The sequence below is a fragment of the Hakea prostrata genome, unplaced genomic scaffold (genome assembly GCF_041222555.1).
Source record: "Hakea prostrata isolate BN-2017 unplaced genomic scaffold, UWA_Hpros_2 contig_103, whole genome shotgun sequence".
In the NCBI taxonomy this organism is placed as follows: domain Eukaryota; kingdom Viridiplantae; phylum Streptophyta; class Magnoliopsida; order Proteales; family Proteaceae; genus Hakea; species Hakea prostrata.
This window is the reverse complement of record NW_028291222.1, coordinates 11626-83714: the sequence shown is the minus strand read 5'-3', so window position 1 is coordinate 83714 and position 72089 is coordinate 11626. Positions and strand designations below refer to the sequence as shown.

The 72089-nt window shown below is 38.0% G+C and overlaps 1 protein-coding gene across 1 annotated transcript; it reads right to left on the bottom strand.

Annotated features, from left to right (window-relative positions):
- Positions 1–37598: 37598 nt before the first annotated feature.
- LOC148998871 (caffeic acid 3-O-methyltransferase-like) lies at positions 37599–40750 on the bottom strand. Its single transcript, XM_089141649.1, has 4 exons — positions 40344–40750; positions 38502–38812; positions 38304–38368; positions 37599–37895 (listed from the first exon to the last, which is right to left on the bottom strand). Exons 1-4 carry the CDS (start codon positions 40748–40750, stop codon positions 37599–37601), a joined length of 1080 nt encoding a protein of 359 aa, XP_088997775.1.
- Positions 40751–72089: the final 31339 nt, after the last annotated feature.

Here is a 72089-nt window from a genome sequence, read left to right as displayed (position 1 = left end):
TCATAATCCAAGACGCTAGGCCTACTATAACCACAAGAAGCAACTTAGTGCATTCACCTATAGTCCAATATATATATTAGTATCTTCGGATAGTTATGATCAATTAAATTTGAAACACAAATTTTTTTTTCTTTAAGATTTGGAGTACTTAGATGTATATGTTACAGGTTCTTTTTGAGGGATCTTTCCAGTGCTACTCGGTAGCGTACAAGATTTCTTAATTTCCCTTTACAAGAACAAGCCAATCCCTCTCTTTGACTTAGTGGTTGGCAAAGGAATAAGCAAAAGGTTATGTGGCCGCTTCTATTAAAAAACATGTTTGTCTTCGCTCAAGTTTAGATTTGTTGCACGTGTTTCTATGTTTGTGAGCTTTTTATTTTTATTCTTATTATTAGCCCTCCTTTCATTGTAGATGTCAAAAAACTATTAAGTCCTTCATATGGATGAGATTGGGGATTTTTGTTCGCGGCTGCTCGGGTATCCATCCGCGCAGCCGTCAGAATGTGCCACGTGGTTTGAAAAAAATGAATGGTTTAGATTCTTTTAATAAGTTTTTATATATAATAAGGCTTTTATAAATTACAATTATTCGTCCCTTATACTTTTTAAATTTACAAAATTAATTCTTGTTCATCTCCATGAGAATCAAATCGTAAACCGGAAATACAAACTCCTCTAATCCCTCCAGTGTTCACCTTGCCTTCACCGAAAAATCACCGATGGGCTCCTCTGGTGACTTTTTTCAAAGCTGCAACATGAGAGAGATTTTTTAGCAGCAGATCAATTTAGTAGAATGAATGTAGTGGGTTTGTGGTGTAAAGGGAAGGAATAACTGTTGGAACAAAATGAAAGAAGACGAGCAAGAACAGAGTGATAGGAAAAACTCCAGAATAATTCTTCACTTAATCGAATACAAAAGACCAGCTGTAATGCCTTTTTAAAGAGATCAATAACTAACAGAGTCCTATCAAAATTAAAAACAAAACAACTCTCAAACGGGACTCAACCTCCTACAAAATAGCAACTACTCTTACAATGATCAACTCCTAAAAATAGCAACAAATCAGCAACGGAGAACCCTTATATGTAGAAGACTCATTCTCCCACCATTCCACCAATTATATCTTCTTCTTCTTTCGGCTTCAACACCCAAAATCCAGATGTTTCTTCTGTGGGACACCAAACCCAAGAACTTAGGGAGGAGGAGGAGATTAGGAACTGCTTGTCTTACAAGATTGAGAAGCTTGCCAGAGGACAACCCGTTATGTCTGCCTTCCAGAGCTGGATGGGCGACGGATTTCCCATTCATAGAGTCTTCCACGCCATTAATCGACTCAGGAAACTGAGTATGAATAAACGCGCTCTTGATGTGATTCCCCTTCTTTTATAATTCTCTTGCTCCTTGTACATGAATGCACACTATATGTTTGCTTAAATGCTCAAAAGAACCACTACGCCACCTAAGGAACCTCTTCAATCTTGGTTGAGTGCTTTTAGAGATACATTACTAAGTTGAATATCTGCTACATTGTGACAGGTAATGGAATGGGTAATTAGAGAAAGAATTTGATTACTCTTATCTGTTGGTTGGAGTTCACTTCATGGGATATCGCAAATCTGTTGGAGTTTACGGTTAAGCTTCATGGGATATCGCAAGGTGAGCGTCTTTTCTCCTGTGTCCTCCTGAGTTAACGGTTGGCTTCACACGAAAATCTCTCTTATGTTGCTCATCGGTGATTTCCGGTGAACACTGGAGGGGTTAGAGGAGTTTGTAAATCCAGTTTAGGATTTTGTTCACACCCGAGATGAGTAGGATTGATTTTTTAAATTTAGAAAGTATAAGGGACGAATAATTGTAATTTATAAAACATTTTAAATATAAAAATTTAGTGAAAGAATCTAAACCGTTCATTTTTTCAATGCCACGTGGCACATTCTGACGGCTACGAGGATAGATACCCGCGCAGCCGCGAACAAAAATCCTGAGATTGGACACAAGCTTAATAATTCGCTTTGGATTGTGGATGGCTAGTCTTTCATGGACATAGGCTACGTAAAGACACCACAAAAATTGAAAATGAATTGACAAGGATTGAAGAAATTGTCATAAAAAGATAGAAAACATAGATTGATGAAGAATTAAGTATACAATTTTCCCTAATAAAAGTATGATAATCAAGCACCAATTCCCATGTAAGGACTATAACTTAATATCTGTTGATACACTTCCTTAAGTTTTAAAGACTTTCAGTGCATAGACCTTCAACTTCCCACATAAGTAAGTAGGTGATACATTGTAGAAATGAATAGAATATATAACTCATGTTTGACTTGTCTAGCAAATAAATGGAATCCAATCTCAACAACCATTGATCAGATTACCATAAGAATATCTTCACACCAATGTTATTATGTTATAATATTAAAATGCTAGAAAAAGAAAATTTCTTCAGAATGATTGACCTTTTTGTTTATGTGAATTTGTTCATATGTGTAACACCCTACATAGACCTTCAACTTCCCAAATAAGTAAGTAGGTGATACATTGTAGAAATGAATAGAATATATAACTCATGTTTGACTTGTCTAGCAAATAAATTGAATCCAATCTCAACAACCACTGATAGATCAGATTACCATAAGAATATCTTCACACCAATGTTATTACGTTATAATATTAAAATGCTAGAGAAAGAAAATTTCTTCAGAATGATTGACCTTTTTGTTTATGTGAATTTGTTCATATGTGTAACACCCTACATAAATGAGATGAACATTTTATAGTTTTATTTAATGTCTAAAAACATTTGATATATATATATATATATATATATATAGTCTTTTTAATTTTAGTTTATAATGAATTGGACTAAATTATGAATTAATGACTATGTTGTAATTACAAAAAAAAAATGTATAGGTTATTAATTATGATCATGACCATTATGGTATGAAACATGAAATAATATAGATGTATGATGCACGATCTTGCTTAATTTTCATTGTGCTATATTATAATTTATGTTAATATTTCAAACTTTCTATATTATAAATAAAGTACTCCGGGTGAGCCTCAACACATGCATGTAAGCTTTCCCCCTTTTCCCATTTTCCTTCTCCTTCTTCTCCACCACTTTTCTTCATATTCTCTTCTTCTACTTTTCAGACTGCAGGTTTTGTTGCAATATATACTATATATTCCACAAAACTATATCATGTCTTTTCTTGTTTGATGGCATTTTAAATTATATATTTATAAAATGACACTTTTTTAATTATATTTCTAGTCATTAAAGCAGGAAATTTTGCTGCATTTAATTTTATATGTATGTTATACATAGGAAATTGCATGTGTAGTCTTATATTAACACGTAGCGGTGTTGAAATCTTACACTCCAATAGTTTGGTCTTCAATAGACAATCAAACAGCAAGGATGCATATGCATGGACTCAATTTTAGGAGGAGCTCTGCTCTTTAAGTAAAATCATAGAAGCAAAACAGTTAATCAAATATGAGGGGTCTAGAAATGGATGAGTAATCACATAATTTTATATATTTTCTCTGCTATGAAACCTGCAAATTATCCCGATCCCAGCCTCAGTGTTTCTTATTGATCCTCTCTCATGTTTACAGATCCCTCTCTGGTAATATTTTTTTCCCGCTAAAATGATCATTTCTATTAAAAAGCGAAAAGAAAAATTACAAACATACAATCAAAAAACCAACCCTCAAACCTGCAACTTCAGTTGCCCCCAAATACACCCAACCTCACTGAATCCAACTCACATAATCATAGATAACAAATCAAAATTTGAAACGAGAACAATTAGAAGCCTCTAAATCAAGTTCACTCCTTATCAATGTTGTCCAGGGTATATTAACAGTTGATGAACCTTGTCTTGCCACCCGATTTGCCAAGAAATCAGCCACTTGATTGTTTTCCCTATAACAATGTGAAATTTTTCAAAGATGACTGGCAAGAAAAAAGAAAATCAACACCTCTCCAGCGCTACAAGAAAAACCATGGAACCTTCCTTTGCTGAATTAAAACAGCAGCTGCCACTGAATCACATTCTATCCATAAACGTTGATTGTCTAACTTTATTGCCCACTCTATACCCTGCATCAGGGCCTCCATTTTAGCCTCAAAATTATTTTTGATACCTAACTAGGTGCTGAAATTTAACAGAAGAGTTGATTATTCATCCCTAAACAAACCACCTGCACTATCCATACCAGGATTGCCCAACGAACAACCATCGACATTTAACTTAACCCAACCAATAGAAGGAAAAACCCAGAAAATTTATTGAGGAGTAGTGTTCTTAATAAAAATTTTCAGACCCATAGCTCATGATTGAGCAAACACCACTGGAGGGACCTTTCTGCTAAGCAAAACATAATCATGACAACTGAGATCAAAGAAGATTTGGCGCAAAACCCAATATTTAGACAATGCACCTCCTCATATCGATATTTGTTACGAGCAAACCACATATAATATAATAGCAAGAAGCAGCCATGAAACCACATATTACCCAAAGGCAAAGACTTGCCCTGCAGAACACCACCACTTATAACTATCTTGAAGAGAAAAGGAGGGCTTCCAACTGAAACCGAACGAAGAACACAAAGCCTCCCAACAGCTGCGAGCAAAAGAGCAAAGAAGAAAAATATAAGGAATATCTTCATAAGCCTTTAGACACATTCCACATCGTGAAACCAAGAGATTCATTTGGACAAAACAATTGCATCAATAGGGATCTTCCAATGGAAAACCCACCAACAAAAAATCTACTGCCTAGGAAATAACCTCAATTTCCAAATCTTCTTCTCCCAATCCACAACCGCACTCTTTTTCATGTGCATATCCCAAGCTGATTTCATTGAGAACTCTCCTTGAACAGTTCCAATCCAATAACAAATATCTTCGTGAAAACCAATAGGAAGATGGATAAGACTGACACACTCCAAAATTTCTTTTAAAGGAGGAGATTGCACCTCCATAAAACACCACCGTCGATCAAGGAAGTAGTTCGCCACTTTAAGATTCAACTTGTCCGCCAAAATGAGAGGAACCTCCAAATGATTAACAACAGTAGAGTCTCCTAACCAATGATCCTTCCAAAAATTTATTTTTGTCCCATCGCCCACTGTCCATCTCTCATAAGAAGCAGCAAAATGCCAAAACTTTTTCAGACAAAAAAGAATTGAAGAGCAAACCCTAGAATTCCGCAAATTTCCCTTATCATCAATCAACTTTCCTCTCAAAAATCTTGAAAAGAAAGACTTATTATGTTTTATTTGCCAGGCCAACCAACAGAGACAAGCAAAATTGACATCTCGCAAACAACGAAGACCCAACCCGCCTTTACACTTCGGAGCACACACAGACTCCCATTTGACAGCGATCCCTCTCTGTAATAAATATTTCCCTTCCTACAGGGATCAATTATTTATTGTCATTAACAAATGCTTAATATCTTTCCTATATTTTGTGCCCCTTATTTTTTTTGCATGTCCTACGTTTGTTGTGACATCATAATTGAATTATAGGTCAATCAACATGCCACCCTCTCAATAAATAACCTCAGTTTTATTTATTTATTATTATTACTATTTTTTTTAATCATTCTTCACATGTTATTATATAATTCGTTGACACTTAATTAACATGTCACACAAATACACAAACACAAAGAGAGTTCCCAAAAGGGGCACCTATTGTTAGTTTAAAAGAAATTAACAAAGGACCATATGTTAAAATTGAAACTCCAAATAAAAAATAAACTTTTGCCCACAAGTTTTTTAGAGGCCTCCCAAGTGGCATCCTTATAGACTCTAAACCTAGTTGGGAGAGGAATAAAGTCCTCCGCCAAGGAATTAGGAGACCCTGAATGATCCTACGAAGCTAGAACATGTTGAACAAGTTCTATTTCAAAAACTTGTCAAGCCAAATCATAGAGTTAGAAAGGGAGAGACATTTTCCTTTAGAAAGAAATTCATTTGGGCATAATAGTAAACCACCCAACATAACACACTACTCATAGTATATACATGCTCTCCTTGATTTGATGAACAAAATTACCTCTCAAGGAAATCTAACCAATCATGGAAGGTATTATCTAAAAACTCAGTGGTGTCAATCCTCAAAGGTGATGTCGTCCAACAGTTCTTTGCATGAACACAATAAAATAGAGCATGTGTTACACTTTCCACTGGTGAGTTGTGACATACATAATAAATACTTGGGGAGAAAGCTATTGTTTCTTTCAAATAGAGATTTATGAATTAGGATCCCCTCATGAGCTGCTCTCCATAAGAAGGTTTTAATTTTTGGGAGACTAATTGTTTTCCAGATTCTTCCCCAATTAATGATGGTTGATGAGGATGCTTGGGCTGTTTGGTGATCAACCTAGTAGGTTAGCTACACAGTATGCTGGTTTGACATGAAACCTCCCATGTTTAGTTTCCTTCCACACCTAGGAGTCTTCTATTGCAGAGGATAAAATTGGTATAGATAATATTGTTGTCCTTTCATCTTGAGAGAAGAGACAGTCCTTAAGTGGTAGATTCCAATATTGTCCCAATCAATAAGTTCATGCACTAAAGTAGGACTCATTTTTTTTTTTTTAATTTCTTTCTGTTTGGGGGGGGGGGGGGGAGGGGGGAGGGATAGAGGAATATGGAGAGTGAATATTTGGGATATTCCCTTATGGTTCTGGCCCATATGGAGTTTGGTTAGGTTAGGAGTCTCCATCCTTGTTTGGCCAATAAGGCCTTGTTGAAAGAATTAAGATCTTGAAACCTCCCTCCCCCTCCCCCCCCCCCTCAGTAAGCAACACAACTCTTTCCATTTTACCCAACTTATGCCAAAGCTTCAACTATTTATCCACAAAAAATTTCTAACGAGTCTTATCAATTACACTGTGTATGTGGGTAGTGCAATTGCCACTTCTTCAATTATAATTTCCTTCCCCACATGAGAGAATAGTTTTTCTTTCCACTCTTCCAACTTTCCATTTTGTCACATCCACCAAGCCGGTACCCTATTTGGCATACTCGAGTGTGTGATCCATAGCCCCAAAGATCAGTTTGAGGAAATCAACCTCCCACATTTACAATAATACAATCAAGAACAAGACTAAATCAATGTTCAACTATTATAACTGAATAATCAATATAAGATTCAAAGAGAGTTGACAATATAATTAGAGTGCGGCAATTGATACCAATATAATAAATCAATGTAGAGTGTAGCGAAAATTACTCTACAATAGTAGCAGAAAAGTAGATAAAAAACTAAACTAAGATTACAACCGATTCCAAAAATTGAAAGAAAAAAAGTAAACTAAATCTAAACTAATGTCTCTTCAAATCTATAAATAATGTATCCATAAGTAAAATATTCGATGTCCCATCGCCAGCACACAAGCACTAGAGTTGGACTAATCTTGATAAGCTCCAGCTTCGTACTGGTAGTCTTCACAGTCGTAGTCATGGTAGCCAGTACTTTGGGTACCGCATGAGTCATCCGCTTGGGCTTCATAGTATTGGCCCTCATAGTCATCTATACTTGTAGATAGATCTAACAAAGTTGTTGCAAAAATAAGTGAGTTCAAAAGAACTCAGCAAGGCAGTTCATTCCACAATAACATATATCACATGATAGCACATCATAAAGATAAATTATGATATGAGACAAACATGCATGTATGCTTCTAACTCTATGAATGCTAGTCTTTAGTGGCAGACATGCTTTAAGTCATAGCACTATACTCCTCTAGGTAGGTCTCAAATAACTCTCCCTCAACCATCTCGGTATCTTGGGTTCTCCGGTGGTACTTGGGTCCTACATCCCTCTTGGACACTCCATGGTTGGGGTTTAGGTCACCGCTCTCTCACATCACCATTGGTCTGAGTATTGGCGCATGTCAGGGTTGAACTTAGCCCAATGCAAGTCTTCTACTTAGTTATATCAAGTCAGGGTTAGATACTTCCATTCCTCTCCTCTAGCGATCCTTTCTAATATCCTTCCCACTAGAGTCATAGTATCCTATGACTACAACCAACTCAGACTACAGACTCATCAACCCTGTTGGTCATCCACAAATAGTAAACGGGAAGCTCTCATGTCCTCTCATGGGTTAGTTACCGGGCATAAGCGCCCATGAGCCCAAGTCTACTACTGCAACCCTACCAACGAATGGCCCTTACAATATGATTCATGTCCTCTCATGGGTTGGTTACTGGTCTTGAGTGCCCACAAACCCCCATTGCTGCCATGGGTTACTCAGTCTCAATTCCCTTCTGAATTGGGTCTAATATAACAGGGTAATCCTAGCCAAACACTGCTAGACAGGCCCTAGGTATGTCAACCAATAACCAGGGAAAGAGTCAAGGGGCACCATAGGAAAGTATCCCATACCACTTCCACTGATGTCCGAAGACAGAAATTTCAAAAGGACGTTCCCCATTCCTCAATTATGTTTAAGCAATTGCATCCCAAATCAGTCATTCATAATCACAATTGATAAATCAATACATAGGGAAATAACCAATCATACATGATCAGAATAACAATTGAATTACATGAGCAAGTCCAACTGTAGTTACAATAATTACAGCAAGAATATAATTATAAGAAAATTATAAGAACAGTAGTACGATCATGCAATCCGAATGTATTTAGGTTATTAGGGAACAAACGTCTTTACCTTATTTAACTTCGAAGAATTCCGTAGAAAAGAATGAGGACAGGTTCAAAGTTAGCAAATAAACCCTAAACAAGCATAGGTTAAGCATTAGGAACAAACCCTCAAAGATTGGAAGTGAAACGGATCAAAACAGACCAAACCTGCTGCTACTGACAATGTGGGCAGCTCATCTGGTCGCTCAAGTCTGATTGACCTAGGTGATTGACCCTAGTGTTCTGTACAGATAGAAACCCTAAATTTTGATCTGAAACTCAACTTTTGTGATTCAAAACACTCTGAAATTTTAAGGGAAACTATAGAATAGTAGTCTAAGACTATCTAGCATAGATTAGGCATCAACAATGATCAATAGAGTAGAATTCTAAATTAATCAAAAGCTAGGGTTTACCGAAATCAATCCGTGAATTCTAGGGAGAATCTAGAGAGAATGAAAATTCACTCTAGAAAGAGAAGAACAATAGATCTTAGATAGAAATAATCACTCGAAAGCTAGGTTTTAATCTAGCATGCTTTAAAATCAAAAACATCAAAGGGATAGTCAATCATGAAGATCACACTTGATTTCCCTTCGAAATCATCATATGAAGATTCACAAAGTCATATGGTGTATGGAGATCCACTCTAGAACAGCAGGGATTGGAGGATCAGTCATGGGAACGACATATGATCATCCTCCTATCAATAGAGAATAGAAGAAATCAAAAGAAATAGAAGATGAAGTGTGGGTAGTAGCGAATACCAACCTTAAAAAAAAAGAATTGCTGAAAAGCTTTAAGGATTTGATGATGATCTTCCAAAACTCTAATGTGAATGCTTGAGAGAGGCTTCCCATGTTCTCTGAAGGCTTTAGATCAATGTGGGGTTGATTACCATGAAGTTTTAATAAATAGAGCATCGAAAAGCTAAAATCCAGCAATTTATACATAAGCCCCTATCACTGTGTGTCACTCAACCTGATTGACCCAGGCTGACAACAAACCAAAAAATAGGGAATTCAAGCTCCAAACCTCAAAATTTTCAATGGGGCTTCTCCCAACTCAACAAGTAACTTACCTAGCATTGACGAACCTTCCAAAACATGTCCAACTAGGGCTTAAGTCCATCAACCAAGCTCTTTGTCATCAAGGTGTAGTTTCTTCCCCCAAATTAGACAAGGTTTCCAAATAGGGAACTCCATCATCAATCTCCATGGGTTCTGGGTCAAACACCATGTCTTCTACTGAGATGACCCACAATTGCCTTCTACCTTCACTTCAGGTCTTCAGACCTACAAACAAATGGGTTACTAGGTTAGGGTTTGGGCTAAATTTCACACATTTAATCTATCATATAGGTATAAAAAGACTTGGGATTTTGACTTGTGTGGGAGGGTAATCGAAGATAAACTCCATGAGTTGAGATTTCATCTATATTAAGTGCTTGAGAAATATTTCTTCTAGTATGAATCGGAACTCCTTTGCTAAAAGGAATGGAAGACTCTGAAATATTAATGTGTTGACACCTAAAGCTTGTTGTACTCCAACAGAACTTCATTTATCATAGTTGCATTTTCATTTTTTACTAGAGTAAACAACATGCAATCATCTACAAAGAAGGGTTCAAGGAAGGACTAGCCACTGTTATCCCATGTAACCTTGGAACTCCAGTAGAGGATGTAAGTCTTCTAGGAAGGACTTCAAGGAATAGAATGGAAATTTAGGGTCTAAGGGGGCATTCTTGTTGGAGACCCCTTCAAGGGTTAGCTTGCTAGTGAGTTGGCCACTGATTTTGATTTGGTATTCTACTACAGAGATGCATTGCATGCCCCCAGAGGATCCATTTATTATCAAAACCTAGTACACTAAGAGTGTCCAAAATGAAACACCATTACATTCTGTCATATGCATTGCACAAGTCAAGTTTAAGAGCCAAATGGCTAGTTTTTTATGATGATTGCTCCATGAAATGAAGACATTCATGTGCAAGATATATATTGTCTGATATGGACCTTCTTGGTACAAAAGCACTTTCGATTTGCTCACTAGTGAATGTAGAGTGGTTTTTAATCTGTTTGCAAGGCATTTGGCTATGATTTTTCATGCAACCGTGCATAAACTAATTGGCCAAAGATGGCTCGCCTCCTAGGGTTTTTCCTTTTTGGTATCAAGATAAAGGGTAATTATTGTTCTATTGAGTCTCTAAAGGACAAAACCCCTATTGAAATTTTTTTGATTCCTTAGGTCAAGTCAACCCCCTAATATGTCCCAATTCTTATGATAAAAACTTGTCGGCAGCCTGTTCAATAATGCTCTCTATATTTCTTCATCAGAGAAGGGTTTGCACAACATCTAATTATCTACCCTAGACGTACAAGGTTGTACACCAGATTCAAAAGGATGAGATGTGGTAAATAATTCAAAAAAGTATCCCAAGATTTCATCACCAAAGGTTCTTGATCAGTTTTGAGCCATTAATCAGTGTGAGATTTTGGTTTCTTGATCAGTTTTGAGCGATTAACCAGTGTGAGATTTTGGTTTGTGTATGGCATTTCTTTGTCTTCTTTGGTTAGTGACTGAATGAAAGAAAGTAGTATTTCGCTCCTTTTAGCCATTTAATCATGGACCTTTGATGCCAATACTTCTCCTCTTCTCTCATTAGATTTGTCAACTTGAGGGAATTGAATGTCTAGTTCAACTTGGGCTTACCGGTGAGATGAGGGGAGTTGTTAAACTTCCTCCAAGGATTTTTGAAGCACTACAACAAAAACCCCTTATAGCTACAGATAATTAGCTACGGTTTTTTTATCCGTAGCTACTAGTCTCTTCTAACTACAGTTTTTCCATATGTAGTAATATAAAATAGTTATTGCAGCAACATGTAGCATTTGCACTAACAAATATATTTATAGATGTACTTGCAAAAGTGTAACTAAAAAGTGTAGTAATATGAACAACTATTTACTACAGTATTCAAAACCGCATTAATATATTATCTCTAATTGCAAAAATATAACTACAGATATCTATTATAGTAATTTAAAATATGTTTAACTACGATATTCAAAACTATAGGAATAAAAAGACACTGTAACTACGGAAACAAAACTACAACTAAAAAGTGTAGTAATATATGGAACTTATTACTATGGAACTAAAAGTGTAACAATGTCAACTTTTTTGGCTACTAATATATAACTACAGTTATTTATTGTAGTATTTTAAAATATTTTTAACTACGATATTCAAAACCATAGTAATAAAAAAACATTATAACTATGGAAACAAAACTACAACTAAAAATTGTAGTAATATATGAAACTTATTACTATGAAATTAAAAGTATAACAATATCAATTTTTTTAGCTACAAAAATATAACTACAGTTATTTATTGTAGTATTTTTTAACTACGATATTCAAAACCATTGTAATAAAAAAAACATTATAACTATGGAAACAAAACTACAACTAAAAATTGTAGTAATATATGAAACTTATTACTATGGAATTAAAAGTGTAACAATATTAATTTTTTTAGCTACTAAAACAGAACTACATTTTGGAATCGTGGTAATATAGTTAATATAATAGTTGTAATATTTAAATATGTAGTAACAATTTATTTTTAGTTGCGGAAATAACTGCAGTTAAAAATCATAGTAAACATATTCCCTCTAACTTTAGAAATATTATTACAGTTATGTATTAATTGTTGTAATTTATGATATTTTAGGTTATAGTATTTAAACCACAACAATAATAAAAAATAATCATTTAAAAATAGCGTTATAATTACAAAAACAACACTAAAATTAGGAATTCTAGTAATATGAGAAACATAATTGTGGTAATTAATTAACAATGTAGCGACATTGAGTTTTTTAACTCTATACTAGAATAAAACTGTAGGCTCGAGGGTGGAACCCAAGCCCAACCGGACCCTACCAAGGTCAAGTATTTTGTAATAGACCTATAAATGGATAGCTAAATTCTGCCATCGAATTCACCTTCGTATTCGTTCAAGGGTGTCTGTATCCGAAATTTTTCTTACCAGAAGATATCCATATTTGTCCGTTAAGCAACGAGATTTGGATTCGAATAATTGCTTATCGAATTGGATAATAGCCGGATAAAAAATAGAATAAAGTATTCAACATTTTTTTCTTGAAAAATGGATGATAATCGGATTTGGAAACCGATAATTAGTAATCGGTTAATCGAAAATCGAAATTATCCTGTAAGAGTAAGGTATTTAGCATTTTTCTCTAAAAAAGGGTTGATAGTCAAATTCGGAAACTGGTAATCGATAATAGGAAATTGTAATTAAAAAAATTAAAAAGGAAGACAATCACCGATCAATAATCGGATAGTTTATCGGATCGGATTATTATCGAATATTCGATAAAGTTCCGAATTTGAATTTTGATGCCTTCTCTAAATTTCTGCCAGATTATTCGGATTTGGATAGCGGTTTTGCTAATCAAATTTAGATTCGGATTCCAGTGTATCAAATTTGGTTACAGATCTATTTTGTAACCCTAACTCGCCCTTCGGGTCGACTCTACCCGAGCTCCCGGGGGGGGGGTGTTAGGATCAGGCCAAGTCAAGTTGGCTTTATTGACACCCCTATATTTCATACATGGAAAGAGGGTCAAAGGAAAAATTTTTAAATTTTTATAAGGGAACGGGGGAACATTCAAAACATTGGGTTTTTTTTTTTGGGGGGGGGGGTGTGGATGGTCCTCTTGCCCCAATGTAGCTTCACCCATGGGAGATATAGAAATTTCTCCTTTTCCTTTCCATTTAAATTATAAACCTTGTTACACTTAGACTTGTAAATGGATAGGGGTTTTGATTTCCTCAAACTGCGGATGAGATGTGGTAAATAATTCAAAAAAGTATCCCAAGATTTCACCAAAGGTTCTTGATCAGTTTTGAGCCATTAACCAGTGTGAGATTTTGGTTTCTTGATCAGTTTTGAGCGATTAACCAGTGTGAGATTTTGGTTTGTGTATGGCATTTCTTTGTCTTCTTTGGTTAGTGACTGAATGAAAGAAAGTAGTATTTCGCTCCTTTTAGCCATTTAATCATGGACCTTTGATGCCAATACTTCTCCTCTTCTCTCATTAGATTTGTCAACTTGAGGGAATTGAATGTCTAGTTCAGCTTGGGCTTACCGGTGAGATGAGGGGAGTTGTTGAACTTCCTCCAAGGATTTTTGAATTTTATATATTTCCTGGGAAGTTACTGACACTGTTGATTTACTCCAATAGGTTCCTTGTGCATTGATATATTTATTGTTGGAGCAAGAAAGCAAGAGAACCCTGATAGTCAGTACTCCAACCCTTTTTAATTTGTTCTAGAAGGTCTTAATATTCCTTCCATTTAGTTTCATACAAGAATCTCATGGGCTTTTTCTTGGTTTTCTGGAGGGTTACTTCTAGGGGTGTGTAATCTGATCCTACCATTGCTAGTTTATGAACATTTAGACCACTAAAAGTGTTAAGCATTGATGTATTGCAGAAACCTTAGCTATGTTCTCTTTAATTAAAGCACTAACCTTTCTTTCATTTGACCATGAAAAAGCTGGCCCTGAACATTTCAGTTCACATAGTCCACAAGTTGAAATTGCATCTCTAAACAAGTCTAATTGTCCTGAGGTTTTGGTTTCCCTTCAAATTTTTTACCATTAATCAACATTTCATTGAAATCTCCTAATACTAACCAAGGAGTTAAAACAATGTTATCCAGTTGGCTGAGTTCTTCCTAAAAATCTGCCTTCTTCTTTCGGGTCCCCATACGCTAAGGTAAGTCTAAATTCCAAGTCGAGAATGTACATGAATAAGTAAACCTACAATATTTACAGAGGCAGAAAGAAGAGTTTAATGAAATATTACCATTTCATAATATGGCCATACCTCTAGACTTTCCTATAGGGTTGAGGAGGAAATTTCATGAAAGCCCAAAGATGAAGTAATTTTGTTCATAGCCGATTCTACTTGTTTAGTTTCCAGAAGTAGAACTAAACTAGGTTTAGATGACTTGCATATCTTAGCTAGGGGCTAATCTAACAACCCTGACGATTCCAGCTGTTGGAATTTATTAATATGATTAATAAATTAAATGCCCAAGGGCAATATTGGAAACTCACTATTAGGGCGGTTACAAAATAGGGTTATATATTTTGGTAACGACCGCATTAGTGAGTAAGAGTGTGATTCATTCGCACGAGATTTATCTCTGAGAAACGGCGGCTCCATCTCTCTCTTCCTCTCTCTTAGAATCGCAGGCTTGGAAATTTTTTCCTTTCCTCGCTTTTGATCTTCATTCCATTAATCCATGGCATTTGGGTTGTGGATATTATTCCCTTTCCCAGAGATTATGGAATCTCCCCAGTAAAGCTTTTGGTGGTGGAACGAGAACGTGGATCTAGACTTCCGCAGCGAATACTTCAAGTAAGGGAAAGCGAATCCAGGTAAGGAATCTTTCCCCCCATCAATTAATTGAATTGAACTATTTTTGAAGTATTACCAACATTAGCATCAGAGCCATTGGTTCCCACGCTTTTTTGTTCCTCCCCATTGTTTAATTTTATTGTATGGATCCAATGGGAGGATCAAGGGTTTAATACGAAACCCATGGGAGAATTGATAGGGTTTTTGGAAACCCTTAATTTTGATTCGGATCCGAGTGGGAGGATCCGAGTGAATTTCCCTAATGAAGATTTGCATGAATTGATAATCCATGATGATAATTATTTTTGTTTAATAATTAATGCTGGATTTTTCCATGTATTTTTTTTGGATGATTTTTTGGGTGAAAAAACGTGTTTTCCGTTTTTTTTGAAAAAAAATTCGTTCAAGAAAAATTGAAAAATCGCCGTTTTTTGGTCACTGTGGACCAGACGGAATTTCCGTCTGGGAGACGGTCATCCGTCTGGGGCCAGACGGTCGTCCGTCCTGGTCCTGAGAATGCCGGACGGAATTTCCGTCTCAGGCATAAAAAGCGAGCGACGGAATTCCGTCCGGGCACGGTGTGTAGTCCGTCCGGGAGATGGATTTTTTTGGATATTGGTCTGTCCGAGTTCGAATGTGTTTTTAACTTATTGGACACCAATGGCCCGACAACTGTGTGGTGTTTGGGCATTGAGGGCCTAATGGGGCCTAGTGGGAGCTAATGAGGTAGAAGTGTTCACTGTGTGAACCACCTCATAGCTTGAACATGATTGCATGTTTTATTTTAATAAAACTATTTTTTATTTATGGGTCTATCAATCATGTTTCTTGCACAGAATGAAGCTAGTGTATAAGTCTATGTGGGTTTGAATGAGAATTTGATTGAATGTTTTTTAGCATCTCTTTTGGTTTAAGTGCTTATCCCATAGGTTGACTATGCTAGTGTGATTTGTTGTTGCATGAGTTGTGTTTTATGCTAGATTTATTGAACTCATTCTTGTATGTAATATCTCTAGAAAAAATGGCTGCTACCAAGAGCATTGTTGTTGACCTCACTAAAGGAGATAAGCTGAATGAGAGGAATTGTGACCTCTGGCACCGAAAGGTGCAATATATCCTGGAAGAGCAGGATATGCTGGAGACCATAAACCAGACCATGAACCCACCTAAGGAAGGTACCACTGCACAGCATCGCAGGGACCTTGATACATACAATGCTTGGAAGAGGAAAGACCGGGTAGCCAAGATTACAATCCTAAGCTCCATGAGGGATGACCTGATGCTTCGTTATGAGAAGCATAGGACTGCAAAGTCTTTGTGGGAGGCTGTGAAGTTCCAGTATGGAGGGACTTCCACCACAAGAGGCCACCAGCTCGGACTCACCTTTGACGGTTATAAGATGCGCCAGGGTCACACCATGAGGCAGCATATAACCATCATGTCTAACATGATTAGTGAGTTGAGCGCATGTGGGCGCCAGAAGACTGATGAGGAGCAAGTCTCCGCAGTCATCAGGTCATTGCCAAAGACTTGGGAGCATATGAAGATCTTCTTGACTCATGCTGATGAGGTCAAGACTTTCGATCAAGCTGCCAAGCACCTTGAGCTTGATGAGGATCGGATGTTGGCCGATGCCCCTCAAACTGATGTATTTGCTGCTGAAGCTAGCACTAGTAAGGGTGCAGGCTTCAAGCGCAAGAGAGAGAAAGCTCAACCTCAGCGGTCCAAGCAAAGTAACCAGGGTGGGAACAAAAACAAGAGTGGCCCCAAGCGTTCAAGGGGGACTAGTGCTTGGCAAGAAGAAATCAACTTTGATTTGCTTCAAGTGCCGAAAGCCTGGTCATTGCTCGTGATTGCACTGAGCAAGAGGTATGTACTGTGTGTTATACCTTATCTTGTTATGTAACAAGTTCTACTATGCTTGCTGAACTAAATCCTTTGTGGATTGTTGATTCAAAGTGCGACAGAACACATAACAAGGGGAACGCTCGAGCTTCGTGGAATACCGTCGTATTCCAAGAGGAAGCAAAAGAATAACGATGGGGAACAGCTCAAGCGTGGAGGTTCATGGCATAGGCACATGCAAATTAGTTTTGCGAGGTGGCCGGACGTTTGTTACTCCATGATGTGCTGTATGCTCCAGACATTCGGCGAAATCTTGTTTCTGTTATTTATCTTTTAAGACATGGTTTTAGAGTTGTATTTGAAAACAATTCTTTGGTTTTGTATCTGGGTGATACAGTTTATGGTTATGGTTTTCCCGATAATGGTTTCATTGTATTGGATACAATTGATTATTCATTTAATTCTAGTAGTGCTTTTGTTTGCCAAAATACTTGTGTGTATTGATTCTAATTTGTGGCATGCTAGACTAGGACATATTGGCTTAGATAGGATGAACAGGGTTGGCAAGAGAAGGTCTCTTAGGCCAAGGTTCACTATCTGATTTGCCAACTTTGTGAGTCATGTCTAGCGGAAAAGCAACTAGAAAACCATTTAAAAAGGCTTTGAGAGCCTCTCTTCCTTTAGAACTTATCCATTCGGATGTGTGTGGACCCATGAATGTGCATACTAGAAAAGGACAGTCTTATTTCATCACATTCATAGATGACTATACAAGGTATGGTCACATTTATCTAATTTCTCATAAGTCGAAGCTCTGGAATGTTTTAAGAAATTCATGAGCTTGGTTGAGAATCGATTAGATAAAAGGATTAAAACTCTTAGAACGGATAGAGGTAGAGATTATCTCTCCGATATGTTCAAAGGGTTATGTGATGAAAAGGGGATATCTAGACAACTTACTATTCCGGGGACTCCACAACAAAATGGGGTTGCTTGAGAGGAGGAATAGAACCTTGCTAGACATGGTGAGATCCATGATGGCGCGAGGCAAATCTACGCATCTCTTATTGGGGAGATGCTTTGCTGACTGCAGCCTATATCCTCAACAGAGTTCCAACCAAATCGGTTCCTTCCACACCATATGAGTTGTGGACCGGAAGGAAGCCAGATTTGAGTTACTTGCGCGCATGGGGATGTGCAGCATATGTTCACTCTACTTCTCACCAATATGGAAAGCTTGGACCCAGAGGAAGAAAGTGTATCTTTGTGAGATATTCTGAACCCTCAAAGGGCCATGTCTTCATTGGACTAGATGAGAGTGAGAGGAGAACAGAACTTGAGTCTAGGGATGCAACATTCTTGGAGAATGATTTTCCATCTCTTTCAGGAGTTAACAAAGAATCATCAGAATTCTTTGAGATACAAGATAGTGGTCTTGTCACTCCAGGGATTCAGATTCTGGATAATGAACCTGGGGAGAAGATCCTAGTGGGAGTGGGAGTGCAGATGTGATAGCTACCTTAGACGGTGAGCAATCTGACATGCACTTGCGCCGTAGTGGGCGCGGGCTAGTTCCTCGTCGACGTTTCGACATAGAGGATGAAGCCTACATTGTAACTCCTGAAGAGATCGACTGTGAGATGATTTCAGTCGATAAGCATGAACCAAAGAGCGTGCAGGAAGCTCTTGTGGGGTCAAGCTCAAAGGAATGGTTAAAAGCAATAAAGGAAGAGTTGGAGTTGATGAAAGTTAATCATGTCTGGGACTTGGTTGACTTGCCGCCAGGCCGAAAGGCAATTGGGAACAAGTGGGTTCTCAAGATCAAAAGAAAGGCGGATGGATCTATTGATAGATTCAAGGCTCGTTTAGTGGCTAAGGGCTACACCCAACGAGAGGGCGTTGATTATGAGGAAACTTTTTCCCCTGTGGTTAGGTTTGCCTCAATTCGCCTCATTCTAGCCATTGTTGCTCAGTTGGACTTGGAGCTTTATCAGATGGATGTAAAAACTGCTTTTCTCAATGGAGAACTTGAGGAAGAGATCTATATGGATCAACCTCAAGTCTTTGAAGCACATGGACTTGAGCGCAAAGTGTGCAAGCTTAAGAAGTCCATATATGGCTTAAAGCAAGCATCTAGACAGTGGAATGTGCGCTTCCACCAAGCTATGATGGAAAATGGTTTTTCCATGCTTGAGGAAGACCACCGTGTTTACACCAAGAGATCCGATAATAATTATGTCATTCTGACACTGTACGTAGATGACATACTTATGGCTAGCAATAGCAAGGAGCTATTGGAAACCATTAAGAAATGGTCCTCCGTATTTGATATGAAGGACATGGGTGAAGCAAGCTATGTGCTTGGTGTCAAGATTGTCAGAAATAGGCAAAAGAGATTACTGGGTTTATCTCAAGAGACCTATATTGACAATGTCTTGACGAGATACCAGATGCACAACTGCAAACCAATTGATACTCCAGTGGAGAAGGGTTTGCATTTGAGCCTTGATATGGGTCCTAAGACTCTAGAGGAGAAAACCAAGATGGAAAAAGTTCCATATTCCAAGGCTGATGGGTAGCCTAATGTACGCTATGATGTGTACTAGGCCGGATATTTGTTATGCGGTGGGTTTGGTTAGTCGGTACCAATCAAACCCGGGCATAGAGCACTCGGAAAGCGATCAAGAGGATATTGAGATATCTCGGAGGAATGAGTAACTACATGTTGTGTTACCAAGGATCGGATTTGCGGTTAGTTGGCTATAGTGATGCCGACTGGGCTGGAGACATTGATGAGCGCAAATCAACCTCTGGATATGTTTTCTTGCTGAATGATAGGGCCATTTCGTGGTGTAGCAAGAAGCAGGCTTGTATATCCCTCTCGACCATGGAAGCAGAGTATGTGGCATGCTCAGCTGCGGTTCAAGAGGCTGTTTGGTTGAGGAGATTCCTTCGACATACTGGGATTGTGATGACATCCAAAGAGGCTGCCCTTGTCTATTGTGATAGTACGGCAGCTCTTAGCTATGTCAAGGACCCCAAGTATCATGGGAAGACCAAACATATACAGTTGAGATATCACTTTGTTAGAGACATTACATCAAGGAAGAAAGTTGTACTTAAGCACATATCTACTAGTCAGATGGTAGCTGACCCTCTTACCAAACCTATAGCCAAGGATGTTTTTATTTCTCATGTAAAATCCTTGGGCTTGCGTAGATTGTGACTTATTTTTGTACTGAGACTTTCTTATTAATGAGTAATATGAGTTCATCCCAGCATTTTTTTTTATTCACTTTCTGTGTGATTGTGTTTTGCTAACATAAAACAAGATATGTCAATAGGCAAGAGAATGGCTCACTCACACGAGCATTTGCCTCTGGCGCCTTGGAGGCGAGCAGAGATGAGACAGATTGTGAATGACTTTGTGTAGGTCAATTCATAATCATGATGTCGCCTTGATTTGGAATCAAGATGAGTTTCTCTATTGTAAAGAGAATCGACATGAATGTTCCCACTATTCATGTTGCCTATAGGAGCTAGTGCGTAGTACTTTATGTGGCGCTAGGGTGGCGACAATAAAGAAACTTGGGTTAGGCGCAAGAGGTTGCGACTAGACTAAGACCTGTATGGTGTTGAGATGGACATACGTTCTATTGTATATAGAATGCTCCACCATAGCACATATATCATACTATGTGTGCTTAGCGATCATTGGAAATGAGAGGATGGATCCCTGCTCCTCTCATTGTGTGAGTCCTGGACCTTATGGTCCATTAGTGTTCTTAGTGACTTTCGACGACATCATGAAACGAAGGGTTGATGTGGCTACTTTGGGGTGTTACCTATGGTCATGATAGATTCGACCTAAAGGGGCACTACCGGGAAAGGAGTCAATCCTAAGTGTAAGTAGTGATGGTCTGGGGCGAAAGGAAAGGTTTGATTCAACTGCACCCTAAAAAGTGTTTGCTGGCGCCAACTGTATGTGTTACGATAGTGAACATTTTAAGGACAAGAAGGTGATCTCTCAGAGGGATTGAGATACCTTTAGTCTGGTGAGTTTGAATAAACCTAGGACACTGTGTTATACTAATGCTTATTTGATTTGTTTTTATGAGTGATGTGCCATTCTGGCCCTCTGGGAAGGTTTCTAGTTTGGGGCTCACGCGTTCGTGGTATATCACCGGTCGCACAACCCATTTTGCCGAGTATGATTGTGGATATTAGTGTCCGGGGACACAGGTGGTCTATGTATCTGGGATACATAGTGAAGAGATCAATATATATGTATATCTGGGATATACATGTGTGTCTGGGACACAAAAAAGTCTATGTATCTGGGATACATAGCAGAGAGATTGAATGTGCATATCTGGGATGTACAAGTGTGTCTAGGACACATTGAAAGATTAACACTTGCCCTTGTGCAAGTGGGAGCTGTTGGAATTTATTAATATGATTAATAAATTAAATGCCCAAGGGCAATATTGGAAACTCACTATTAGGGCGGTTACAAAATAGGGTTATATATTTTGGTAACCACCGCATTAGTGAGTAAGAGTGTGATTCATTCGCATGAGATTTATCTCTGAGAAACGGCGGCTCCATCTCTCTCTTCCTCTCTCTTAGAATCGCAGGCTTGGAAATTTTTTCCTTTCCTCGCTTTTGATCTTCATTCCATTAATCCACGGCATTTGGGTTGTGGATATTATTCCCTTTCCCAGTGATTGTGGAATCTCCCCGGTAAAGCTTTCGGTGGTGGAACAAGAACGTGGATTTAGACTTCCGCTGCGAATACTTCAAGTAAGGGAAAGCGAATCCAAGTAAGGAATCTTTCCCCCCATCAATTAATTGAATTGAACTATTTTTGAAGTATTACCAACACTAGCATAATAGCTTCCTTTATCACATGCGGGCTGATTAAGAGGAGCCTTCCTCACCCTATTTTACAATCCCCAAAAGTAAAAGGAGCTAAGCTTTAACTCTAAAGTGTCTACCAGAACCACCCAAGTGTTTAATGGAGCTCCTCGTACTTGATGTTTCATCTTTCGCATGGTGCCATTTCATGCAACTACTTTGGCTTGGACTCCTGTATCGTATCAGTTATTCTTAATTTCTCGAATTGCATTATGATTTGCATAGTTTCCACAGATTTCCTCTTATTTCTGTTACTTTCTTGGTTATGTTCAGAAGAAGGGATCTCTTCAATGGTAATAGTTGACCCAGGCATAAACGGGGTAGTTTGTTCTGCTGTCAAGATAACAATTTTCTGCGCCACTGCTATGGAAGTTTCTGCGTTTCACTTCTGGGTTGCAAGCTCTGTATGATCATATTGTAATTCACAATTTGCATTTCTACCATAGAATTTGATTACCTTTCCATTCCAGAAGGCAAAAGATTACTCAGTTTCAGGTCGATCAGGTCCATGTTTTGAGAAGATGGAATAGAAACTATAGGAGGTTCTTCTAGCATAGAATAAGAGGAAATTCCAATCCCATTCATTGCAAAAGCATTTTTCTAGGTCTGGCCCAGATACGGGTCCATTTCTGGCCTTTGAGTGGGGCTTTTAAGGTTGGTTTGGGCTATAAAAGCAGAGCCAAAACTTTTTTTTTTTTTTTTGACTGGGCTTTAGTAATAAGGCCCAGAGCTTCTTTTCCTCCCGATTGAAGTTTTTCCAAGCCGGGTGAGCTATCCGGTTTAAGATAGTATTGACTTGGCCCATTAGCCAAATAGGACAGGCTTAACTGCAAGCCCATATTGCTCGAAGAATTATTCTTAAAAAGTGGGTCTTCAAACATAATTGGAAGTCAAAGTCATCGATGACATGTCATTTGGGGCATACGTGGCTTGAGCATGGAATACGTGATGTTGAAGTGGTGAGGGTGTCACACCCCACCCAACTGTATCGGGCCAACCCGACTACTTGTGGATGTGACCCATAGTCTCAATATCATTGGTTATGATTACACAATCAAAACAATCAACATACTATCATTATTGAGAGTAGGGGAATAAGTGTCATGTATTTGATAATTAAGAATAAGGAATGTCACATTAAAGGAAAGAAAAGCGTATAAAAGTTTATTACATCCATTAGTGAGGACCTAACAAGTACTCTACATCCCAATATGTTATCTCCAAATCCCAATAACAAATAGAAATCCAATGATGTTTACTGAGCTCCATATGAGCACTCCATACACATGCATAAACCATCGTGTGGCTCGTAGTCATTAACCATTGGCGCCTTATATATTCCCACTAGAGTAGAGAACTCCTGTTCATCCAAGCCGTCATAACTTGCAATCAAATCTGAAAATATTGCCCAAGATGGTGAGTTCCGAAAAAGTCAAGAGGCAAAACAGTCCACACATGAATAATAAATATGCCAAGATGGCCTAGGATGCGTCTAATATGCAAACCATGCTAGTCTCTTCCAAGGCAACACACATTAAGTTCAACAATAGTCTCCTCTAGGTAGGTCCATACACCGACCTCCCACCGCTCTTAGCCACCTTTCGAGCATCACGACCCCACCATCTTTCAAGTGTCATGACCCCTCCCGAATCCTAACCGTCTTTTGGGTGTCACCGACCCCTCACGACTCCCAATCAACTTTTGGGCATCACAACGTAAGGTCTAAGGGTAGGCCACCACTATCTCACCACAACTAAGGTAAGGGGTAATATATCCATCAATTCTATATAATGACCATTGGTTTGAGAGTGGTGCATGTTAGGGAATTACCTAGCTAAATGCAGAGTCACCGACCCTTTTGGTCCAATATCCATCCCAATCTAGGAATGTTGATTCTCACGGCTCATAACAGTCTTTTGGATAAACACCTAATAACCCTATGGTCATCTACATATAGTTTAGTGGAGGAACTCCATGTCCCCTCACAACTTTCCATTGTCGTTTGGGCACCCACAAGCCCAACCTATATCATATGCAACCCTACCATGAATGATATGCTGGTAGGACTGTGTCTCCTCGTGGCTCTCAATTGTCTTTTGGACACCCACCAACCACCTACCACTACCACGGCTCGTTTAGCTTTAATGCCCTTGCTAAAAGGGTAGCAACATGCAATTGGGTTCCTAGCCACGAATCTAGACAATCATAATATGCATACACATATCTAAATTTCCAGCCCAACATGCTTTCTAATATAAAAAAGTACAGTATTAAAGAAATAATATAATAAGCATACTCCGACGATGCACCCCATGTATGCATGTCCTAAATAAAATGTATAAGCATTACAACACATCACAAGCTTGCATATGAAACCATATGAAAAACTCAAGGATCAAACCAACCATATGCATATCGTTTCCCTCACTTGAATGATTGTCCAAAACCTTCGAAACAAATTTAAACTTCATAAAAATCTACACTAACAAGTCCCTATTACTCCTAGGAACATGTATATATAATTAGAATTAGCGTTTGGGATCAATCAAGCTAAATAGACAACCAATGTCACACCCCACCTAGCCGGTATTGGACTTACCCAATACCTGTGAGGTGATTCATAACTACAAGATCTAGGTTTATGGCCAATCCATAACTACATAATACACAATAGCATAATCAAAGGGGCAAGCTTTTAAGAGGTATCAATTATAAGTTATTATAGTTATCCAAAATTAATCTCAAAGTTAAATCAAATTTATAGTTATTATAGCGGAAGTCTCAATGTTATCATGCATTTTTTAAAAAGGTAGTCCTTCAATTTCATGAATCAAAGTATTGTAGTCTTAATCAAACTCCACGATATCTTAAAGAATGCCACACGACAATCAGAGCAGTTGAATACCGTAAGAACAGTCCAAGCATGGAGACGCATCACCAAGGGTATCCATCTCTTCGCTCGCTGGTGCATCCTACTGCTCCAGTGGCACTAGGTACTCCGAAGTGATGTTGTCATCATAACCTGTATACAAGTCTAAAAAAAATATATTTTCCACACAAGATGAGTTCCAACGAAATTATTGTGAAGTCAACAATATCATATACCAAGCACTTAACATATGTATGTAGTACGAAATGTAAATGAAATATATAGATATTGTGAGATCCACCCAGCCGGTACCCTATCTAGCATATCCGACTGTGTGATCCACAGCCCAAAAAATCAGTATCGAGGAAATCAACCTCCCAATAATATTAAGTCAAAGTTACCTGTATAAATTAAGAGATCAAGATAAGATTCAAAAAATACAATTAGAGTGTGGAAAACGATACCAATAGAATAAATCAAATGTAGAGTGTAGCAGAAAATTACTCTACAGTAGCAGCGAAAAAGTAGATCAAAAGTAAAAGAAAGATTACAATCGGTTCCCAAAATAAAAGGGAAAAGAAAAGAAGGAAACAAAATCTTAACTAAGGTCTCATCGAATCTATAAATAATGTATCCATAATTAAAAGAGACGATGTCCCATTGTTGGCACACAAGTACTAGAGTCGGACTAATCCTGATAAGCTCCAGTCTCGTACTGGTAGTCTTCACCATCGTAGTCACCGTAGCCAGTACCTTAGGTACCGTAAGAGTCATCAGCTTGGTCTTCATAGTATTGACCATCATAATCATCAGTACCTGTAGATAAGTCTAACAAAAATGTTGCAAAAAGGAGTGAGTTCAAAAGAACTCAACAAGGTAGTTCATTCCATAATAACATAATAACACATGATAGTAAATCATACATAATTCAATATGATATGAAACAAATAATGCAGATCTGATTCTAACTCTATGTATGATGGTCTCTATTGGTAGACATGCTTTAAGTCATAGCACCTTACTCATCGGGATAGGGTCTAAATCACTCTCCCTCAACCATATCAGTATCTTGGGTTCTAAAGTTTGCTTCTCAAATTCAGGGTATCTAGATTCCGCATCTAATAATGTATGACTTACAAAATAGATGGGATTGTGAATCGTACCTTCTTCTCGAATTAATACAACACTCACTGCAGCCTTTGAAGAGGATAAGCACATTTGTAAGGCTTCTCCTAGAATTGGTTGAGATAAGACTGGTGGACTAGTCAACCTTCTTTTTAATTCTTCAAATGAATTTTGACAATCCTCTGGCCATCTGAATTCATTGAGTGCATTTAGATTCTTCAATGCTTTGAAAAAGGGGGCACAATTATCTCGAGATCTAGATATAAATCTGCTCAAAGCCGCAACCTTCCCTGTCAAACTTTGGATTTCCTTCATATTGCAAGGTGGTGATATATCCAAGATGGCCTTAATTTTTTCTAGATTTACCACAATACCCCTTTGTGTGACCATATAACCCAAGAATTTCCTAGATGAAACTTCAAACGCACACTTCTCAGGGTTAAGTCTCATTCCATTCTTTTTGAGTACATCAAAGCATTCCTTTAGATCAGTGAGGTGATCAGATTTGAATTGACTCTTCACCAAAAGATCATCAACATAAACTTTCATATTCCTCCCAATCTGATCAGCGAACAATTTATTCATTGCTCTTTGATATGTTGCCCCGGCATTCTTCAATCCAAAAGGCATAACTTTATAACAGTAGCTTTCATGATTTGTCATAAATGTCGTGTGAGGTTGGTTCTCCTTCTTCATAAGGATCTAATTATAGCCCGAATAGGCATCCATAAAGCTTAGCATTTGCTGACTTGAAGTGATGTCAATTAACTGATCAATCTGTGGCAAAGGATAGCAATCCTTGGGGCAGGCCTTTTTCAAATTAGTATAATCCACTCACATTCTCCATTTACCATTATGCTTTTTCACCATTACGACGTTTGCTAACCACTTGGGACACTCAATCTGCTCAATAAACTTTGATTTCCTAAGCTTTTCAACTTCAATTTTGATTGCATCATGTTTTTCTGATGAGGAATTCCTCCTTCTCTACTTCACAAGTTTAACAGTACTATCTATCCAAAGACAATGCTCCGCAACCTCCCTGCTCAGCCCTGGCATATCCTGGGCTAACCAGGCAAAAACATCCACTTTCATACGGAGAAATTCTTTCAACAAGACTTTATCCTAATTGGTCTGATCAACCCCAATCATTGTCCCCTTTTCTGGATTTTAGAGATCGAAAGAGAATTTTTCTAATTTCTCCACCGGTTCTCCCCTCTGAATTTTCTCCTCATCTCTAGTATCCATAATTTCAATAGTAAGGGCAAGAACTTTACCTTGTGATTTGGAATCTTTCAAAAAGGTTGTATAACTTTGCCTCGAAGTTTTCTGGTCAGACCTGCATTCTCCAATGCCTCCTTCAAGTGGGAATTTCATTTTCTAATACCTTGTTGAGACCACAACACCAATAGAATTTAAAGTTGGTCTTCCCATAATTATATTGTATGCCGATAGATTTTTTATCAACAGTAATTTGGTAACTGTAGTCACTGTTTGCAGATGTGTTCCTAGTGTTATTGTCAACTCCACAGTTCCTTCCACAGAAGTAGACTCTCTAGAAAACCCAAATAACCTTGTTCCACAAGGTTTTATCTTTACAGTATCCAGCTTCAACCGTTGAAAGGCTTTGTAAGACATGATGTTTACAGAAGATCCCGTATCAATTAAAACCTTGTGAATGTCTCTGTTTGCCACTTCGATAATAACAACAATCGCATCATCATGTGTCTCTTGAATTCCACTCATTTCCTCCTCCATGAAGATTATTTCCTTCATCTTCTTAATTCATTTGGGAATGACATGAGATTCAACAGAATTAACATACCTGGCATGCGCCTTAGACTTTGAAACTGAATTTAAGTCTAAGCTCCCCAATATGATCATAACAGGAGATTGTTTTTGTTGAACTCTCTGATTTTCCTAACCTTTGGCACTTTCATCTGGAGAATTAGGCTGAAAATATCTTTTCGCCTGGTCCTCCCTTCCTGGTTCTCGATTATTCCACCTCCTTCATTGATCAGCAACATCCCTTTGTTGTCCTTCATTTCGTCTTTGAACATACCGATCCAGACGCCCCTGATTGATCAACCGTTCAATCTCATTTTTTAGAATTCTCCAATCATCCGTATCATGACCATGATCAATCATCCGTATCATGACCATGATCTCTATGAAATCTACAGTATCTATTTGGATTATGCCTTCGCTATCATCGGTGCTGGCCATTTCACAAACCCCTGATGTTGGATTCGCATTAGAATTTCTGATCTTCTTGTATTCAAAGGAGTATAATTCTCTGGAAATGGTCTTGGAACATCTCTTCTATTTTGACGATCAGGACCATTCCTTGGATAATTTCTGCCATTTCTCCGATCCCTTTGATCAGATCTTAGAACTCCATCTTCTTTCTTTTTGCTCCCATCACCATCAGCCTCTTTCCTTGCTTGCAGGATATCCTTCATGTTAGCAGAATGATTACATCATGATGTTAGTTCTATAATGTTCGCTGGCTTGTTCATAATTAAGAATTCCAATAGATGATCATAAGTCAAACCTCTGAACATAGCATCATAAGCTACTGCTTCATTTAGGTCTTTTATCTGAATTGATTCTTTATTGAATCTCTTCATATAACTTCGGACCGATTCCCTTGACTTCTGACGAATTGCTGCCAGGTTATCCATTGTTTTGTTGTTTTTCATACTGCTTTGGAATCTCGACAGAAAATTTTTGTCAGATCTCTGAAACTTCCAATTGAATCTGGTAGTAGACTGAAAAACAAGTTGTTGCTGGACCTTTCAGTGACGGCGGAAAAGACCGACACTTCAATACATCAGAATTGCCTGCCAACATCATAACAGAGTTGAACTGAGCCAGGTGTTCCAACGGATCTGAACTTCCATCGTACATTGTAAATACTAGAAGTTTGAAATTATGCGGCAATGGCGCTAACATAATATCTCTAGAAAACGGATTTCGATCCAGTGTCTCTTCCGCATTTTCTCCATTATCCGTATTTGTTAGTCACTGAATTTGATCGTTTAGAATACGAAATCTCTTACTAATTTCATATCCATGGACTTCAGATCTATCATCCTCTGATTTTGGTCAGAGACCGCCTTGACTCGGGAAAGAGTATGAGATTTTCCAGCAGATGAGATCAAAACTCTTCCTTCTGGCTGAACTCCTACTTGTTTTATGAATGATCTCATAATTTCGTGTTTCAAGGATCTGATGCTGCATACTTTCAAATCTGAGAAACAAAAAGCGTATTTGCGAGCTGTTTCTCTTGTCTCTCAGAAATTTCAGCATGATGAGGTGAGTGATCCTTTGTTACTCTCTGTTCCTGTCGAGTTTGCATTGTCGGAATCTATAGTGTTGGCACTATTTCTCTTGTTTTTCTCTTTGGATTCATCCTTCTTGGCTCTCTCTAACTAGCCTCCGCCATTTCGACTGGTACTACCTCCTCTCGCTCAGGCGATTGAGCCATGACCTCCGTCCTGAAGCTTTCCCACAGACGGCGCCAAATGTTGGTGCATATTTCGCCGTGGTCTCTGAACCGTGAATCAAACACCAAACTCTTCAGATCTAGATTGATCGGAACCGATTTAGATTGAGCTGAATGGAACTCCCACTTCCTGTAAGACAGTGAACTCGTTAGAAACAGAGCCGATAGTCTTGATCGGAGTCGCCTCTCCAACGATCTTGTCAGACGATAGTTAAGGTAGGGTTTCAGAGCTTCTTTAGAGCTTTAATGGAGATAGACAGAATCAAATGAGAGTTCCACTGAGTTCCAATGTGTTACCTTTTGAATGAATATGCCATGCCTATATAGAATTTTTACCGCTTGATCTCCTTTTGACTGTGATCCTTGGATCGTAATATTGAACTGGACGATCATGATCAGACCTTTATTTGACTTTCTGGGCGAAACCATTGTTGGCTTTGCTTTATCAGTTAGAATCGATCGAATCATCACAAAACCGGATTGAACCAGCCTGAACCGGGATTGGGATATTTTACTCACAACAAACACAAACAACCACCATATAGCATTCAAAGTTAATAAATACCATGAAAACTAGGTTGGAAAAGAGGGTTTTTCATGAATGTTCACCTTTCTACGCGTTACCCAATGATTCAAGCCTCGATGCGATGCCGTGCGGAAAGAATCCACCAAGCTCCTTGGAATTTCTCCTCTCCCAAGCCCTCAGCCCCACTCTAGCAATAAAAAGTATGTTTATGGGGAGTTGGGAACTTAAAATAGGGTTTTTGCTTCAAAATACTGAGTCTGGCCAGCAACTAGGTCGGGGGCGGTCGAACCAGCCGTTCAACCGGCCCTCTATCTCTCTCATGCTAGCGCCGATTTCGGTGATTTTTGGATGGGTAAAAAGGTCATTTCAAGGCCTAACCAATGGTGTATTTTACCTTGACATTTGAGCCTTCCTCTATCGGTTTTCGGACGTGCCAAAATCTTCCTTTTCAGCCTTTTTTATTGATCTTCTCTCTCCTTTTAAACTCTAATAGAGTGTCTGAGTCTTCTACAAGGTCATCCGTTTCCGAACTTCCAGGCTTGACTTGAATGGTCCACAGTTGTCTACTTGAGCTCCGAGTTCGCGGTCCTGAAACCATATGGGTTAAAGGGTCAGAAATACTAGGGATTTCACAATTAAGGTCTACACACATAGGGGTCAAAGTTCATATTTTTTTTTATATGCATACTCATCTCTTGATTAGCTCATTTTATATCATTTTTGAATTATGGTTGAACTTGACTGAGATTGAATATTAAATCAATGTGAGGGTTTGTCTGATTTTTATGTTTGCTCGAGGACTAGCAAATGTTTAAGTTGGGGGTAACTTGATAGGTTCATTGCATGTATATTATTTTGACTAGTTAATTGACTATATTTTAATGTGTTCACAATTTTTTTTGGATCATTTTACCCTCATATTGCATGTAAATGAATATTTGACATTCTTCCCCTAATTTCTTGTAATTGTGGTAATTTTATATATTTCCTAGCAAATCCTAGTTCTGATTAATTATTTGTGCTTATGGAGAATCACCTCAGCAATTGGACTCCTTCAACAACAACTAAAAGTGGACACCTCACCAACCAATTTTGTAGGGGCATTATGGGTATTTGAAGAAATTTGGCCAAGAGAATCCTAAGGAACCATAACGTACAAAGAGTTTCCCTTTTTTATCTTCCCACATGGATTTCTACTCAAAATTATACTTTTAATTTCCAAAAAGAGAGGTTCCACTAATATTCAAACTCAAATTACTAAATTTAGAGTCCAAATCCTAACCAATGACCAGTAGTTTTCTTATTCAAGTTAGATCTGGAATTCGGAGAATATTTGTATTAGATTGAGTCAACCAATCCTATTCCATGTAATCTAGGGAATCACTTTATAAAAGGGAAGGAAAGTGCATCAGCCAAGATGAATTTCAGAGAATAAAGAGGGAGATGAATTCTAGAGAGAGAAGACCTGGAAGAGTTGTTGCCTTGGGCGAACTTGGAGAGAGAACAGCTGGAGCTTCTTCATCAGTCTTAGTCTAGAGTGATGTTCCTAGGATATTCTAAATTTCTACTACTAGAGTGTGATGGATCCTTACATGAATTAATTTATTGATTTCTCTCTTTCATGCAATAAAATCCTCTACTCTTCACTTTCTTCAATTTTTCATACATGTAACAATGGAGAATACATATTAGACATAGAGTTGAAGAATGATAAATTACATCTAATGTGTAATAGGTTAAACGGTTTGTTCGACATTGTTTGGGGATTCATGTTTCATGCAATGCATTGAATTGATCTTCTATGTGTACAAGGTAAAAGGGATCTAATGTGTTAGGGACCCTCAAGAGTAATAGGTGGGATGATCTAATTTAGTAATTCTATCAACAAGGGTAGAGAGTAAATTGATTGTAAGAAGGGGAGGGATTGATAATTTATGACATGTTTGGTTAAATCGAAACTCAAGTATTTTCGTTAATTGATTTGCTTAGTATTTTCGTTCATAATTTTGTTAGTATAATCAATACATAATTCTCACTTTTGATCACTAGATAATAATGTGTTTTTTAAGTTGGTACGCAATTTGACTCTTTTTTATTCTTGTGGAAGAAACGACATCCCTCGTACTTCTATATTACTTGGGCAACCTCGTGCACTTGCGAGTACAACACAACTTGTAACTTTAACGTAAAAATACTTCCCCAATTTTAGTATATTTAACCCCAAAGTGAGGAAAAAATGAGGTTCTTGGCCCTGAAGAAGCCTATGCAGTATCCTCACAAGTCTGGAAAGTATGGTAAGAAAGCAAGTGGGTAATGGTAAGGAAACCTCCTTCTAGTTTGATCCCTAGTTATCCAATACAAAAAGTGTTATCAAAGAATATCCCAACACTGAGATTTGGGCCCCAAATACTACGGTAGCAAGATGGTAATTAACATTCAGACCAACAGGGAATATCTTTCCAACTTTTACCTCTCAAATTCCTTTTGTTATCACTTAGTTCTTAACAATTCTGAAGATTTTTGGGTTCCTCTTCTTTCAGCAAATGGCGAGTTCTCGGCCAAGTTGGTTGAACAAGCGCTGATAGAAAACAAATACCCCACAACTTAGAGCACTTTCACACCCTGGTGGAAATTTTTTGGAAACTATCACTCCATCCAAATTTTAGACATTTATTTTGGCGTCTCGTGAATGCAGGGTTACTAGTTAGATCTATTTTATCTCAATGGATGGAGGTGCACAATATTTGTGGATTGTGCAGAGATAAGGTAAAGACTCTTTGGCATGTATACATTTTGTGCAAATGGAAAAGAGAATTTGGGCGGTGAGACCGCTAGGACTCAAAACAGATCTCTTTTCCCAAGAGTCAATCTTGAATTTGTGCAATACTTTTCTCTTTAACTTTGGTCTTGATGGAAGAACAACCCAATGGTTTTTTCTTTATTTGTCATAACATGTAGTTTTATTTGGAGGGAAAGGAACTTGGTGATTCACGAAAGATAAACCCAACCCTCACTTTCTGTTAATTAACATTAATAAATGGATTAAGGAACTTAATAAAACACCTAAGAAAACCCATGCCCTCGTTCCATCTCTTGCACCACAAAAAACATGTTTCTGTAAATTTGGGCATTACTTAACCACAAACCACTCACCTTTACTATTTTGTGCTGGGGTTTATAACGAACTCATGAATAGTACAAGTTGGAATGTGGGGCTGATAGAAGATGGAAAGGTTGAGTTTATTCTTACAGGAACAATGGATTTTGGCAAGACCTTGGAAGCATTGCTAATGGGAATCTTGGAAGGAGTTAACCAATGCACAAAGAAGAACAAACATCCTTGGGCTATTTGGTGCCCCTGAACCGAAAGCTGAAAGCAAATTAACAACTTCATATTGGCTGCTCCATCTTATTCCAACACTAGTGGGTCTCAAGAACAAATTATCTTCTATTACATTTTGTAGTTTTGAATCCCCAGCTCTCCTTAGTATCTTTACTAATTTTGCTTTAGATGCTACCAATAAATATGGACAGGATAGGACTCTTAATTGCAGTAAGTAAACATGGATATCCAATGTACTTGTTCTGATAACTATTAATATCTTTTTATTCCTATAAAAAGAAAACCTTTAACGTAAAAAAGTGAGAGAGAGAGAGAGAGAGAGAGAGAGAGAGAGAGAGAGAGAGAGAGAGAGAGAGAATGTTTTTGTCTGAATGGAAAAGATACAAGATTTGTTACTAATGCGTAAATATAATGTATTAGAGCGGATGTTACTAAATCCCTACCCTAAGCACTAATAAAACATGACCCCTTAGAGATGGTATGTGATAAGTATAAATTAGAAGAGATACAAACGATATTGTATGAGCTAAATTCAGCTGAATTAATGAAGGGTTTAAACCCAAACCTTCAATTGAGGACCCTAGGTGGCACCTTAAGCATTACTTGGGATGTGGCTTCAACCCCCAGAAGTCACACATATTTTTTACTTAAAAGTTGGGGGTAGTTCGGCATTGAACTATAATGCAAGCGTTTTTTAGGAGGCAACCCAAGTTTTTTAGTTTTCTTTTTGTTATTTCTACTTTTTTTTAAGTTGCTGTTTGTTTAACTAATTTTTTTTTTCCTTTGTCCAGAATTTTTTTAGGGAATGAAGAAAAGAAAGCAGACTTAGAATGCTTACCTTCTACTTTAGGGGAATCTCCTCCACCCTACTTGATATTTTACTATTTGCTAGCCCCATTGTATGCACCTTAAATATGTTGTTTTCTTGTTGCATTGAGCACAATGCTGATAGTAAAGTTGGGGGGGGGGGTGGATATTTTGGATTATACTTGTGGGATTAATTCACTATGATGAAATTAAAATTAATATATATATATATATATATATATATATATATATATATATATATATATATATATATATATATATATATATATATATATTTTAAAATAAATTAAAAAAAAAAAAACTTTGTTCGAAACCAGAATTTTAGATATATTTTTTTTGTGGTTGGATCTTACTTGCCAAGTTAGTAAAGTAAAATAAAAGGAAGTGATGACATTTGAATAGTTGTATTCTCCTATAATTTTTTAAATTGTATGAACTTCTTTTTCTAAAGAAGATATGAATATGTAAATCACGTTAACCTACTATGTAAGCCATCCTTTGAGCACAAAACTGTGCTATTGAGTCTTGTGCACTTAGGGATACCCACATGAGACATGTAATCTTTTCTGTCTAGTCAACATATTAGAATCCACCTTGATTCCCTCTTGAGGCGAATTTCAGTAGAGTACCACTTACTTAGGGATATGATTAGAGACCTTTCTTCTTTCATTGAAAATTTGCAAATATATTTGCTTCTATTTTGTTATACCCCTACCATATTCCATCTTTCACTTCATCTCTTATTTCATGGAGATGTACATGGTGTAATTGTTGATATCTCATTGGCGACTCTCCCAAGTTACGCAATCCCTTGAATAGACTGAAGGTAGCTTGGATTGTTAAAAGCATGGTGAGTATACATTCCTTGTAATTTTGTGTCCCCATAGTTAATGCCATTGAGTATGTTTTGATTCTCATTGAGTTAATATTGCACAATTGGGGCTTAGCGACAAAGGCCACCACATAGATAAGTATTTGGGAGCCATGTTATGGGTGTAGTATATGTCTTGGGCGGCTTCTTGGGAGAGGTGTTATCACCTTGACAATGAAAAGAAAAAATATGTTTTAAATTGTTATATGTTTTGCAAAAGAAAAAAAAAAATGTTGCTTCAATTTTATCCTCTTCATGTAGGTATTTTATCTATCTAGCCCCTTCCTACATTACTTCCACCTTCACAACTCCTCCTGACTATGGACAAATGGTTGCTCTTCATTAGTGGAGAGAGTGAAGATAAGCTGGACATATGAGAATTGACTTTGGATTAGAGAGTTGTAAGTTAAATTTGGGGTCATAACATGCATACACTTGATTGGTTAAGGTTTACACACACACACACAAGTCAAAGTTTGGATTTTGTAATCAGCATACTCATCTCTTAATTAATTCATTTTATATCTTTTTTGAATTATGGTTGAACTTGACTTAGATTGAATACTGAATTAAATTGAGGGTTTGTCTGATTTTGATGTTTGTTCGAGGACTAGAAAACGTTTAAGTTGGGGGTAATTTGATAGGTTCATTCCATGCATATTCTTTTGACTAGTTAGTTGGCTATATTTTTATGTGTTACAATTGTTTTGTATTAGTTTACCCTAATATTGCATATAAATGAATATCTAGCATTCTTCCCCTGAATTTTTGTAATCTTATATATTTTTGGAAAATTCTAATTCAGATTATTTATGCTTATAGAGAATCATCTTAGCAATTGGACTCCTTCAACAACAAGAGTTTTAATCTAAAAGTGGACACCTCACATACCAAAATTTGTAGGGGCATTATGGGTATTTGAAGAAACGTGGCCAAGAGAATCCTAATGAACCATAACATAAGAAGAGTTCCTCCTTTTTACCTTCCTACATGGATTTCTACTAAAAATTATAAATTTTTATTTTCTAAAATAGAGGTTTCACTAATATTCAAACTCAAATTAATAAATTTAAAGTCCAAATCCTAACCACTAGAAGATTAATTTCCTTAGTTAAGTTATATTTGGAATTTGGAGATTATTTTTATTAGATTGAGTCAACGAATTCCATCCCATGTAATCTAGGAAATAACTTTATAAAAGAGAAGGGAAGTCCATGAGCCAAGTACGAATTTCAAAGGATACAAAGAGAGACAGATTTTGGAGAGAGAAGACCTGGAGGAGTTGCTGCCTTGGGCAAACTTGAAGAGAGAACTACTGGATTTTCTTCCTCAATCCTAGACTAGAGTGATGGATTTTCTTCCTCAATCCTAGTATAGCGTGATGTTTGGAGTTTCTTCTTCAGTCCTAGTCTAGAATGATGTTCCTTTTAACTTCATTTTCTATGATATTCTAAATTTCTATTGCTAGAGTGTAGATGAATCCCCACATGAATTAATTTGTTGATTTCTCTCTTTCCTGCAATGCAATCCTCTATTTTTCACTTTCTTCAATTTTGTTCTTAATGTTTGAATGTCTGGCCAACATTCATGAATTTTGTGGTATGTTTTCATACATGTAACAATGGAGAATACATACTAGACATAGAGTTGATGAATCATAAATTATATCTCATGCATAATAGGTTAAACGGTTTGTTGACAGTGTCTAAGCATTCTATGTTTCATGCAATGCATTGAATTACTCTTCTATGCATAACAAGTAGAAGGGACTTTGTGTATTAGAGTCCCTCAAGAGTAACAAGTGGGATGATCTAATTTAGTAATCATGTGAGCAAGGATAGAGAGGAAATTGATTATAAGAAGAGGAGAGACTGATAATTTATGACACGTTTGGTGATATAAAAACTCAAGTATTTTCGTTTATTGATTTGCTTAGTATTTCATTCGTGATTCTGTTAGTATAATTAGTAGCTAATTCTCAGTTTTGCTCACTAGATAATTATGTGTTTTTTAAGTTCGTATGTAATTTGACTTTTTTCGATCCTTGTGGGAATGACACCCCTCATACTTCTATATTACTTGGGCGACCTTGTGCATTTTCTAGTACAACACAACCTATAACTTTAACATAAAAATGTAGAGAGGAGGAGGGGGGAGAGAGAGAAGAGAGAGAGAGAGAGAGAGCCTCCTTTTTTTTTTTGGGTACAAAGGGGCTTTGTTAAGCCGGGGGATGGGGATATTAATATGCCTCAGCAAGGGTCGAACCCACGACCTCTTCACTAATAAGTGTTGGTTTCACCACTAGAACAGCTCTGTGTTGGCAAAGAAAGGCATTTTCTAGTACAACGCAACCTATAACTTTAACATAACAATGGAGAGAGAGAGAGTGTGTGTTTTCATTAGAATGAAAAAGATACAAGATTGCATGCCGGGGCGTATGATCTCACCAGCTGTGAAACCATTGGCCAAACAAACACTATAAGGGATCACCTAATCATCAAAAATAATACAACCAAGCAATAAGTGCTTATTCCAGTCAGAGGAAACTTACGTCTTGTACTGACCAAGCAAGAAATCCGTGCTTATTTTAATCAACGTAAAACTTGCATTCATGGCTTACTTTATGTATTCGATAGCCCAAAGGTTAATCACAGGGCAAACCAGTTGACAACTACGAAACCCAGTTGCCTTGGCAAGTTCTTTAAAATCATTCTCAGTTCTTTCTTTTCCACCAGGGTTTATCATCATCATTAAATTGTCAATTTGATATCCAGCTCGAGCTACACGGTTAGTTTCTCGCAGCTTCGAAAGAACCGCATCAACTATTATCACTTTTCCACCTTCTGCTAATGCTTCATAGCGGTTCTTCAGAATTTGTAAGCAATGTTCATCACTCCAGTCATGCAATATCAACTGGAAATCTCATGCAAAAACAATTACAACAAATCAATATGTCAGTAAGTACATTAAAGTTTATATTTTTACCATACAGTCAGGATGGTCATTTTTGTTGGTGGGAGAGATATGGAGGAATAAATGTTTGAATTCAAGACATCTTTGATCTTACTACCTCTACATAATTAAAAATCTGCAACTACTGTGCAAAAAGTACATTGAGAGGGAGTCTACCTTTTCATTATTCAGAGATGAGTCACATACTTAATTTGTAGTGATGGATGTCATAGTCGTGGTACCCTCTATCTCAACGGTAGAAGATTCCAATTCATCTCACCACTTGAACTAGGCATTTGTTTCTATTTGATTTTCTTTCTATTCAATTTCTTTTAAAATTTTATGAAGACTCATAACTATAGAACTCACTTTCATAAAGATGGCATCTCCTTTTGGAACACTATCAAACATGCTCCCTCCAGCATGCTCCACACCTGCTCATACCATTCAAACACAAGACGATAGATCTATCATTCTGCTCTTACCTGGGATCCTCAGCCATTGTGTGATGACTATATAAAACAAACTAGATAAAGAAGATAATGTTGATAACAACAAGAATATTACCAGGATATGATGGTGCTTCTGCAACAACATAGGGCAAATCAAAATTAATACCCTTGATTGATGGATACTTGGAAGTAATCATTCTAAGGGCAACTGCAAATCCACCACCAACATCTACTACTGAGTTCAGGCCTTCGAACCCTTTGTATGTCTCAAGAAGTTTATTCATGGTAATGATGGTTTGGCCTTTCATTGCCTCGTTGAAAAGAACATTGAATCTTGGATCCACACCTTGATATTCAAATGCTGTCATTCCAAATGCTTTGTTAAATGGGATTCCACCTCCAAGAATGGCTTCTTTCATGTGGAACCTACAAAAAAAGAGGTTTTTTAAAAAAATTATTTAATACACAGAAAATGTTTATCTAATATTCTTATTAATCTTCAATGAAATTAGCATGATTATTACTTTTCTAATAATAATAATACGAGGATACTATTGCGTTTTTATCCTTGAATATTATTCTATTATATCTGTTAGTGTTAAATAGAAAAAAAAACATATTTGTCTTTGTTCTATCTTGTTTTAAGTGAAGAGGGAATAAAAAGGAAAATTGGAAAGTATTCCAACTTCAATCATGGTTTCTCTTCTCGCCTCCCTCTTCTGTATTTTATTTTATTTTTTAAATTAAATGGGATTTAAATGTAAAAGAGGGCAATATAAGAATTTTGAAAACTATGATAACTGGTTAAGTTATCACTTAATCTTATTATTTTAACAATAAGAAGGCATATAGTTGATATAATATTTGAAAATATAGAATATAATCTTAATACACTAAGTTTTGAGGAATGCAAGCGTAATAGAATTTACATCGTAGAATGTATGTTTGATTGCTCAAATAATAATATTATCATCTGCATAATCACTTGTTTTAAAATTTTATATTGAAAGGAGAGAGTTTGCATCTAGAGTATAATTTACTAGCATCTCTCTTTCTTTGATTAAATATCAGCAAAATAGTATAATAAAATTAAAGATATATTGATTCATGTTGGATATAATTTAAATAAAATTGAAAAAATATATAATATAAATTACTTTAAACTCCAACTAAACATGGTATGACATGGTGAATGACACCAATAGCCAAATCAAGAGTTCGGATAGCTCCTTCAGAGAACAATGTGCTCCTTTGAAATTTTGAATCACGCAATGGGAGTGGGAACCCCTGATGGGACCTACTAAAAAATTTACCTCCGATTTTTTTCACTATTTACAGGCAAGCTCCATCACTATGTGTGGTTCAAAAGAGTAGGAAAGCACATTATTCTCCCTCTAACTCCCAAATCAATGGAAGAAAACAGCAACAATAAGCCTTGTCCCAACTAAATGGGGTCGGCTACATGGATTCTTGCCCTCCAATCAGTTCTGTTCGAGGCCATGCTAGATACAAGGCCTAAGCTATACATATCCTTTCTCACCACTTCTCCTAAGGTTATCTTAGTTCTACCCCTAGCTCTTCTAGTTCCTTCAATATGGATTATATCACTTCTCCGTACAGGAGCATTTAAAGGTCTCCGTTGAACGTGGTCGTGCCACCTCAAACGACTTTCTCTAAGCTTATCACTTATGGGAGCAATTCCCAGACCAACTCTAATACGATTGAAGGGCGGGCCTGGCACAATGGTGGAATCTCTCCATTGTGCGCTGGAGGTCGCGGGTTCGAATCAGCCTCTTTGCAAAACAGGCAGGGGTAAGGCTGCCTCGCCCTTCCCAGACGCCCTCTGGTATGGGGCGCCTTTTTTGAGAAGAAAAAAAAAAAAAAACGGATATATTTAAAATAAAATCAAACTAGAAACATAAAAAAAATTAAATCAGGAAGTTGAATTCATCTGTACCAGCCCTGCATGGTGACCTTGTCTTGATGCATAAGCATCAACATCTCCAGCGATCCCTTCTCTTCATTTTTAAGGAAAAGCTTGCAGATCGGAGCTGGTCCATAAACCCTTTCAACCTTGCCATCTTCATTTGTCTTCAGTGAACAAGTGACAACTAAATAACTGGCTAAGAGTCGAAGGGCACGATCAATCATAACTGGGGCATCTGGGTTTTGTGCTCCAAGCTGAGAAGCAATCTCAGAAGGTGACATTTCAGCTCCTGGACCTGCTTTATCGATGATCTCGAGAACTCCGAGCTCGACAATCGATCTCAAGACCATGGGAAGAACTGAAGAGCTTGCGAGTTGCATTGCATATAAGCAAGCTTCTTCATCTTCGTACTGCAACTGTTGCTTGGTTGAATCCATGAAAATCTGTTTCTTAGCACTTTGGATTCTTTCCTTCTGGTAAGCTTGGAAACTTGGGTTTCTGTGGTGAAGAGAGATGTCGTTAGTTCAATTAATAGTGAAGAGCTCACCAACCCGAAATCATAAAAATCACAATTAATGCTTTAGTTTATATCAGCTTAGGCATGAGCTGTGGCATTGCAGGATATTTTTCTTTTTAAATAATATTTGGAGTAGTAAGATGCATATCTTACAGATTCGCTTTTGAGGGGGCTCTCTAATGCCACTTGGTAATTTAAGCGATCTTTTATATATTTTTTTTTAAATTTCAAAGACACTCCAAGATAATTGCCAAAAAGCATAGACACCCGAAAACTCTTTAAATTCGTAGTCGCACCATTTTTTCCATTAGAACATTGAGTTGGTTAAAGGAAATGACAAATATACCATTAGTTGAATTATTCTATACAATATATAATAATGAAGAGAGAAAGAAGAATGAACTGATCATAGAAGAAGAAAGAAGAAATTTAAGATTTTGTTTTAGTAAGGGTGACAATATAAATTCACAAGAGACCAAGTGCCAATTCTTCTCTTTGACTTTAGTGGTTGGTGAAGGAACAAATAATGGTGATGTGGGCCCTTGTATTCTAGATTAGGTTTGTCCTCACTCAAGTTCAAATTTGTTATACACCTATAAGCCAATCACTTTGTATTTTTATTTTCATAAATAACCTTCGTTTTTGTGCAAATGAAAAAAAAAAGAAAAAAAAATTCTAAGTGATTGATTCACAGATTTGGACTCCATTCAAGCTCACTAATTCCCCCCACAACCAATTGATGGCAACAGTTGCCGGTATAGACTAGGTAAAGACATCAAGAAAATGGAAAAAATGAATTGACAAGGGATTAAAGAGATTAATATATAAAGATAACAGATATAGATTGACGAAAGATTAGGAATATGATTTTCCCTTAAAGGTTTTATAATTGAATATCGATTCCCATATAAGCACTAAAACTCAATATTGGTTGATACACCTCCTCAAGTTCAAGGACTTTCAGTGTATGGATCTTTAATTTCTCACAGAAGTGGGTGAGTGATACATCATAGAGCTGAATAGAATACACGCTCGTGTTTGAAAATATTTTCTAGCAAATGAATGGAAGCCAATCTCAACCACCACCGAAAGACCAAATTATCACATAAATATATTGCACCAATATTATCACACCATAATGTCAAAGACAATTTATCAATGATAAGAGTCTAGAAAGGGAGGAACACTTAGTTTTAGATTTCTTGTTTGGCTATGAAGCCTACAAATTATCCGAATCTCAATCTAAGTGATTCTTATCGATCCTCCCTCATGTCAGAGGATCCCTCTCCATTATACATATTTCCCTTCTAACAAGGAACAATTTATTTTTTGTTGCTAACAAATGCCTACTATCTTTGCTAGAGTTCGTGCCCCTCTCTTTTGTTGCATGTCCTACATTTCTGTGATGTCATAATTGAATTGTAGGTTGATCAATGGGTCTCCCTATAAATAACCTCAATCGATGTTTCTTCATATGTCAATATTTGATTTGTTGACACATAATTATCATATCATGCAAATACACAAACACAAAGAGAGGGATAGAGACTTCTGAAAATATGGGCACCTCTAGATTGCTAATATAAAAGAAATAATAGAATTAGAAGTCTCAACATTAGAAAATAGAAAAGATGTTTGTTTGACCATCTATAAGATGTTCAACTAAGAAAATGTTTGGTAAAATATTAATGCATTTTAATTTTTTAGCCGTCTCTTTCGTATTCGTGGTTTCCACTAGAAAATATTCTAAACACAACCTATTTTCAATTAGGAGTGATTAAAGGAGACAACAAATGAGGCATTCATTTAGTAGTTTGTGAAAGTGTGCATCTCTTAATGCTGACCCTAAGACATGGAATTTCAATAAACTAAGTATTTATAGAAGCAATATAGATTGTATGCTACAAATAGAAAGACCATTCTATGAGATAAATAGAAAATGTTTGGATCATCATGTGAAGTAATATAAGCACAAAACTATATCTACAAAAAAAAGTTAGATCTTCTTTCAATGATCACTTTTCTTTTTTCTATTTTCCTTTTGGCTTGAAAATCCATTTATTTAGATGGAAAGACTGAAGCTGCAGAGCAAATATCTCTAAGCCAAGCAGTGGAGGGTGGCTAAACAATTGTAAAGGGTTCCTCAGTTTAAGTGGGTGACTTAATAAATTAAATACTACCATTTAATTAGAATAAATGAATTATAAGAGATTATTTTTCCTAACAGTCTCTTGTAGCTTAATGTAAGATCCTATCTCATATAAGGATAAAACAAACTTCAATCTTTTTTAGCTAAAACATGTCGCACTTTACTCTAATTGAGTCAAATTCGAGTGCAACAGTAGTATATTTCAACTCTCAAGGAAAAATCATAATCCAAGACGCTAGGCCTACTATAACCACAAGAAGCAACTTAGTGCATTCACCTATAGTCCAATATATATATATATATTATTATCTTCGGATAGTTATGATCAATTAAATTTGAAACACAAATTTTTTCTCTTTAAGATTTGGAGTACTTAGATGTATATGTTACCGGTTCTTTTTTGAGGGATCTTTCCATGCTACTCGGTAGCGTACAAGATTTCTGAATTTCCCTTTACAAGAACAAGCCAATCCCTCTCTTTGACTTAGTGGTTGGCAAAGGAATAAGCAAAAGGTTATGTGGCCGCTTCTATTAAAGAACATGTTTGTCTTCGCTCAAGTTTAGATTTGTTGCACGTGTTTCTATGTTTGTGAGCTTTGTATTTTTATTCTTATTATTAGCCCTCCTTTCATTGTAGATGTCAAAAAACTATTAAGTCCGTCATATGGATGAGATTGGGGATTTTTGTTCGCGGCTGTGCGGGTATCCATCCGCGCAGCCGTCAGAATGTGCCACGTGGTTTGAAAAAAATGAATGGTTTAGATTCTTTCAATAAGTTTTTATATATAAAATGCTTTTATAAATTACAATTATTCGTCCCTTATACTTTTTAAATTTACAAAATTAATCCCTGTTCATCTCGAATCAAATCGTAAACCGGAAATACAAACTCCTCTAATCCCTCCAGTGTTCACCTTGCCTTCACCGAAAAATCACCGATGGGCTCCTCTGGTGACTTTTTTCAAAGCTGCAACATGAGAGAGATTTTCTAGCAGCATATCAATTTAGTAGAATGAATGTAGTGGGTTTGTGGTGTAAAGGGAAGGCATAATTGTTGGAACAAAATGAAAGAAGCCGAGCAAGAACAGAGTGATAGGAAAAACTCCAGAATACTTCTTCACTTAATCGAATACAAAAGACCAGCTTTAATGCCTTTTTAAAGAGATCAATAACTAACAGAGTCCTATCAAAATTAAAAACAAAACAACTTCTCAAACGGGACTCAACCTCCTACAAAATAGCAACTACTCTTACAATGATCAACTCCTAAAAATAGCAACAAATCAGCAACGGAGAACCCTTATATGTAGAAGACTCATTCTCCCACCACTCCACCAAATTATCTCTTCTTCTTCTTTCGGCTTCAGCACCCAAAATCCAGATGTTTCTTATGTGGGACACCAAACCCAAGAACTTAGTGAGGAGGAGGAGGAGATTAGGAACTGCTTGTCTTACAAGATTGAGAAGCTTGCCAGAGGACAACCCGTTCTGTCTGCCTTCCAGAGCTGGATGGGCGACGGATTTCCCATTCATAGAGTCTTCCACGCCATTAATCGACTCAGGAAACTGAGTATGAATAAACGCGCTCTTGATGTGATTCCCCTTCTTTTATAATTCTCTTGCTCCTTGTACATGAATGCACACTATATGTTTGCTTAAATGCTCAAAAGAACCACTACGCCACCTAAGGAACCTCTTCAATCTTGGTTGAGTGCTTTTAGAGATACATTACTAAGTTGAATATCTGCTACATTGTGACAGGTAATGGAATGGGAAATTAGAGAAAGAGTTTGATTACTCTTATCTGTTGGTTGGAGTTCACTTCATGGGATATCGCAAATCTGTTGGAGTTTACGGTTAAGCTTCATGGGATATCGCAAGGTGAGCGTCTTTTCTCCTGTGTCCTCCTGAGTTAACGGTTGGCTTCACACGAAAATCTCTCTTATGTTGCCCATCGGTGATTTCCGGTGAACACTGGAGGGGTTAGAGGAGTTTGTAAATCCAGTTTAGGATTTTGTTCACACCCGAGATGAGCAGGACTGATTTTGTAAATTTAGAAAGTATAAGTGACGAATAATTGTAATTTATAAAACATTTTAAATATAAAAATTTAGTGAAAGAATCTAAACCGTTCATTTTTTCAATGCCACGTGGCACATTCTGACGGCTGCGCGGATGGATACCCACGCAGCCGCGAACAAAAATCCTGAGATTGGACACAAGCTTAATAATTCGCTTTGGATTGTGGATGGCTAGTCTTTCATGGACATAGGCTACGTAAAGACACCACAAAAATTGAAAATGAATTGACAATGGATTGAAGAAATTGTCATAAAAAGATAGAAAACATAGATTGATGAAGAATTAAGTATACAATTTTCCCTAATAAAAGTATGATAATCAAGCACCAATTCCCATGTAAGGACTATAACTTAATATCCGTTGATACACTTCCTCAAGTTTTAAAGACTTTCAGTGCATAGACCTTCAACTTCCCACATAAGTAAGTAGGTGATACAATGTAGAAATGAGTAGAATATATAACTCATGTGTGACTTGTCTAGCAAATAAATGGAATCCAATCTCAACAACCACTGATCAGATTACCATAAGAATATCTTCACACCAGTGTTATTACGTTATAATATTAAAATGCTAGAGAAAGAAAATTTCTTCAGAATGATTGACCTTTTTGTTTATGTGAATTTGTTCATATGTGTAACACCCTACATACACCTTCAACTTCCCAAATAAGTAAGTAGGTGATACATTGTAGAAATGAATAGAATATATAACTCATGTTTGACTTGTCTAGCAAATAAATTGAATCCAATCTCAACAACCACTGATAGATCAGATTACCATAAGAATATCTTCACACCAATGTTATTACGTTATAATATTAAAATGCTAGAGAAAGAAAATTTCTTCAGAATGATTGACCTTTTTGTTTATGTGAATTTGTTCATATGTGTAACACCCTACATAAATGAGATGAACATTTTTAATAATTTTTTTTTATTTTTAAAAACATTTGATATATATATATATATATATATATATAGTCTTTTTAATTTTAGTTTATAATGAATTGGACTAAATTATGAATTAATGACTATGTTGTAATTACCAAAAAAAATGTCTAGGTTATTAATTATGAGCATGACCTTTATGGTGTGAACCATGAAATAATATAGATGTATGATGCACGATCTTGCTTAATTTTCATTGTGCTATATTATAATATATGTTAATATTTCAAACTTTCTATATTATAAATAAAGTACTCCGGGAGAGCCCCAGCACATGCATGTAAGCTTTCCCCTTTTTCCCATTTGCCTTCTCCTTCTTCTCCACCACTTTTCTTCATATTCTCTTCTTCTACTTTTCAGACTGCAGATTTTGTTGCAATATATACTATATATTCCACAAAACTATATCATGTCTTTTCTTGTTTGATGGCATTTTAAATTATATATTTATAAAATGACACTTTTTTAATTATATTTCTAGTCATTAAAGTAGGAAATTTTGCTGCACTTAATTTTATATGTTTGTTATACATAGGAAATTGCATGTGTAGTCTTATATTAACACGTAGCGGTGTTGTTGAAATCTTACACTCCAATAGTCTGGTCTTCAATAGACAATCAAACAGCAAGGATGCATATGCATGGAGTCAATTTTAGGAGGCGCTCTGCTCTTTAAGTCAAATCATAGAAGCAAAACAGTTAATAAAAGATGAGGGGTCTAGAAATGGATGAGTAATCACATAATTTTATATATTTTCTCTCTTTGTGAAACCCACCAAATTATCCCGATCCCACCCCTCGGTGTTTCTTATTGATCCTCTCTCATGTTTACAGATCCCTCTCTGTAATATTTTTTTTCCCGCTAAATGATCATTTCTATTAAAAAGCGAAAAGAAAAATTACAAACATACAATCAAAAAACCAACCCTCAAACCTGCAACTTCAGTTGCCCCCAAATACACCCAACCTCACTGAATCCAACTCACATAATCATAGATAACAAATCAAAATCTGAAACGAGAACAATCAGAAGCCTCTAAATCAAGTTCACTCCTTATCAATGTTGTCCAGGGTATATTAACAGTTGATGAACCCTGTCTTGCCACCCAATTTGCCAAGAAATCAGCCACTTGATTGTTTTCCTTATAACAATGTGAAATTTTTCAAAGATGACTGGCAAAAAAAAATAAAATCAACACCTCTCCAGCGCTACAAGAAAAACCATGGAATCTTCCTTTGCTGAATTAAAACAGCAACTGCCACTGAATCACATTCTATCAATAAACGTTGAATGTCTAACTTTATTGCCCACTCTATACCCTGCATCAGGGCCTCCATTTTAGCCTCAAAATTATTTTTGATACCTAAATAGGTGCTGAAATTTAACAGAAGAGTTGATTATTCATCCCTAAACAAACCACCTGCACTAACCATCGACATTTAACTTAACCCAACCAATAGAAGGAGAAACCCAGAAAATTTATTGAGGAGTAGTGTTCTTAATAAAAAATTTCAGACCCATAGCTCATGATTGAGCAAACACCACTGGAGGGACCTTTCTGCTAAGCAAAACATAATCATGACAATTGAGATCAAAGAAGATTTGACGCAAAACCCAATATTTAGACAATGCACCTTCTCATATCAATATTTGTTACGAGCAAACCACATATATATAATAGCAAGAAGCAGCCATGAAACCACATATTACCCAAAGGCAAAGACTTGCCCTTGAGAACACCACCACTTATAACTATCTTGAAGAGAAAAGGAAGGCTTCCAACTGAAACCGAACGAAGAACACAAAGCCTCCCAACAGCTGCGAGCAAAAGAGCAAAGAAGAAAAATATGAGGAATATCTTCATAAGCCTTTAGACACATTCCACATCGTGAAACCAAAGAGATTCATTTGGACAAAACAATTGCATCAACAGGGATCTTCCAATGGAAAACCCACCAACAAAAAATCTACTGCCTAGGAAATAACTTCAATTTCCAAATCTTCTTCGCCCAATCCACAACCGCACTCTTTTTCATGTGCATATCCTAAGCTGATTTCATTGAGAACTCTCCTTGAACAGTTCCAATCCAATAACAAATATCTTCGTGAAAACCAACGGGAAGATGGATAAGACTGACACACTCCAAAATTTCTTTTAAACGAGGAGATTGCACCTCCATAAAACACCACCGTCGATCAAGGAAGCAGTTCGCCACTTTAAGATTCAACTTGTCCGCCAAAATGAGAGGAACCTCCAAATGATTAGCAACAGTAGAGTCTCCTAACCAATGATCCTTCCAAAAATTTATTTTTGTCCCATCGCCCACTGTCCATCTCTCATAAGAAGCAGCAAAATGCCAAAACTTTTTCAGACAAAAAAGAATTGAAGAGCAAACCCTAGAATTCCGCAAATTTCCCTTATCATCAATCAACTTTCCTCTCAAAAATCTTGAAAAGAAAGACTTTTTATGTTTTATTTGCCAGGCCAACTAGCAGAGACAAGCAAAATTGACATCTCGCAAACGACGAAGACCCAACCCGCCTTTACACTTCGGAGCACACACAGACTCCCATTTGACAGAGATCCCTCTCTGTAATAAATATTTCCCTTCCTACAGGGATCAATTATTTATTGTCATTAACAAAGGCTTAATATCTTCCCTATATTTTGTGCCCCTTATTTTTTTTGCATGTCCTACGTTTGTTGTGACATCATAATTGAATTATAGGTCAACCAACATGCCACCCTCTCAATAACCTCAATTTTTTTTTTATTTTTTATTATTACTATTTTTTTTAATCATTCTTCACATGTTATTATATAATTCGTTGACACTTAATTAACATGTCACTCAAATACACAAACACAAAGAGAGTTCCCAAAAGGGGCACTTATTGTTAGTTTAAAAGAAATTAACAAAGGACCATATGTTAAAATTGAAACTCCAAATAAAAAATAAACTTTTGCCCACAAGTTTTTTAGAGGCCTCCCAAGTGGCATCCTTATAGACTCTAAACCTAGTTGGGAGAGGAATAAAGTCCTCCGCCAAGGAATTAGGAGACCCTGAATGATCCTACTGAAGCTAGAACATGTTGAACAAGTTCTATTTCAAAAACTTGTCAAGCCAAATCATAGAGTTAGAAAGGGAGAGACATTTTCCTTTAGAAAGAAATTCATTTGGGCATAATCGTAAACCACCCAACATAACACACTACTCATAGTATATACATGCTCTCCTTGATTTGATGAACAAAATTACCTCTCAAGGAAATCTAACCAATCATGGAAGGTATTATCTAAAAACTCAGTGGTGTCAATCCTCAAAGGTGATGTCGTCCAACAGTTCTTTGCATGAACACAATAAAATAGAGCATGTGTTACACTTTCCACTGGTGAGTTGTGACATACATAATAAATACTTGGGGAGAAAGCTATTGTTTCTTTCAAATAGAGATTTATGAATTAGGATCCCCTCATGAGCTGCTCTCCATAAGAAGGTTTTAATTTTTGGGAGACTAATTGTTTTCCAGATTCTTCCCCAATTAATGATGGTTGATGAGGATGCTTGGGCTGTTTGGTGATCAACCTAGTAGGTTAGCTACACAGTATGCTGGTTTGACATGAAACCTCCCATGTTTAGTTTCCTTCCACACCTAGGAGTCTTCTATTGCAGAGGATAAAATTGGTATAGATAATATTGTTGTCCTTTCATCTTGAGAGAAGAGACAGTCCTTAAGTGGTAGATTCCAATATTGTCCCAATCAATAAGTTCATGCACTAAAGTAGGACTCAATTTTTTTTTTTTTTTAATTTCCTTCTGTTTGGGGGGGGGGGGGGGTGGAGGGATAGAGAAATATGGAGAGTGAATATTTGGGATATTCCCTTATGGTTCGGGCCATATGGAGTTTGGTTAGGTTAGGAGTCTCCATCCTTGTTTGGCCAATAAGGCCTTGTTGAAAGAATTGAGATCTCGAAACCTAAGACCTCCCCTCCCCCCCCCCCCCCGTTTCTGTAAGCAACACAACTCTTTCCATTTTACCCAACATATGCCAAAGCTTCAACTATTTTTCCACAAAAAATTTCTAACGAGTCTTATCAATTACACCGTGTATGTGGGTAGTGCAATTGCCACTTCTTCAATTATAATTTCCTTCCCCACATGAGAGAATAGTTTTTCTTTCCACTCTTCCAACTTTCCATTTTGTCACATCCACCAAGCCGGTACCCTATTTGGCATACTCGAGTGTGTGATCCATAGCCCCAAAGATCAGTTTGAGGAAATCAACCTCCCACATTTACAATAATACAATCAAGAACAAGACTAAATCAATGTTCAACTATTATAACTGAATAATCAATATAAGATTCAAAGAGAGTTGACAATATAATCAGAGTGCGGAAAATGATACCAATATAATAAATCAATGTAGAGTGTAGCGAAAATTACTCTACAATAGTAGCAGAAAAGTAGATAAAAAACTAAACTAAGATTACAACTGATTCCAAAAATTGAAAGAAAAAAAGTAAACTAAATCTAAACTAATGTCTCTTCAAATCTATAAATAATGTATCCATAAGTAAAATATTCGATGTCCCATCGCCAGCACACAAGCACTAGAGTTGGACTAATCTTGATAAGCTCCAGCCTTCATCGGTAGTCTTCACGATCGTAGTCATGGTAGCCAGTACTTTGGGTACCGCATGAGTCATCCGCTTGGGCTTCATAGTATTGGCCCTCATAGTCATCTATACCTGTAGATAGATCTAAAAAAGTTGTTGCAAAAATGAGTGAGTTCAAAAGAACTCAGTAAGACAGTTCATTCCACAATAACATATATCACATGATAGCACATCATAAAGATAAATTATGATATGAGACAGACATGCATGTATGCTTCTAACTCTATGAATGCTAGTCTTTAGTGGCAGACATGCTTTAAGTCATAGCACCATACTCCTTCGGGTAGGTCTCAAATAATTCTGTTCTCCGGTGGTACTTGGGTCCTGCATCCCTCTCAGACAATCCATGGATGGGGTTTAGGTCACCGCTCTCTCACATCACCATTGGTTTGAGTATTGGCGCATGTCAGGGTTGAACTTAGCCCAATGCAAGTCTTCTAATTAGTTATATCAAGTCAGGGTTAGATACTTCCATTCCTCTCCTCTAGCGATCCTTTCTAATATCCTTCCCACTAGAGTCATAGTATCCTATGACTACAACCAACTCGGACTACAGACTCATCAACCCTGTTGGTCATCCACAAATAGTAAACGGGAAGCTCTCATGTCCTCTCATGGGTTAGTTACCGGGCATAAGCGCCCATGAGCCCAAGTCTACTACTGCAACCCTACCAACGAATGGCCCTTACAATATGATTCATGTCCTCTCATGGGTTGGTTACCGGTCTTGAGTGCCCACAAACCCCCATTGCTGCCATATGTTACTCGGTCTCAATTCCCTTCTGAATTGGGTCTAATATAACAGGGTAATCCTAGCCAAACACTGCTAGACAGGCCCTAGGTATGTCAACCAATAACCAGGGAAAGAGTCAAGGGGCACCATAGGAAAGTGTCCCATACCACTTCCACTGATGTCCAAAGACAAAAATGTCAAAAGGACGTTCCCCATTCCCCAATTTATGTTTAAGCAATTGCATCCCAAATCAGTCATTCATAATCACAACTGATAAATCAATACATAGGGAAATAATCAATCATACATGTTCAGAATAACAATTGAATTACATGACCAAGTCCAACTGTAGTTACAGTAATTACAGCAAGAATATAATTATAAGAAAATTATAAGAACAGTAGTACGATCATGCAATCCGAATGTAATTAGATTATTAGGGAACAAACGTCTTTACCTTATTTAACTTCGAAGAATTCCGGAGAAAAGAATGAGGACAGGTTCAAAGTTAGCAAATAAACCCTAAACAAGCATAGGTTAAGCATTAGGAACAAACCCTCAAAGATTGGAAGTGAAACGGATCAAAACAGACCAAACCTGCTGCTCCTGACAATGTGGGCAGCTCATCTGGTCACTCAAGTCTGATCGACCTAGGTGATTGACCCTAGTGTTCTGTACAGATAAAAACCCTAAAATTTGATCTGAAACTCAACTTTTGTGATTCAAAACACTCTGAAATTTTAAGGGAAACTATAGAATAGTAGTCTAAGACTATCTAGCATAGATTAGGCATCAACAATGATCAATAGAGTAGAATTCTAAATTAATCAAAAGCTAGGGTTTACCGAAATCAATCCGTGAATTCTAGGGTGAAGCTAGAGAGAATGAAAATTCACTCTAGAAAGAGAAGAACAGTAGATCTTAGATAGAAATATTCACTCAAAAGCTAGGTTTTAATCTAGCATGCTTTAAAATCAAAAACATCGAAGGGATAGTCAATCATGAAGATCACACTTGATTTCCCTTCGAAATCATCATATGAAGATTCACAAAGTCATATGGTGTATGGAGATCCACTCTAGAACAACAGGGATTGGAGGATCAGTCATGGGAACGACATATGATCATCCTCCTATCAATAGAGAATAGAAGAAATCAAAAGAAATAGAAGATGAAGTGTGGGTAGTAGCGAATACCAACCTTAAAGAAAAAGAATTGCCGAAAAGCTTTAAGGATTTGATGAGGATCTTCCAAAACTCCAATGTGAATGCTTGAGAGAGGCTTCCCATGTTCTCTGAATGCTTTAGATCAATGTGGGGTTGATTACCACGAAGTTTTAATAAATAGAGCATCGAAAAGCTAAAATCCAGCAATTTATACATAAGCCCCTATCACTGTGTGTCACTCAACCTGATCGACCCAGGCTGACAACAAACCCAAAAATAGGGAATTCAAGCTCCAAACCTCAAAATTTTCAATGGGGCTTCTCCCAACTCAACAAGTGACTTACCTAGCATTGAGGGACCTTCCAAAACATGTCCAACTAGGGTTTAAGTCCATCAACCAAGCTCTTTATCATCAAGGTGTAGTCTCTTCCCCCAAATTAGACAAGGTTTCCAAATAGGGAACTCCATCATTAATCTCCATGGGTTCTAGGTCAAACACCATGTCTTCTACTGAGATGGCCCACAATTGCCTTCTACCTTCACTTCAGGTCTTCAGACCTACAAACAAATGGGTTATTAGGTTAGGGTTTGGGCTAAATTTCACACATTTAATCTATCATATAGGTATAAAAAGACTTGGGATTTTGACTTACATGTGTGGGATGGTAATCGAAGATAAACTCCATGAGTTGAGATTTCATCTATATTAAGTGCTTGAGAAATATTTCTTCTAGTATGAATCGGAACTCCTTTGCTAAAAGGAATGGAAGACTCTGAAATATTAATGTGTTGACATCTAAAGCTTGTTGTACTCCAACAGAACTTCATTTATCATAGTTGCATTTTCATTCTTTACTAGAGTAAACAACATGCAATCATCTACAAAGAACATATTATTGATTTTTGGAGCAGATCTAGCCACTGTTATCCCATGTAACCTTGGAACTCCAGTAGAGGATGTAAGTCTTCTACGAAGGACTTCAAGGAATAGAATGGAAATTTAGGGTCTAAGGGGGCATTCTTGTTGGAGACCCCTTCAAGGGTTAGCTTGCTAGTGAGTTGGCCACTGATTTTGATTTGGTATTCTACTACAGAGATGCATTGCATGCCCCCATAGGATCCATTTATTATCAAAACCTAGTACACTAAGAGTGTCCAGAATGAAACACCATTACATTCTGTCATATGCATTGCACAAGTCAAGTTTGAGAGCCAAATGGCTAGTTTTTTATGATGATTGCTCCATGAAATGAAGACATTCATGTGCAAGATATATATTGTCTGATATGGACCTTCTTGGTACAAAAGCACTTTCGCTTTGCTCACTAGTGAATGTAGAGTGGTTTTAATCTGTTTGCAAGGCATTTGGCTATGATTTTTCATGCAACCGTGCGTAAACTAATTGGCCAAAGATGGCTCACCTCCTAGGGTTTTTCCTTTTTGGTATCAAGATAAAGGGTAATTATTGTTCTACGGAGACTCTAAAGGACAAAACCCCTATTGAAAATTTTTTGATTCCTTAGGTCAAGTCAACCCCCTAATATGTCCCAATTCTTATGATAAAAACTTGTCGGCAGCCTGTTCAATAATGCTCTCTATATTTCTTCATCAGAGAAGGGTTTGCACAACATCTCATTATCTACCCTAGACGTACAAGGTTGTACACCAGATTCAAAAGGATGAGATGTGGTAAATAATTCAAAAAAGTATCCCAAGATTTCACCAAAGGTTCTTGATCAGTTTTGAGCCATTAACCAGTGTGAGATTTTGGTTTCTTGATCAGTTTTGAGCGATTAACCAGTGTGAGATTTTGGTTTGTGTATGGCATTTCCTTGTCTTCTTTGGTTAGTGACTGAATGAAAGAAGGTAGTATTTCGCTCCTTTTAGCCATTTAATCATGGACCTTTGATGCCAATACTTCTCCTCTTCTCTCATTAGATTTGTCAACTTGAGGGAAATGTCTAGTTCAGCTTGGGCTTACTGGTGAGATGAGGGGAGTTGTTGAACTTCCTCCAAGGATTTTTGAAGTTTATATATTTCCTGGGAAGTTACTGACACTGTTGATTTACTCCAATAGGTTCTTGTGCATTGATATATTTATTGTTGGAGCAAGAAAGCAAGAGAACCCTGATAGTCAGTACTCCAACCCTTTTTAATTTGTTGTAGAAGGTCTTAATATTCCTTCCATTTAGTTTCATACAAGAATCTCATGGGCTTTTTCTTGGTTTTCTGAAGGGTTACTTCTAGGGGTGTGTAATCTGATCCTACCATTGCTAGTTTATGAACATTTAGACCATTAAAAGTGTTAAGCATTGATGTATTGCAGAAACCTTAGCTATGTTCTCTTTAATTAAAGCACTACCCTTTCTTTCATTTGACCATGAAAAAGCTGGCCCTGAACATTTCAGTTCACATAGTCCACAAGTTGAAATTGCATCTCTAAACAAGTCTAATTGTCCTGAGGTTTTGGTTTCCCTTCAAATTTTTTACCATTAATCAATATTTCATTGAAATCTCCTAATACTAACCAAGGAGTTAAAAGAATGTTACCCAGTTGGCTGAGTTCTTCCTAAAAATCTGCCTTCTTCTTTTGGGTCCCCATACGCTAAGGTAAGTCTAAATTCCAAGTCGAGAATGTACATGAATAAGTAAACCTACAATATTTACAGAGGCATAAAGAAGAGTTTAATGAAATATTACCATTTCATAATATGGCCGTACCTCTAGACTTTCCTATAGGGTTGAGGAGGAAATTTCATGAAAGCCCAAAGATGAAGTAATTTTGTTCATAGCCGATTCTACTTGTTTAGTTTCCAGAAGTAGAACTAAACTAGGTTTAGATGACTTGCATATCTTATGTAAATATTGTTTAGCTAGGGGCTAATCTAGCACCCCTGACGATTCCAGCATAATAGCTTCCTTTATCACATGCGGGCTGATTAAGAGGAGCCTTCCTCACCCTATTTTACAATCCCCAAAAGTAAAAGGAGCTAAGCTTTAACTCTAAAGTGTCTACCAGAACCACCCAAGTGTTTAATGGAGCTCCTCGTACTTGATATTTCATCTTTCGCATGGTGCCATTTCATGCAACTACTTTGGCTTGGACTCCTGTATCGTATCAGTTATTCTTAATTTCTCGAATTGCATTATGATTTGCATAGTTTCCACAGATTTCCTCTTATTTCTGTTACTTTCTTGGTTATGTTCAGAAGAAGGGATCTCTTCAATGGTAATAGTTGACCCAGGCATAAACGGGGTAGTTTGTTCTGCTGTCAAGATAACAATTTTCTGTGCCACTGCTATGGAAGTTTCTGCGTTTCAGTTCTGGGTTGCAAGCTCTGTATGATCATATTGTAATTCACAATTTGCATTTCTACCATAGAATTTGATTACCTTTCCATTCCAGAAGGCAAAAGATTACTCAGTTTCAGGTCGATCAGGTCCATGTTCTGAGAAGATGGAATAGAAACTATAGGAGGTTCTTCTAGCATAGAATAAGAGGAAATTCCAATCCCATTCATTGCAAAAGCATTTTTCTAGGTCTGGCCCAGATACGGGTCCATTTCTGGCCTTTGAGTGGGGCTTTTAAGATTGGTTTGGGCTATAAAAGTAGAGCCAAAACTTTTTTTTATTTTTACTGGGCTTTAGTAAAAGGGCCCAGAGCTTCTTTTCCTCCCGATTCAAGTTTTTCCGAGCCGGGTGAGCTATCCAGTTTAAGATAGTCTTGACTTGGCCCATTAGCCAAATAGGCCAGGCTTAATTACAAGCCCATATTGCTCGAAGAATTATTCTTAAAAAGTGGGTCTTCAAACATAATTGGAAGTCAAAGTCATCGATGACATGTCATTTGGGGCATACGTGGCTTGAGCATGGAATTCGTGATGTTGAAGTGGTGAGGGTGTCACACCCCACCCAACTGTATCGGGCCAACCTGACTACTTACGGATGTGACCCATGGTCTCAATATCATTGGTTATGATTACACAATCAAAACAGTCAACATACTATCTTTATTCAGAGCAGGGGAATAAGTGTCATGTATTTGATAATTAAGAATAAGGAATGTCACATTAAAGGAAAGAAAAGCGTATAAAAGTTTTATTACATCCATTAGTGAGGACCTAACAAGTACTCTACATCCCAATATGTTATCTCTAAATCCCAATAACAAATAGAAATCCTATGATGTTTACTGAGCTCCATCTGAGCATTCCATGCACATGCATAAACCATTGTGTGGCTCGTAGTCATTAACCATTGGTGCCTTATATATTCCCACTGGAGTAGAGAACTCCTATTCATCCAAGCCATCATAACCTGCAATCAAATCTGAAATTATTGCCCAAGATGGTGGGTTCCGAAAGAGTCACGAGGCAAAACAGTCCACACATGAATAATAAATATGCCAAGATGGCCTAGGATGCGTCTAATATGCAATCCATGCTAGTCTCTTCCAAGCAACACACATTAAGTTCAACAATAGTCCCCTCTAGGTAGGTCCATACACTGACCTCCCACCGCTCTTAACCACCTTTCGAGCATCACGACCCCACCGTCTTTTGAGTGTCATGACCCCTCCCGAATCCTAACGTCTTTTGGGCGTCATCGACCCTTCAAAACTCCCAATCATCTTTTGGGCATCACAACATAAGGTCTAAGGGTAGGTCACCACTATCTGACCACAACTAAGGTAAGGGGTAATAGATCCATCAAATCTATATAATGACCATTGGTTTGAGAGTGGCGCATGTTAGGGAATTACCTAGCTAAATGCAGAGTCACCGACCCTTTTGGTCCAATATCCATCCCAATCTAGGAATGTTGATTCTCACGGCTCCTAACCGTCTTTTGGATAAACACCTTATAACCCTATGGTCATCCACATATAGTATAGTGGAGGAACTCCATGTCCCCTCACAACTTTCCATTGTCGTTTGGGCACCCACAAGCCTAACCTATATCATATGCAACCCTATCATGAATGATATGCCAGTAGGACTATGTCTCCTTGTGGCTGTCAACTGTCTTTTGGACACCAACCAACCACCTACCACTACCATGGCTCGCTCAGCTTTAATGCCTTGCTAAAAGGGTAGCAACATGCAATTGGGTTCCTAGCCATGCATCTAGACAATCATAATATGCATACACATCTAAATGTCATGCAAGAGGTACCAATGGTAATGGCCTAAACCACACCCCTCATATATTATGGATATAGCTTAAATTATATAAACTCTCATCCCAACATGCTTTCTAATATAAAAAAGTACAATATTAAAGAAACAATATAATGACGATGCACCCTATGTATGCATGTCCTAAATAACATGTATAAGCATTATAACACATCACAAGCATGCATATGAAAGGATATGAAAAACTCAAGGATCAAACCAACCATATGCATATCGTTTCCCTCACTTGAATGATTTTCCAAAACCTTCGAAACAAATCCAAACTTCACAAAAATATACACTAACAAGTCCCGGTTACTCCTAGGAACATGTACATATAATTAGAATTAGTGTTTGGGATCAATCAAGCTAAATAGACAACCAATGTCACACCCCACCCAGCCGGTATTGGGCTTACCCAAATACCTGTGAGGTGATTCATAACTACAAGATCCAGGTTTACAGCCAATCCATAACTACATTATACACAATAGCATAATCAAAGGAGCAAGCATTTAAGAGGAATCAATTATAAGTTATTACAGTTATCCAAAATTAATCTCAAAGTTAATATCAAAGTTAAATCAAATTTATAGTTATTATAGCAGAAGTCTCAATGTTATCATGCATTTTTAAAAAGTGTAGTCCTTCAAATCAAACTCCACGATATCTTAAAGAATACTACACAACAATCAAAGCAGTTTAATACCATAAGAACAGTCCAAGCATGGACACGCATCACCAAGGGTATCCATCTCTTCGCTCGCTGGTGCATCCTACGGCTCCAGCGGCACTTGGTACTCCAAAGTGATGTTGTCATCATAACCTGTATAAGAGTCTAAGAAAAATATTTTCCACACAAGATGAGTTGCAACGAAATCAGTGTGAAGTCAACAATATCATATACCAAGTAGTTAACATATGTATGTAGTATGAAATGTAAATAAAATATATAGATATTGTCACATTGTCACATTCACCCAGCCAGTACCCTATCTGGCATATCTGAGTGTGCGATCTATAGCCCCAAAGATCAGTATCGAGGAAATCAACCTCCCACATTTACAATAATATAATTGAGAACAAGATTAAATCAAAGTGAACTGTATAAATCAAGAGATCAAGATAAGATTCAAAGAATACAATCAGAGTGTGGAAAATGAAACCAATAGAATAAAACAAATATAGAGTGTAGTGAAAAATTACTCTACAGTAGCAGAGGAAAAGTAGATCAAAAGTAAAAGCAATTTTACAATCGGTTCCCAAAATGAAAGGGAAAAGAAAAGAAGAAAAAAAAAAATCTAAACTAAGGTCTCATCGAATCTATAAATAACGTATCCATAATCAAAAGAGACGATGTCCCATCGTTGGCACACAAGTACTAGAGTTGGACTAATCCTGATAAGCTCCAGTATCGTACTTGTAGTCTTCACCGTCGCAGTCACCGTAGCCAGTACCTTGGGTACTGTAAGAGTCATCAGCTTGGTCTTCATAGTATTGACCATCATATCATCAGTACCTGCAGATAAGTCTAACAAAAATGTTGCAAAAAGGAATGAGTTCAAAAGAACTCAGCAAGGCAGTTCATTCCATAATAACATAATAACACATGATAGCAAATCATACAGAATGCAATATGATATGAAACAGACAATGCAGATATGATTCTAACTCTATGTATGTTGGTCTTTAGTGTTAGACATGCTTTAAGTCAAGCACCATACTCCTCTGGGTAGGTCTCAAATCACTCTCCCTCAACCATCTCGGTATCTTGGGTTCTCCGGTGGTACTTGGGTCCTGCATCCCTCTCGGACATTCCATGGCTAGGGTTTAGGTCACCGCTCTCTCACATCACCATTGGTTTGAGTATTGGCACATGTCAGGGTTAAACTTAGCCTAATACAAGTCTTCTACTTAGTTATATCAAGTCAGGGTTAGATACTTCCATTTCTCACCTCTAGCAATCCTTTCCAGTATCCTTCTCCCTAGAGTCAGCGTATCCTATGCCTACAACCAACTCGGACTACGAACTCATAAACCCTATTGGTCATCCACAAATAGTAAACATGTAGCTCTCATGTCCTCTCATGGGTTGGATACAGGTCTTGAGCGCCCATGAGCCCATGCCCACTACTGCAACCCTACCAGTGAATGACCCCCACAATGTGATTCATGTCCTCTCATAGGTTGGTTACCGGTCTTGAGCGCCCACAAATCCCCATTGCTGCCACAAGATGTTCGGTCTCAATACCCTTCCAATCGGGTCTGATATAATAGGGACATCCTAGCGATACACTTCTAGACATGCCCTAGGTATGTCAACTAGTAATCAGGGAAAGCGCCAAGGGGCACCATAGGAATACATCCCATAGCACCTCCACTGGTGTCCAATGACAGAAACACCAAAAGGGCATTCCCCATTCCCCAATTACAACCTAAGCAATCACATTCCCAAATCAGTCATTCACAAGCACAACTGATAATACAAATGGTAAGTAAATAATCATTCATACAAGACTGAAATAATAATTGAATCACATAAACAAGTACTACTGTTGTTGAAGAAACTATAGTAGCAATATAATTATAAGAAAGCTAATACAATAGTAGTATGATCATATAATCCAATTCAATTACAAGTAGACATGTATATTAGGTTATTAGGGATCAACCGTCCTTACCTTAAATAATCTTCGAAGAATTCTGGAGAATAAAGAGGAGAGGTCCAAGACTAGCAAATAGACCCTAAACAAGCATACAACAATCATTAAGAATAAGCCCTAGAAGATTGAGGTCAAACGGATCAAATCGGATAAAGAAACAAGCTACTGTCAGCTTGGGCAGCTTGGTCCAATCGACCCAAGGAACAGTACGGAGCAGAAAACCCTAAATTGGTTATAACTTCTTCGTTTAGAGTCCAATTGCTCCAAAATTCGAAGGGGAGTCCCCAAAAACATACTAAGACTATCTATGAAGGTCTAAGCATCAAACAAGGTAAAAAAGATAGAATCCTAATTGAACCATAGGATTAGGGTTTCATTGCATACAGTCCATGGTTCTCATGGAAAGACTAGAGAGAATAATAATTCACTCTAGGGAAAAGAGAATGTAAATTCATAATCAAGAAGGGTGTTGGGGAGGTTCCAGCAAATAAAAGATAAATCATGTTTCCCAATTTGGATACCCTTTGTTGGAAGTTACCAAAATTTCCTTCAAAATAAACCCAGGGTAGATTCACAGAGAGCAAGGGAAAATAGGGATCCACCCAACAATCATGGAGATGCAAGGGAAGGTCGTGGTAATGGTATGAGACCTTCCTCACAATCATAAAGATAGGTAGGAAAATTAAGGAAAGAGAAATCAAAATCTTGGGTAAGATCAAATACAAGGAACATCACCATAAGGCTTCAAGAACATAGAGTGAATGGGGATTCACTCTAAGGCTAAGAGGATTAGAGAAGAGGCAATTATAGTAGTGTAATACCTTCCTCATAATCAAGAAATCAGAAGAAATAGAAGAGAGAATAGATCAAAGAAGAAACAATTCGATTACTAACCTTTGTAGAAGAAGATTCGATGAAGAAACTCAGACGGATGCTTGGGGATCTTCCTTGGCTTCTAAGAGGAGGTTCTAGGGTTCTTCCCACATTCTCCAGAGGCTTAGAATTGATAATGAGTGAAAAACACGGAGTTCCCCTTTAAATAGAACAAAAGCCCTTAAAAAAAATTAGAGTTTTACAATTTTGACCCTGCTGTCACTGTGGGTCGATTGGTTGGTCGATTGACCCACTCAACCCATGTTGACAGCAAGCCCAAAATAGGGAATTCAAGGTCCAAACCTCAATATTTTTGAATGGGCTTCTCACAACTAGTCAAACAACCTACCTAGCATGGAGGGATGCCTTCAAACCATGTCCAACTAGGCTTTAGGTCCAACAACCAATCTCTCCTTTATCAATGTGCAGTTTCTTCTCCAACTCAGACAAAGTTTCCAAGTATGGAACACCATCATCAATTTCCATGGGTTCTGGGTCAAACACCATGTCTTCCATTGAGATGGCCCATAGTTGTATTTTTCCATCACTTCGGGTCTTTGGACCTACAAACAACAAGAATTCCGAGTTAGGGTTATGGCTGGATTTCACAGATATAATGCAAAAGTAAGTATGCTCATATGAGTCTGGGCATCATAACCGAAGTATGGTGATAACAATCCAATCATCGACCATGGCTAGGGAATAAGGCCACACTCTCTCACCACTACCATTGGCATGAAATCTGGCGCATGTCACAGAACTTCCTAGCCCAATACAAAGAATCATCTATGTAACCATGACATGCTAGGTTAGGATATCCTTCCTATGGCACCAACCAACTCACTCTGATATCCTCACCTATCTAGAAAAGGTCGCATCATATGGTACCAACCAACTTGGACTACGCCTCCTGTCACATCCCCCCAGCCGGTACCCTAACTGGCATACCCGGGAGTGTGATCCACAGCCCCGAAGATCAAGTATCGAGGAAATCATCCTCCCACATATACAATAACATAATCATAAACAGGAAATAATCAGGGTTTTAATATTATAAATAAAAGATTCAAATCAGGAAATGAATAATCAATATAATCAGAGTGTGGAAATGATACCAGATGTAATCACATCAAAAGAAGTAGAGTGAGGCGGAAACTCACTCCACAGCTACAGCGGAAAAGTAGTGGATAAGTCTAAAAAGAATTACAACGGTTTCAAGAGAAAAGCAATAATAGAATGTTCAAAGCAAACTACGTGGTTTCAAATCTATAGATGACATCTTCAAAATAGTGGACTTCGTTAGTCCAACAGAGATGTTCCATCTCTACATTACGTCTAATCGTAGTACGCAATGTGATCGCTCGAGGGATCATCAGTGTAATCTTGATTGTCGCCAACACCTTGCGTGTAGTACGCTTCATCGGTTTGCACTTCGTCTTACTGTCCGTCATAGTAGTCAGAACCTGTAGAAAAATCTAACAAAAGATTGTACAAAAAGGAATGAGTTTCGAAAGAAACTCAGTAAGGCAAGTTAACTCATAACAACATAAATAACAAGAGGCAAATCATAACAAGATGCAATGCAGTATGAAACAGATAATGTATGTATGCATCTAAACTCTATGTATGCTGGTCTCTATTGGCAGACATGCTTTAAGTCATAGCACCGTACTTCTTGGGAAGGTCTCAGTTCACTCGACTCCGGTTGGTAGTGGGTCCGGCATCCCTCTCGGACAATCCATGGCTGGGGGTTAAGTCACCGCTCTCTCACATCACCATTGGTCTAAGTACTGGTGCATGTCAGGGTTAAGCCTAGCCCAATGCAAGTCATCTACTTAGTTACATCAACTCAGCTCCAGATACTTCCATTCCTCCCCTCTCGGGATCCTTTCTGGTATCCTTCACACTAGAGTCAGCGTATTCCCTCTCGGACTACGAACTCATCAACCCTATTGGTTATCCACATATGGTAAATGGGAAGCTCTCATGTCCTCTCACGGATATAACTCACCGGTCTCGAGCGCCCATGAGCCCAAGTCTAATCATATGCAACCCTCCAATAAATGGCCCCCACAATATGATTCCGTCCTCTCATGGATATAACTCACCGGTCTTAAGCGCCCGTGAATCACATTGCTACCATGAGTCGTTCGGTCTCAATACCCTTCCGATTCGGGTCTGATATAACAGGGACATCCTAGCCAAACACTGCTAGACAGTCCTAAGTATAACAATCAATGATTTGGGAAAGAGTCAATGGGCAACCCCGGAAACATCTCAAACTATTTCCGGTAATGTCGAAGGACAGAAGTGTCAAAAGGACACCTCTCAATCCCAAACCATACCTAGTCAAACACATTCTCAGATCAGTCATGTCATACACAATCAACCATTCATCATATAAAAGAGAATATAAAGTCATGATCTAATCATTAAACAATATAGTAATAAGTAATTCATATAAGCTTGAACAATGAAAAAGAAAACATAAGTGAAGTGCTACTGTACTTACAGTAGTACATCAAAAGTATAAAGTACAAGAACAGTACATAAACTCAAAGTTTCATAAAGTATAAACTCAAGAGTATACAATCTATGTTATTATGAAATAACTGTTCTTACCTTGATTATCGCCGAAGATAATCCAAAGATCAAAGAGAATAACTCCAAACTTAGCAAATAAACCCCTAACAATCATAGATACAACATTAGGAAAGATACCTAAAAGATCAGAGAGCAAACGAATCAAACCAGGCGAAAAATGAAGCTACTACCTCCTTTGGTCGAGTGCTTGGTCTACTGACCCAGTCGACCAACCGAGTCAGTACGGAAATGTAAAGACTGATTTGGTCATAACTTCTTCGTTTGAAGTCGGATTGATTTGAAATTCGAAGGGGAAGTTCCTAGATAGTATTAGAATCATTTAGGAAGATAAAAACATCAAGTCATGGTCAAAATATGGGTTCTTGATTTGACCCAATAAACTAGGGTTTCAACCATATGGCTCTCATGAAAAGGCTATGATCACAGGATGAAAGGGAATGATTGCTAACAAGAAAATAACAAGAAAATCATTGAAAACAAAGTTTAGATTAACATAAATATTACCCATGAGGTTTCCCTCGCATGGGAGGTTACCAAAGGTTTCCAGAAAGATCATACAAGGTCAGGGTTTCAAGAAATTAATCAGGCTAGGGTTAAGATCATTACGGTGATTGTGAAACCCAGCCCTAACCTTGACCCGAAAACCCTACTGTTTGTAGGTCCGACAACCCGAAGTAAAGCAAGAAGTCAGCTATGGGCCATTCTAGTGGAAGACTTGGTGGCTGGCTTGGAATCCATGAGTGTTGATGTCAGTGTTCCATTTATGGAAACTGCACCCTGATGAAGATGGAATTAGTTGATCGATTTGGAGTGCTCTCTGTCATGGTTCGAAGGCATTTCTACCTACTAGGTAAGTCACTTGGTGTGTGTGCAAAACCCCTTTATGTTTGGATTTGATCTGAGCCTTCATTTCCCTATTTTGGAATTGCTGGTTCGATTGGTCGACTGGACCAGTCGACCAATCCAATCGACCAATAGGATCTGATTTTGCTAATTAGGTCTTTGCTTGCTCTATTTAAGTCCAATGTCGAGTCTACTTCGTATTTTCTGCCTCCAAACTCTTTGGATCACACCAGAGCCCTCTGCAAGTCATCTCCCTTGCATCCTTGGTGATTATCTTGACGAATCTTCGTCAAAACTCGTGCTTTTACACAAAAAGGTATGTGATCATCCTCTTCTATGTTTCATCTTTGATTCTTCATTATTTTTATTTCCATTTCTGATTGAGGACAGTAGTAGTGATGTTGTATCTCTGTTGCAACCATCACTATACTCTTTCCCTCTCTTTTCCTAAGGATCTAAAGCTTGGTGGATGATCTTCATCAAGATCATCACTCGCTTTTGAAGGAAAGCTTGTATTCATTCTCTTTCCTTATTTAGATTGATGTTCTTCAGTCTTAGATCTAATTTTCTTGAAGATCTAAGCATGCTTTTCATGATTCCTTTATCACAATTAGTGATCCATCATCTTATTGTTCTTGTCCATGATTTTTACTATGAATTCTTCAAGAACCATGATTGATCTAATTATGGTAACTTTTTGTTTCCTAATTTGTAACTTGAAGACTTGATTTGATTAGTGTTTTAGAGTCCTCTATATACTAGTATACTGCCATTGTAGTTTCCCCCTTGTTTAGTACCCTTTTGAACCAGCAAATTCGGTTTCATATTCTAAAAACTCTAATTTTGAAGGCCACTGTCTCTGTTGGTCGACTCATTGGTCAACTGAGGTAGTAGACCAATCCAATCGACCAATGGGTACAGCAACCTCATATTTGGTTTGTTTTGGATGTTTTGATATCTTTCCTGCTAAGTATCTTTCCTAATATGTTGTATATACTTGTTTAGGACTTTCTTCCCAAGTTTAGTCAAGGTCTTACTTGATTCCCTAAGATTCCTTTGCGAGTTATATAAGGTAAGGATGGTTATTTCCTTAACTACATAGATTTCATGTTCTAGTTTTTATATTTGAATCTTGTTAGTTTATTTCCTTAATTAGATGCTTACACTAATATACTATTGATGCATTACCTTGATTACAGCAGCGTTACTTGTTTATACTAGATTGATTCATGTATGATTTACTTACCAAATATATGCAAGTTGGATGTTATTATTGATTTCTTTCCATATAAGAAGTTACCATATATGTGATATGATGGAATTATGTTTGTGAATGATTAAGTATGGTTTGGAAAGGGGAGGTGTCCTTTTGACACTTCTGTCCTTGGACAACTACGGGAATATTATGGGATGTTTCCGGAGATGCCCTTTGGACACCTTCCTAAACTGTTGGATGACATATTTAGGGCTATCTAGTAGTGTTTGGCTAGGATGTCCCGTTATGTCAGACCCTAATCGGAGGGGTATTGAGACCGAATGACCCGTGGCAGCAATGGGGATTCATGGGCGCTTAAGACCGGTAACCAATCCATGAGAGGACAGGAATCACATTGTGGGGACCATTTATCGGTAGGGTTGCATATGGATAGACTTGGGCTCATGGGCGCTCAAGACCTGTAACCAACCCGTGAGGGGACGTGAGAGCTTCCCGTTTACCATATGTGGATGACCTATAGGGTTGATGAGTCCGTAGTCAGGGACTATGAGGACTCTAGTGTGAAGGATACGAAAAGGATCGACAGGGGCAAGGAATGGACGTATCTGGATCTGACTTGATGTAATTGAGTAGGAGACTTGTATTTGGTGCATTTGGCTAGGCTTTGACCCTGACATGCGCCAGTACTTAGACCAATGGTGATGTGAGAGAGTGGTGACTTAACCCCCAGCCATGGAATGTCCCAAGGGATGCCGGACCCAATACCAAAAGGCGTTGTGCGATGAGACCTTCCTAAAGAAGTATGGTGCTATGACTTAAAGCATGTCTACCGATAGAGACCAGCATACGTAGAGTTAGAATCATATTGCATCATGTGTTTCATATCATATAGCATTTTACTTTGCTTTGAAATCCTGCCATTTATGTTGTTATGGATTAACTGCCTTATTGAGTTTCTTTGAAACTCATTCCTTTTGTACAATGTATTGTTAGATTTCTCTATAGGTTCTGAGTATCATGACTGCTCGTATGAAGAAGCGCAAGGAGAAGAGGCATATCTCCAGGAAGGTGATTGCGGTTACTACAATTACACTGAAGATTCCGCGGGTGGTTATGCTGCGTACGATGCTTAGTCCGACCATAGAGTGGAAGCGCCCTTGTGCCATTTTTGAGATTTATACTTATAGAGATGTTGTCTATAAGATTGAGAACAATTTAGTTACTTATTGTACCTGCTATTGGGATTAGTTTTCATTCCTTTTCCTTTTCTTTTAGTACTACTTTTCTGCTGGTTGTAGAGTGGGATTCCGCCTCACTTTACTTTATTGATTTAGACATTCTGATTGTCTTTCGTACTCTGATGATATATGATTTATTCTTTCCTTATTTGGATCTGTTGTTTATCTTTTGCACACTGATTATTTATGTTCATGATTATGTTATTGTCTATGTGGGAGGTTGATTACCTCGATACTTGATCTTTGGGGCCATGGATCACACACTCGGGTATGCCAGGTAGGGTATCGGCTGAGTGGATGTGACAGTGATCATAGATCTCAAAGAAACGAAGGAGATCACGAAGAGATGGTTGCAAGGATGCATCATCTTCTTCTAATCTCAATCAAGAATAAGATTAAAGAAAAGAAATTCGTAAAGTGATTACTAACCTTGAATTGGCAGATCAGAGATGAGAAGCTTTAGATCTGCAGAGGAATTGCTCGAATCACCAGAGAGAGTTTCGGAGAGGTCTTCTCACATTCAAAAAGTGTTTAGGAGGCTGCCGTAACTAAGAAACACGAAGTAGGGTTTAAATAAAAGTGAAAAACCCTAAAATTGCATTCTCTCGGATTTAGCAAACCTTTGGTCGAGTGCTTGGTCGCTTGGCCCAGTCAACCAAGGAGTCGACCAAGGCAGACAGTAAGGAACAAACAGGGAATTGAAGGATCAAATGGGCTCTAAACCTCATGGGCTTTTGTACACACATCAAGTGACATATCTAGTGTGTAGAAATACCTTCAAACCAAGTCAGATAACACTCCAAGTCCTTCAACTAATCTCATCTTCAGACAGGTGCAGCTTCCTTTCCAGATCAGTACAAACTTCCGAGATTTGAACTCCACCATCAATATCCATAGGTTCAGAGTCAAACACCATGTCTTCTACTGAGATGGCCCACAACTGGCTTCTTCCTTTACTCCGGGTCTTCGGACCTAAAAACAACAGGGTTTCTAGGTCAAGGTCAGGGTTAGGTTAGGGCTGGATTTCACACCTCCCTTACCCCTATGGTCATCCACATGCAATAGGTCAAGCCATATCCTATGGCTCCAAAAAACTCGAACTATGCCTCCCTCATCCATATGCAACCTTACCATGAATGACACGTGGTCTGTTGTGTCCTATCACATACTACAATAGGTTGTTTGGTGACCACACCAAGTGTTGTCATGGGTCACTCGGCTTCAATACCCCTACCAAAAGGGTGATGGCATGATACGGATTTTTAGGCATTGATCTCAACACATAAAGAATCTATATGAAATGCAATGGGTAAACCCACAACTCTGGGTAGATTATACATGTATGCATTATCTTCACATTCCCATCATATCATCATCATCATAAATATAATTGAAAGTAAATAACAAAATAGTAAACATAATGAAAATCTATGTCACTACCCTTGCATGCATGCCCTACAAAAAAGTTGCACAATCACACAACAAGCATGATAATCATAGTAGAACATGAAATTAAACACATGATAGTGTAAGATTGTCTCTGTCACCTGTCGCGATGCTAGTACTCTTAAGAGAACCAAAATGTGAGAGAAAAAAAACGTCAAAAAGATCACCCAAGACCTAGCAAAACCATGTAAAATAGTTTAGTCTCAAATTAGAACCAAATTGGACAAACATTAGACATCGAACGATGTCACCCGATCAGACCTAGGGAGGGCTAGTCCATCAAGCTGACCAAGACTAGTTGAATGCCCCTGGTTGGCCTCCCCATGGCTACAAAGATATTTGGTCTCTCCTTTCTCATTTCGAAACCCAATTATTTTGGGCTTTTGGGGCTTCAATGGAGTAGCAACAATGCCCCAAAAACAACATCCAAACACCCAACTAGTCTCCAACTAAAAAGCCCCAATTTAGTTAACAGAGTGTTGTCTGTAGGCGTTTCTGAGATGTTCAATTAGTCTCAAATGGAGGACTAACACCATTCAACACATAATAGGATTTGGAAACATGCTAGGAAACTTCAACGAGCATTCAATAGCATTCAACTAACTCTACCACTCACATTCATCATCATCAATACCAACCACCATCTTAAATAACTTAAAGAAATAGATGAAAGAGGGATTCCTTACCTCCGCACACGATTATCTCTATGATTCGTGCTTTGGCATGCCAAAATCCCCATGATTTGACACAATACCAATCTCTTCTCTTCCCCCACGCTCTCAGCCTCCAAAGAACATAAAAAAAAAATCCGTATATGAGACTAAAAAAGATAATAAAATAGGGTTTCAAAACCCAAAATTCCAAAATTTCTCTTTTCTGGGTAAGGGTTGGTTAATCAATTGGATCAGCCACACCCAGGAGACCGCCCCTATAACTTTTTCATCCAAAGCTCTATCGATCTTTGGAGGGTATATACCTCTAAAAATACTTGACTCAATGGTCTAGTTTACCTTTGCATTGGAGTCTTCTAACATTGGTTTTTGTGCATGCCAAAATCCTCTTTTTAACCCATCCGGTTGACTTTCTCTCTCCTTCCAACATTCAAAATGGTGGCCGGGTCATCTCCTTCATTATCCATGTCCATAGTTCAACTTTTGGACCCAAGCTTCACCCCCCCCCCCCCCCCACTCCCTTTTTCGGGTGCTTGGGGGTTTTGGAGGTATAATGAGGGTTTTTAGTTAGGGGGTTTCAGAGGCAACACAGAAAGGGGAGGGGGGGGGGGGGGGGGGGGGGGAGGGGGGGGGGGAAGCGGGCGGACCGGCGGGGGGGGGCGGGGGGGCGGCCCCCCAGCAAGGCCGGCCCCCCCCCCCCCCCCCGGCGGGGGGGGGGGGGGGGGTGGTGTGGGGTGGGGTTTGCCTCTCCCCCCCCCAACAACCCACCACCAAGGAGGACAACAAACCCAAAAATTTAAAAATTTGTTTTGGGGGGTTTTGGGTCATACGGGGTCCTTACCGGGCCGGACGGCGGGCCCCGACCCCGCGTCGAGACGGAGAAAACCGGAATCGCTCCCGAGCGAACCGGATCCGAAGATGGCTTGCTTGAAGAAGAAAGATTATTCTCTCCAAGCGTGCCCTAATCTTACTTATGGATTAGGGTAATCACCCCGATGACAAAGCCCCGACTCGCTCAACGGATCTTACTAATGAGATCCAACGACTACCCGAAGAAGGCTCGAGTGCATCCAACGAAGGAGATTCGAAGGTACACTCTATATAAACCTCACTACCATACAAGGTGAGGGACGGATCAATCGATCAAGGAGAATACTATCTGAGACTCAGGTTCAGATACATACTGATAGACCTAAACTATCAGCGTCCCGCTATCTAGATCACCTTTCCCGTTTCTTCATTCATTAGCTCTGTGCTTCTAGCAGAGCCGTTTGTGATTAAGTTCATCAACTGACTTAGCCTTGGGAGGTGGACTCCCGACCCCAGCGGTCGGGCCACATCTGACGCTTTCGTTTTGCAGGACATCACGTGGAGATCCAAGGGCTGAGTAGATTTTGGACGCATCATTTGGCGCCTTCTGTGGGAAGAGACTTGAAAAAGCCATGGTGACTAGATCAGCAGCCGCTGCACAACACAATTCAGGTGTTCAGATACCTGGGGTGAATAATCCAGATATTCCCCAGGAAAGCCAAAATCCTATCGAAGTGGATAAAGGCCAGGGAGGACGTAATCTTCCTCCTGATACAATCCAAGATCAATTGGATCAGGTAAAGATTCAACTCTTGGAGGTGAGCCAAGCACTCCGCTTGCTCACCAGACGAGTGGTTTTACCACAAGAACCTGATCAACATGACTCAGGGAGACGTGCATTGCCACGTGACCAAAGAATGGCTGAAGATCGGAATGTCGATCAGAATTTCCGTGAAGGAGACCGAGGACTTCGGAGGACTGATGATCAACCAAGGCGAGGCGATCGGTTCGATAGACCGCAAGAGAGTACAACCGATTCAAAAACAAGGTTGGATTCTGGGGTAAGAACTCATTCACCCACTGTCAGAAGAACCGTTCGTGATGATCGAGCAGTTCGTGACGAGAGAAACGTTTGTGAAGGACGGGCTGTTCGTGATGATCGAGTAGCACGTGATGATCATGTTAATCGAGGTCGTGATCGTATTGCTGAAGATCACCCAACCCAGATTGGTCAAGAATTGGCCAACATCAATGAGAAGTTAGGGCAATTGGCTAAGGGAAGAATAACTGAGGATATTTACTCAGTCATTCGGAAGACTCCTTTTGCTGAGCCAATTGCGGGATATCGGTTTCCCCATAACTTCCGTTTGCCTACCTTCTCAACATTCGATGGCTCCGGAGATCCAACAGCTCACATTGGTTATTACCAACGAGACCATGGCGCTTTCGGGTAATTCGATGAAATTTTATGCGGGGTTTCGGATCATCTCTAACTGGAGCGGCACAAAAGTGGTTTTCTAACCTCCCCTCGAGAAGGATCGTAAACTTTGATGAATTGGCACGCCAATTCATAGGGCGATTCCAGTGGGATACGAGGTCAAGAAAACGGAAGAAACCTTGTTTCTTGTCAAACGGGGAAAGAGCGAATCGATCGGAGAAATTTCCGAAAAGATTCAACAAAGTGACGATGGAGATAGAAAACTTGGATGAACAGTAGCTGTAACCGCTCTATTCACGGGACTCACAAATCGGAAGCTCCTGGAGTTATTACTACGGGATATACCCACGACTTATGCTTTGAGTTGGTACAGAGATGCCGAAAGCGGGCTGAAGTCATGGAGATTCTAGATGCGCGCCAAGGAGATAATAAAGTCTCCAATAAGGAACAAAAGGCTCTGACGAGAGCGAAAGCCAAAGAAGAATGTTCGTGATCGGGTTGGAAGATCCCAACCTTGG

Bases quoted from the DNA above. Each gene is read 5' to 3' on its own strand.
- LOC148998871 (XM_089141649.1), bottom strand. From the start codon at position 40,750: ATGGATTCAACCAAGCAACAGTTGCAGTACGAAGATGAAGAAGCTTGC. The intron at 38,813-40,343 runs GTACAGATGAAT...CTTTTTTTGTAG, and splicing joins AAGGTCACCATGCAGGGCTG to GTTCCACATGAAAGAAGCCA. The intron at 38,369-38,501 runs GTAATATTCTTG...TGGTATGAGCAG, and splicing joins AGAAGCACCATCATATCCTG to GTGTGGAGCATGCTGGAGGG.